Here is a 72089-nt window from a genome sequence, read left to right on the forward strand (position 1 = left end):
AGGTGGTGCAGATGAAGTTGAGTTCCTGGTCCTCAGGCAGGCTGACCCACTGCTGACCTCCTCTAGACTGCACTGCTCCAGTTCTCTCTACAGAGCTGCAGTCTTCTTCTCCGGTCCCGTTATCTGGAACCCAGTTCTGGTAGCAGATAGACTCTCCACTCACCCAGAACCAGAAGCTGAGGGTGCAGGTGTGACGCAGACCCAGCCACACATGTTCAGTGGAGGCTTTCTGTGCCACCTCCTTCACCCAGAGCTGGATCTCCTCAGACTGAACTGAGACCAGATCCACATGATGATCTCTGCAGTATCTCAGAGCTTCTCTCCAGGTCAGATTCTGATTGATCAAGATCAGCTTATCTGGGAAACAGGAAACTGGATAATCTAGACATCCCAGTGTCATCAAAGGGTTTTGCAGTAAACACAATGTCAAATATAAATAAAAAGGTAAAATAACAATATTTACAACCAGGGTTGGGAGGGTTACTTTAAAAATGCATTCTGTTACAGATTGCTGATTACCTGTTAAACTGTAACCTAATCCAAAGGATTACGGATGTAATCTGATTATTTTCCATGACTTTTGGATTACTTGAATCTAATTAAAGATGTATAACTAAATTAAGAAAAGAACAATACTTTTTAACAAAAATTCAGCTTAACACATGCCAAACACAAAAACTGCACTGTTATGAAACTGAATGATAAACTTTAGGTGACTTACATGTTGTGCCTCACAAAAACTGTCACTGATCTCACATTTAGAGAAATGGCCAAATGTAAGAGGAGCAATATATGAAAGTCTTTGAGGATAAAGATGAAAATTTGTATAACAGTACAATAAGCTTTGAGCATAGATGACTAAAAGTTCTTAGACTAAAACACAGGGGAACAAGTAATTGATGTAGAATGATCTAGTACATTGAATCAAATGCAATATAATTTAAAATAACAATTGTCATTCTAAAACTCTGACTGCCCATCATGTGTGTTCTATCTTCTAAAAGGCAGTACTGGCTCATAAGGTTTCATGTTGGTGTGTTGTGCTTGGACTCTGAAGATGGTAATTTGTCGACCCTCCCTAATCAGCTCTCAGCAGTTTTAGGAGTTCAGACAAATCAACTTGTCCTATGAGTTTAAAAGGCATTAATTTCACACAAAAGCTAAGAGTGAGCTGATTGTCTTAGTTGCAAATTATGATAATTTTACGCATATTAACATTTTACAACCATCATTGAAAAACCGTTGAAGAAAGAAACCACCATGTGAAAACAAAACTAAATTTGCATTGTTGCATGTATTCTGTTACTACCCAACCCTGTTTAGAACACTACATACATACAGACATTGTTGAAGAAGTGAACTACAACTCACTCTCATAACAGATGAATGGGAGCTGGTTGTCGCACTTCTCATTATTCCACTGGTCTTTCTCAGTCAGCAACACCGCAGCACACTTTCCACCTTGACCATAATTCTCTGGACCAGACATCCAGTACCTGAATGAAGAGTTGCTCTGATCTGACCACTTCCAGGAGTCGTTGAACAGGCCAATCCAAATATGATAAGCAGTCAAATAGTTTTTTGAAATATTAAAGATCTGCTGGTTCTCAGTCTGGTTCGTCACACTGGCCAGGTCTGTGTGATGTTCTCTACAGTAGCTCTGAGCTTCTCGCCGGGTCCTCGTTTCATTAATGAATACGTATCTTTCAGCCTTTGTCTTCTTTTCTTAAAAAAATTCATTACATTATTAATGTCAGTTACTTTTATTATTGCCTGCCCTCATAACCCACAAAACGAGACTAGACAGCAATAACAATGACAACAATGCACGCAATATCAAATCAGATTTCAGTATTTTACGAAGGATAATTCACTCATTAATGTGTATCTAGAAGTTCTTACCATCATAACAGACGAAAGTGAACAAACTGCTGCAGTGATCATCCATCCAGGTTCCATCACCTTTAAACATTGCAACACAGTACTGGGTCCCATTCAAAGGACCATTTGGTTCCCCACTTCTCCAGTTTCTGTACGTGCTCCCCCCTGTGTAGACATTTCCATCTGCCAGAGACCACAGCCATTCCCCCTTGTCCCCTCTGACAAGGCCGATCCAAACAGAGCTGCTGAGTATGTCATTCAGATGTTTATTCAGAGTAGCATTGAGCTTCTTCATCTCCTCCATGTTGTTGATGGTGGCCAGATCAATGTAGTTCTGTCTGCAGTAGCTCTGAGCTCCAGTCCAAGTTTTACTCTCATTCAAAAGGAGATACCGATGAGGAACATATGCAGCTAAATTACAGACAGCTGTGAAAAGGAAATGAAAATGTATAATAATTGGTATTGTATGGCAACAGTGTGTCTACAGTATATAGAGATCACACTTGTAACATATAACATATAATCATATAAATAAATGTAAATATATGGGCTGCTGAAGGTTTCCAGACAGTAAACATTAGTTGGAGTCTAGTTTGGTCTTGGACCAGTAAATAGACGTTGCACACTGACCTGAGAGAAGAAAGGTGATTAAAATCCATTTTAGGCCCATTTCTGAGAGAAACTGTTTCACAACCTAGACGTTTAGATCATATTTGAAGAATGAATGTCTACATTCAAAATGGCATGTAACATTTATCACAGACAAAACACTGAAAAAAAATCCATACTTACACTATAAAGCTGACGCAAAATGTTTTTTTCTTCCACTGTATTTGCATTAAAAGAAAATAAATTGCGTGTTGTGATGTTTGTTTCTGTTCTCCCTCTCCTGATGTATTGTTCATGTAGAGTATTCCCCCTCATTATGTTGGTACCTTGTGATATGCTCCTCCTCTGTTGCATGCAGTTCTACAGAGATAGCATCACAGTCTTGATTTGTATAATTAGACATTGTACAGGTATACTTCCAGTAAAGAGGAAACATAAAGCTCTTTGCATGTGGTGTATAGACGCAGGTTGATTTCCCTAACAAATAATCAACACCTCAACATCGCAGATGATATCAGCGAGATCGAATATCAAAGAGACATTTGATAGCTTTGTTGTGTCATCACAATGAAACATGTGCCACAAGGAATCTATGCCCAGTAGCATGAATATCCTCAACTTTACCCCTTAAGTAAGAATTTTAAAGTAAGATTTTTCCCATACCCAATGGAATTATTTGAGGGTGACGCGTAAATTCCTTAGGTATTTCTCTTAGGTCGAGGGAATTTTACATTTATGGCATTTAGCAGATGCCTTTTTCCAGAGCGACTTGCATGTTATGAAGTACAAATAGGTTAGAGTCTGAAGTACCCTCAAGCTAAGACACTGCCAAAGGCAAAAGCTAGTGCTGATATTTAGGAAGAACGATACAAAATACAGAATTAAGACATAGTATGAGTGTAATACAATACATTTCAGTAAGTGCTAGATTAGTGTTCATTTAAGTGCGTCACAATGAGATGGGTCATCAGTCAGTTCTCAAAGACACCAAGGGATGATCTTTAGACAAGCTAGTGTTCGATCCACCATCAGGGTGCCACGACAGAGAAGAGTAAAGGCTTGTCTTCTGTACGTGAATAACATTGACAGTGTTATATTGTTAATGGTCACTATTATTACCAGCTAAACTCACTCCACTCAGAAGTGAAATCATGGAAAGCATCTCCCAAGACAGAATCCCTAGATGCATCTCTCTATAACCCGAAGTTTTAGAAACTCATCCTTTCAAGCATGATTTCATACTGCATATTTTAAATACTTCTTGTAAAATTCAATAAAAAAATAATTAATTATTTGGTCATGCATTATAATTAATTGAACAACACAGCATCACAGGATGTTGTGGATGTCCTGTGAAATTCCCATTTCAATAGTGTTAAACAAAATTTGTCTTTTTGTGAAACATGAAGTGTGTGCTTTCACCATTGATTGCTGTCTGTCTCTGCATTGCAACTGCTTTGTCATGAACCTTCGCAGGTGAAGAAAGAGGTCACACACTCTGGGGAAGAAGTCTCCCATAAGTGTTACCCTGTACAGGATATTGTTTTATAGGTGATTGAGGGTATAAGGTTGCCAGAGTCGCTGAAGTGGAGAGAAGGTAGCTCCTCTGGGTGAAGGGAGCTTTCTGCCCTCGAAAGAGGGAATGATATCTTCAGTGACCTCGTCTCCATTACAGCAGTAAACTTTGCAGGGAAGTGAACTCCTCCTGAGTTTAGGATTAGAAACATTAGAAACATTCAAGTCTTTCAAAGACTCAATTTGGAAGAGATACTGAATTTGATTATATAGGCCTGTTACTCATAACTGTTACTCAAAACTTACATTGACATTTTTAGCTTGACCAGGGTGACCATACATCCTCGTTTTAGAGGGCATGTCCTCTTTTGTGACCTAAAAAGCCAGGATTCCTAAATTGCCTAAAATGTTCAGGATTTGGTTTTGATTTCATGTTGAATTTTGCTTTTGACAGTCACCCGAATATCCACTATGCTACCCTAATGTCTACTGTGTCCTCTTTGTTGGAAACCAAATTATGGTCACCCTAGTTTTACAAATTCTGTCTTCAGTCTTTTATGATTGGTTTTCCTTCCATAATAAAAATCCAATAACTGGTTATTTAGCAAAAATTAAGTAGGATTCAGGTTTTCACTCATTTAATGGTTACTTTATAAAATGTTTGAACTCCTCCTATAGGGTCATGCAGAAGGCACGGCAGAGCAAGGAAAAGGTTCACATACTAAATGTCTGAGTGAGAGAGAGGAAGGAGTGCCAGAGATGGAGAATCCAGAGAACGAGAAGGATCAAACAGACCTAGTGAGATAGAGGGATTAAGTGACAGGATTATTTAGGTGACAAGGCCCAGTCATGTGAAGTGGAATAGCTATCCACAGAACAGTTTTGATGCACAGAACAGGGTATTTGAGTATTGCTGGTTTGATAAATACAGATGGTTAGAATTATCTGTCAATCAAAAGGTAGCTTTCTGCTTTCCATGTAGAGTGTTCAGAAAAACATGCTGCTTTGTTTATTGTTGGAAAGCATGAGATGACATAAACCCATGAAGAGTGTGATAGCATGGCAGAGCTACCAGGTAAGTGGCAGTAATGAAAACACTGCTCAGATTATAGCATTTGCACATACAACAGAAAGGACGCAGCATCTTAGACAAATCACGGCAGTCACCTCAATGCTAGAAAGACAGGAACTGCCTTTTTGTGGCAGTAAGAAAAGTACAAACCAAGGCAATTTTCTTGCATGTATGGAACTTTTGAAGGAATTTGACCCTTTCTTACAATCCTCTGTCAAATATTACATATCTTTCTCCAGGAAAATGTAAACCACAATGGCAGATGAGGCCAGGAATGGACAGTCAGAGGAGTTGGCTGTGTTTGTTAAGGAGCGTTTTCTAGCACTAACAGAAATAAAGTAATTTGATGCACAGTCTATAACAGCTGTGTTGCAGAAGCAGCTTCAAATGAATGGGCAAACAGAGCCAAATATGTAGCACAAACATAAGATGGTGCAGCCATTTTGAGTGGGTCCAATGGAAGAGTGCAAGCACATTTTAGAGTACTTTGTGTCATGCCATACTTGCAGGCCTGTTTATGATGCTTGTTGGAAAGTGTCTATTCTTTTATTTTGGCACCTATCTAGTTAACCACCACTCAGTCCAAATTTAGATTGATATCACCTGAGCTTGTGCATCTTTCAGCCACTCTCTGGGCATGTCAGCTGTAATCCATTAATGCAGTTCTTGTCCCCCTGCTTGGACAGGATGCTCAGTGCGCTTGAACAATTTTGCAGTGAGCAATTTTCTAGTGAAGATGCAAGCCTTCTAAAAGGTACCCAGGCATGCAGCCCTAATTCAGAGTGAATCTTGAGTGATTCCTTTTTAACTGCGCTTGCTAAGCACCACAACATGGATCTCAAAACAGAAGAGGTGCTGGTGGCCAGAAGTTTTCTAGCCCACAAAACAGAGGCTGGATTTCCACAACTAGTTGTTAGCTGTGCACATCCTCCTAGATGCAGATGTTTCCCTCTCTAGAGACAGTCATTCATGTTGTCTTAACAATACCTCTTGAAAAAGGTCTTTTAGTGCACTGAACTAGCTGACCTCCTGGTTACCTAAAAAAAAATTGGCAGAAGAGATTTCAAAGTCTTGCAGTTAATTGAAAGTAAAACACCAGAGCTGCTGAGCCACAAGTCATAGACCAATTTGCCACATTCAAAAACAAGAGATGTTCTTTGATGATTCCATTCACAGTAGCAGCAGCAATCTGCTGTTAAATACTTTAAAAGCCCAAATACATGCTCTGTGAAAAATGATATATTTTCTAGTAAAAACATCTTAAATATAGTCAATATAATGTAGCATCCCACTACAGGCATACACAGGCTCATTGGAGGCACTGTATTTGCAGTGGGAAAGTCTGGCTGTTGTTCTAGAGGGGAGGGCTCCCACTGGTGAGAGAGAGCATCAGGCTTAGCATTTTTCAACCTGGGTCTGTATGACAACACAGTTGCATTGGGCAAATCATGTTGAATGATTGGCTATCATGCTACAATTCTCCAGGAATCGGTGGAAGAAGTTAGCAAAGCTCAGGAACTGCTGTACAAAGTTGGGGCATGTGGGTTGTGACAATTGGGCCACAGCCTAGACCTTGACTGGATCCATGCTCAGGCAGCTCTGTAACACTACAAATCCTACAAAGGATACTGTCTGAACATGGAACAGTAATTCCTCCAACTTTATGAACAAATAGTTCTTCAGGAGCAGCTGGAGGACCCACCAGACATGGGCTTGCAAGACATCAAGATGAGAATGTCATCCAAATAGACAAACATGTAATGATCAAGCACCTCCCTCAGAACCTTGTTATTTGCAGCCCTGGAAGATGGCTGAGGCATTCATCAGCCCAAAAGGCATAACTAAGCATTCATAGTGGCCCAATGAGGTGATGAAGGCCATCTTCCATTCATTCTCCTCCTTAAACCTGATTAGGTTATAGGCACTGTGCCAGTCCAGCTTGGTGAAGATGCCTGTTGCAGTGTCTTAAAGGCAGAGGACATGAGAGGTAAGGGGGAGCAGTCCTTAATCATGATCTTATTGAGTCACCTGTAATCAATATGGGGTGAACATCCCCGTCATTCTTCCCTACGAAGAAGAACCCTGGTCATGCTGGGGAAGTCGATGACTGGATGATACATAGTGCCAAAAACTCCTGGATTTAATCCTCCATGCAACTGGGGCTCTGCTTGTGCAGCAGATGCCTCTGCAGAATGAGGGGACTCCAGAGCTCCTTCAGGGGGATAACTCACTGTAACTTCCCATGGCAGCCCCTTGATTAACTAGGGCAACCCTTACCTGATCCATGTCAGCTTGCTCAGCTAAGTCCATTGTTTGGCTGTGTCAGTGAGTTTTACGCTTTCATTTCACTTATTATATTTATGGGCTTGGTAAAAACAATGAGTATAGCAGATTACTGGTCCCAAAAACAGACTTACGGGCTTCCATTCCCCTGCTCAATGATGACCAGCAAGAGATTTTTTTGCTATTTCAAGCAATCTGCATCTTTCTCATGCTCAGGAAGATGCAGAAAACACAAGCAGCAAAGGAACTTCAGCACATAACAGATAGACTTTCAGCATGCTGCTATTTTTTTTTTCCGTTATCAATATATTAATGTATGGTGGCCAGACATGGGCTGAAGGTGGTCTAAAATTATATATGAAAGCAACACCCACCAAATGTGGCTCCAAAGTATTCATTTTTGCTGTTTCAGCAAATTAATTCACTTAGAATTTCTTTGTGTACAAGTAAAAAATGTTCCATGGCATCAGGAAAAGGACTTTAGTTATGACTCAGTTTAAAATCGCTTGGTTATTCTCTACTAGACACTGGATGCAAAGTGTACACAGACACACACAGGTGTACACTACCCTTCTTTCTGACCTGCTGGAGGAAAATGCTTGTGCATGTAGTACCATACCAATTGGCTAGCTGCTCTTTGTCAAGTGGATGAACAATTAGGAGGTGGATATGTGTTCTACAATGCATAAGGCCTACACAGGGGACACAGTAAACAGGCAAGTGAAAAACAAACAAGGTGTGTGGAGTACATCTGCTCTTCCAATTCCTACTCCAGTCAAAGACTGTTATGAGCACATGGGCAGTGTTGATCTTTCAGATGCTCTGATTGGATATTACAATGTTCTTCATAAGTCAAAAAATATGATACAAAACATTAGTTTTTCCATTTTAATTGATATTGTCATTGTCAGTTTCATCCTGCACCACCAAATGGCCAAGCTACATGGACAAGACTCTCTCAAGTAAAAAGTCATCATGGAAACACTAATGGTTGCAACTTGCAAACATTTTGAGAAAACTATTAGATGTTGCAGCACTTTTAGGCCAGTCAGCACAAGAAGAGCCCCACTGCAGGCCCGTTGGTCCAGTCAGCCCAGCATGTGAAGTACATGCCTGCATTCTTTTCCACAGATGCTGCAGCTGCAAGGAGGAAATGTGAGCAGTGCAGAAAGGGAGGACAGCAAGTAAAATATTGTCTGTTTCAAACTAAATTTTGCTAATCATGTGTGATTATTTTTTCTTTACAAAAGACAACTCACCCCTTACTAATTTCTGTTAACCTCATTCTTTGGTCAAGGTAAACCCAGTGAGTATTACACATTTATTTTGCAGTGTGGAAAATATTTTCCATGGTAAACATGCTCACATGCAAATAGATCAATTGAAATACAGGACTGAGCAAAAGTTTTAGTCATGTGAGAAAATTGGATTGAAGAAGCTACACTGCACTATTAATTGAAGTCAGGAAGTTGACATTTGAACAATATCAATTCAGCACAACTCAAGATGTAAATTGCCATCTCTACTCCCATTTTTGGTTTATACCTTTTTGTTGATGCCTTATTGCCTTCTGGCTGGGGACAGAGTGGACTTTCATTTGTTAATATTTCAGCACATGAAAATATATACAAATACAATTGAGGGTTAATCTAAGACTTTATCAGCTGTGTGGACACACACAAATCTGATCTTTTCAAATCCAACCTGAGACACTTTCAGACAGGTATCTGATTTGTGGCCATGCGACCTTAATATGAACGTTCACATTAGAATTCATGTGCTTTTTTCCACTGCCCTGCGCCATCATTCAGCGTTACCGTGGCAGCAGCGCCGAACAGAAGTCAAAGCCTGTAAACAGTGGAAAAGCAGCACATTTCACGTTCGTCTCGCTCTAATAATGAAGCTGAGAGCTGATCAGAGTTAATTATCTTCACAGTGAAGCTCGTTCTGCTCGTTAGTTTGTGCTGATGATTCACGTGATTCATTCATGTGACTTTACTGAGTAGGATGCATGCATGCAGGTCATTTCAGGACACTGCTTCGTTCACATTAATGACAGATTTGAGTCTCTTACCTAAACGAGTGTGAACCATGAATGACAAAAATCATCTGAAAAATGGTCAAAAATCTTTCAGCTAGTTTACCAGAAGAAAACTGTTAAATGACAGTAGATATAAATACAGTTTAAAACCTTAATTCTAAATAATTCAAAATTTTGTCATGGCCCATTCTTAACTGCTTGTTAGGACATCCTAGATCTCACAATGCTGCTAACACAAGGTCTGCTCTTCACATTCAACATACCATGCTTCACACCAGAGTACCGAGCAAACAGAGTATTAGTGTGCAGTGAAGCTAAAAGCAGGTGACATATATGGTATGACTATATGATCATTTTATAAAGACAGTTTAAAAAATCAACATGTTAAAGGATTTTTAACTTGCAATTCTATTCAGTCACAGTACAGTTGGCATATATGGACTTTGCTAGCAAGGACTTGTTTACTGATGATGCACGTGATTCATTCACCCAGCTTTTTTGCCTTGCTTTGCTACCTGTCTCCACCCATATTAGGGAGTGGTTGGGATTGTGTTTGTGTGTGTTTAAAAACTAAAATCACATCACATGGTATCACCAACATTTACTTATTTATTTTCAAATGTGATATGCATGTTAATTGAGGCTACATTTTACAGTTGAGTGCATATACATATATTTTTTTTTGACAATGCAGATATACAGGAGAAAACATGTTTACAAATACAGCCATACAACAAGTAGTTTATACATAAGAAAATATCATAACAATTTAAGTGAATATTATAATGCATTCATTACACATAAAAAACACTATAAAAAATTGTGAAGTGTCAGTGCATTATTAGTAGTGTACATACCATGCTGCCAGTGCCAAATAAGCTCAGTCCCAGTTAGTATAGAGCATTAAAACTAACAAACCTGCCTGTTCAGAAACACACTCTGAGCCATTCTATGATTTCTTTTAACAATTTATGAATTATACCTGTATGAAATGAAACCATAGCTTATAATCAATTTTAATGTACAGGGTGATTCAAAAAGATTCATCCAATTTCAAAATGATTTATTTCACTGTAAATCATTACAGAACAAACTGGAAATTGTTTAATTGAGCATAAAGTTTATTATGTAATTTTAAGTGCTCAATATGAACCTCCTCCAGCTGTACAGAAAACATCAACGTCATAGTCAAATTCATCCCATACTCAGTTGATCATGTCGGGTCTCACTGCATTCACAGCTCTTTCAATGCGATTTCAGAGGTCATCCAGTGTTCTTGGGAGTGGTGGTACATAAACAGAATCCTTAATGTATCCCCACCAAAATCACATGGCGTGAGACCTGGTGATGATGGTGACATTTTTCTTGGAACTGTTGGTACCAACAACGAATGCTCTGAGCTGTTGGAGGTTCACTGCCATACTGACAGTCAGAAACTCTATGACCCCCTCTTTCAATCGGTATGTGATTGGTTCCTAGGCGCCTTACGGTTGTAAAAACATGGCACTTTGAAATCAGATTAATCTTTTTGAATCACCCTGTATTATAACACATCTTTGTAGGACTCAATTAAAGTAATATAATTTGTATACTTCTCATTATGTCAAAGACCTCTTATCACCCTTCCTCAAGACCCCTCCCTTCCTGACATCACACTAAGCAAGAAGTTACTATGGAGCAAAGGCAGTGGGGAAAACCATCATTATCATTGTCCCCCTCATTGGTTCTAAGAGTAACAGTTAGAGCACTTTGCTTAAGTAGTCTTTGTTTATCTGGTTAACACATAATAATGTGAATTTCTGCAAGTGGCTCTATTGGACTTGCAATGGTAAGTCAGTACAACTTACCAGTGGTGTATATAGGGGGTTCTCAATCACTGAGCCATAGCCCACTTAAGCACCCTTTAGGCTGGTATCTTCTGATATTTTATGCTAACTGCTGCACATATTGTGAGTATAAGCACCCAAACAGAGCTGTGTTGAAAAAAAATTGGGTTTTAAAACAAAAAAGCTCTCAACATATCTTTCTAGAAATTTGTGGTGTATATTAACTTTGGGTTTGAAACTATTTTAAACGCTTGTCTGCAAGCCAGGGTTTAATTTGCAACTTGCATTTTACAGTGAACCCATCAGTAAATACTTAAAGCCTAAATCAAACATTATTTGAGATGTCTGTTAGCCTGTTAGCTTTTGTATCTGAGCTGGCTCTTTGGCATTGATAATTTAACTTACAACAACAATTCATTATGTACAGTAAACATAATATATTAAGAAATAAACTTTCATAAATATGTTACCAAAAGAATTAAACAAAATAGATTCAACCAAATAAGAATGTATATTTAAACATTTCATTAACAAATTTTAATTATGAATCTCATTTTCACTGTAAGCTTATTATCACATAAATCAAAACATTGCATATCACACATTGTTACATTGTTTGTAAATTGTGATAGTAGGTTAAATTCTGCACACCAAACACACTGGAATATATTCAACATGTAAATATATTACACTTGATAGACCTATATAACCCTGCATTATGTAGGAAAGCAAATAAAAGTGGTAAAGTAATTTTAGTGCTGCTGATGTTGGATATGGAAGAGTACACTTGATTTCAGTCTTCATTGTTGGGAAGAGAAAAACAAAAGAGAGGTTTTAAAATCCAATCTACATCAATATTCCAGTAACACCGACACAAAATGACTAACCTTCATAGGTGGTGCAAATGAAGTTGAGTTTGTGGTCTTCAGGCAGGCTGACCCACTGCTGACCTCCTCCAGACCTCACCGCTCCGGTTCTCTCTACAGAGCTGCAGTCTTCTCCTCCTGTCCCGTTACCTGGAGTCCAGTTCTGGTAGCAGATAGACTCTCCACTCACCCAGAACCAGAAGCTGAGGGTGCAGGTGTGACGCAGACCCAGCCACACATGTTCAGTGGAGGCTTTCTGTGCCACCTCCTTCACCCAGAGCTGGATCTCCTCAGAGTGAACTGAGACCAGATCCACATGTTTCACCCTGCAGTATCTCAGAGCTTCTCTCCAGGTCAGATTCTGATTGATCAAGATCAGCTTATCTGGAAGCAGGAGGAAAACTTAATGTGATTAGGGGATAATTTAGATGTTCCAGTGTCTTGAAAGTCATATTAGGGTTTTGTAGTAAATACAGTGTCAAACATAAATAAAAAGGTAAACTAACTTAATAATACATAAATGCAGACATTGCTAAAGTAGTGAACTATAACTCACTCTTATGACAGATGAATGGGAGCTGGTTGTCACACTTCTCATTTTTCCACTGACCCTTCTCAGTCAGCAACACCGCAGCACACGTTTCGCCATGACCATGTTTATCTGGCCCAGACATCCAGTATCTGAATGAGGAGTCACTCTGATCTGACCACTTCCAGGAGTCGTTGAACAGGCCGATCCAAATACTACCAGCCTTTGAACAGTTAAGTATCTGTTGGTTCTCAGTGAAGTTCCTCACACTGACCAGATCTGTGTAATATTCTCTGCAGTAGCTCTGAGCTTCACGCCAGCTCTTTGTCTTATTAATGAATACATATCGTTCAGCGCTTATCTTTTTTTCTGAAAGATTTAATTACATTGATAATGTCAGTTACTTTTAATACATTTCTGTCCTCATAACCCACAATAGGGCACTAGACAGAGCAATAAGACAAAAATGATCTGCACAATAACAATAAATCAGTTTTAAGTATTTTCTAGATCCATTTCATGAATTAATATCTTTTGTTAATATCGTTTACTTGTTCTTACCATTATAGCACACAAACGTGTATGAGCTGTCACAATGAATATCAAACCACTCTCCATTATCTTTATACATGGCAACACAAAACTCATCCCTGTTCCCCTCATTATTAGGTTCTATGCTCCTCCAGTTTCTGTATGTGTCTCCATATCTGTAGAAATTTCCTTCTGCAAGTGACCACAGCCATTTCCCAGTGTCCCCTCTGTCTAGGCCGATCCAAACAGAGATGTTGGGTGCATCTTTCAGACGTTCATTTAGTGTGGAATTGAGCTTCTTCATCTCCTCCATGTTGTTGATGGTGGCCAGATCAGTGTAGTTCTGTCTGCAGATATTTTTAGCTTCATTCCAGGTTTTACTCTCATTCACAAAGATATACTGATGAGGAACATATGCAGCTAAATCACAGACAGCTGTGAAAAGCAGAAGAAAATATGTTGTAGTTGGTCTAATTTTGCAGCAGAAAAGAAAGACATGACAAAATGCCTGAATGTAGTAAACAGTGAGTAAAAATCACACCTGTAAAACACTATAGCGCAAAAACACAAGAGTCTCTAAACTCAACACACACTCACACAAGTATGCATATATGGGCAGTGTTGGGCAGAACACTTTAGTGATGGATAAACACTAAATGTACTGTTCTAAATGTATCTTGTAGTGTATTCCATTACAATACATAAGAAGTAACATATTTAGAATCTGTTTAGAACACAGCAAGAATAGCAAATGGAAAGGGAGAAAAAATTATAAATATTAACACATATGAGTAGCATAGAGTCTTCTAAAAATAACTACATATGGCCTTTACGACTGTCTTATGTGAATGCCATTCTAAATAACCTAAATACCAAAACATTGAATAACCATTTGCACTAGATAGTTCTAATTTATAAAAAAGCACAGATGGGGTTTCTTATAAATATGGTGTTAATGTATTTTTAGTGTATTCATATTTCTAAAAATGTAAAAAGTAATTGCATTCTGAATACTTCCTTTACAAAACGTAACTTGGACTCTATACAGATAAATTCTGTTTTCTGAATATATATATTTCCTATGCATGTATTCTGTTACCTCCCAACCCTGTATATGAGCTGTTGAAGCTTTCCACACACACAGTAAACTTATTCACTTTCTTATGTTAGTATTGTTCTAGTTGAGGCAAAGTGCACACTGACCTGAGAGAAGCAAGATGATTGAAATCCATTTCTGATCCATTTCTGAGAAACTCTTCCTCTGGATTTGTTACAAACCCCTTGGTAGAATAGTAAGTATCTGTTTATCTCCCTTGTGATGTGTTTCTGATCCTCTTCTCTTCACGTTATGTTCATCCACAGTGTTCTACGTCTGTATAACTCTCTCTAGATATGCTCAGCCTCTGTTGAATTGAGTCCTGGAGATAACATCACAGTCTTTGTTTGTTTTCATTAGTCATTGTCCAGTGGCAGTTCCAGTAAAGAGGAAATGTGAAGCTCTTTGCATGAGGTTCCAACAACTGTACAGACTGACGCAGTTTGATTTACAAAACAAAACACCTGAGAGATGAATCTCAACACTGTCTTTTTAGCCTTTTAATTTGCATAGACCTGTCCATAGATGATCAGAACTGAATCGGAAACAACACTCTGGTTTGACTACTTTGATCAGTTAATTTTATATGGTCACACAATATACCATTAGACAGTGGTGTAACTCAGATTCCAACCTCTGAATTCAATTTTATGATCCAGCTATCATAGCGTGTGTAACGGTTATTGCAGTTTTAATCTGATTATAAATATGATTATTATTGCTTAAACTAAAGAGGAGGTCAGGGTAACTTGGATTTTGTTTGAAGTCTACAGACCAATGCAGGGAAGAGACAGACACTCGTGCCAAGGATGCTTCAATCAAAAGTAACTTTATTGGCTAAATATGACACTACAGTTGGATAACATGGTTAATAAACAAAAGAAAAGAAATAAAAAAGAAGGGAATGGCTCAGGTAATGTAACTTATTTCACAGTGTAAAATGGTATGCAAAGGTGGTGGAGGGCGCTTCTTGGGAAAGCGACTCAGGCCTTAAGGACAAAGGATCTATAGGGCAACTTAACCTAAACTAGGATATATCTAAAAGAGGATTCTTATCGAATAAAATAGCGTCAAACCTTGACTGCACAAATGAAAGATAGCCAGCCTTACTTTGAAGTCAGGAGACAGGACTGCGGGTCCTCTGAGATGGGTCGCTTGAGGACCGGCTGGAGCTCACACACTGGGCGTTTCTTTGCTGGCCCTGGAGTCTTGGTGGGACTTCACACAGGCGACGCCCTGCAGTTGACGACCGACTTTGGCGTCTCGCCTGCCCAAGGATGAAGCTTGGAACCAGGGCAGTCTTCTGGCGAGGATTCGGTTCGTCGGTCGAGGCGCGGTTCTGGCTGAGCTTCAGAGTCCCTGGGCTTCTTCTTAGGGCTGTTTGAGGATGGAGCTTCTGGCGAGGATTCGGTTCGCCGGTCGAGGCGCGGCTCTGGCTGGGCTTCAGAGTCTCTGGGCTTCTTCTTAGGGCTGGGGAAGTGCAGTCAAATTTCAAGGCTGTTAACCTGAATCAACTACCTATCTTCATCAGAGCTGAAACTTGAAGAAAGTCCTTACTTGGCCATGTAAAGAAATCTTCACTTTTTTCTCTAAGGTTGGGTTAAACTTAAAGGTATAAACAAAAGACAAACTACATGAACAGCAAAATATCCAGATCTGATCTAAGCGTTCTAAACTTCTAAACTTTCTTTGTAACCACGGTTGGCACATACTTATGGAAGTTTCTCCTTGTTCTCTCGAATGTGAGCTCGAACTAACTGGAACTGGCGTGCGCGCCGGTTTTACCCAGCTGTTGGCCCCTCCCTTCAGGGGTGGAGCGAAGGTGGTGATAGGTTCTCTTACCTAGTGGGTAATTAGCTATTCCTAGTTCTCGATTCTGATTGGGGGTGGTTTCTCTGTAAGTGCCTTCCCAGGGAACTCCCTTCTTTGTTACCTCTAGATTTGAAAAGTTTAGTTAGATTTAAATCAAAACAGTTTCAGATCGTTGAATTAAGTTCCAAAATCCACACAGACAATTAACATTTGTGCGTCAACCCACAGTTTTATCCACATTACCTGAAAACAACTATTGTAAAGGCAGAAATAGTCTTACAGGTAACCCTTTTGGGTGTCTTTTCATGGCAGGAGATTTAACACAATAAAATCAACACTTCAAAGAATAAAATCAAGTAAAAGAGAATAGTAAAATAGAAGGCTAGATACAATAAGTGAAAAGAAAACCTAGGTGCATGCTTAGTGTTCTAAAACCACTACTTTAAATGGTTATTTCAGTAACTTTCAGACAGTTATCCTACACATTCCTAACATCTAGTAAAAGAAAGGAGAATACACACTTTAAGTAACTGGGTACACAAATACAATCATCATCTCTTGCAAATTAGATAGGATTGATAGTCAAACATGCATATCAATGAGTGTTTCTGGGGTCCTTTGTGAGCAACAGTCCTTAGAGTGGTGATGTGGTAATTCTTGTTTTCACACCTTGGGGTGCTGTGGGTTCATGTTGAGATCCTCAGGGGATTTATAAGTTTTAAATTCTCAGTTCAGATTGTCATAACAGTCCCGTTCTTGGTATGTCTAGTTTAGTTAAAATCCTGTCCTAACGAATGGTTGCAGTTTGGAGTGGATATATACCTTAGAAATGTACTTTCCGTTACTTAAAGATAAAGTTGTCCACAGGACTTTGGAGAGCCATATGCCACATTCCAGAGGGGGGTGCTCTGTTGCCCCTTGTGTCAAGGAAGAGGGGTGCTGGTTCTTGATTCAGCCGTAAATTTGACTGAGTTTGGGGTCAGGAGTGTTAAGTCGACAGATTTACATTTTCAACTCCAGACTCACTGGAGCCAAAAGGCCCTTAGCTTTTGGGTAAACACCCAGTTTGAAATAAAGTTTCAGCCAGTGTTGGCTACAAGATGTTGATGTTCTTCATTAGGAGTTAATGATGATCAGGAACAATATTACAAAGTGAAACACATGGTAACCCACTGTTAATGAACTAAGAGTTAATCATGATCTGCAACAGTATTATAAAGTGAAACACATGGTAACATCTGTAATGAACTAGGAATTAATGATGATCAGGAACAGTATTATAAAGTAAAATGCACGATAACTCACTATTAATGAACTAGGAGTTAATGATGATCTGGAACAATTTAACTGACCCTGCCCTCAAGAGGCACCTTTAAAAGGAGTGGAGAGCAAAGAGGGAGGAGAAGAGAGATCGAGCAGCAGCAACAGAATGGATTGCTGATTTGAAAAGAACTGAAACGTCATGCATGAAGCCACAGTGGAGTAGCCAGCTTTGGTTCTGTTAGGTTTATGTTGTTTATGGTGTGCAAATAAACATACAGAACTGTGCTATACAGAACTGTGTTTAAAAAGATTCTGTACAGAACCATAAACAACATATTCTGCATCAATCTGAAGAACATTTCACTATGCAAAGAACTCTTATAGCATGAAATGGTTCTATAAGGTTGTATGAGGAAAAGAAACAAAAACACATATAAACCTGTGACACTTTCCAATTTAAACACCAAAAAAGCATAAAGAAAATGAATTAATGTTAAGTCACTCAGTGTAACTCTTACCTGGGTGTTTAATCTTCGTTTTCTCCTCTTCATCCACTTCTGTTTGCTTCTCTTCACTGTGTGATCTGTATGTCTCTATCTTCTCAGTACATATCTGGCCACTTTAACCCCTCCTATCTGTGTCATCAGCAGTCCTGCTAACTGATGTTATCTGAATCATACAGGCCACAGTTTCAATGCCCAAAAGGCTATAAGACACTTTTCATGAATTTCCAGTAAGACCTGGTCAATAACAACCTATTTTATAGCATTCATTTATGGTGAGTTGTTTACAGTATTGTAAACTTGGGGAGTCCATAAAATTCATGCTCTTGAAATGATTTTTCATTTGGTGCATCCATACATCAACATGACGTCAATATACAGGAACTAACAAACAAATTAGCCTTTTGAACACGGAAATAACAGAGACATGCCAGTGTAGTGCAGGTACACATATTTTGCATGTTTTCACACACAGACATCAGTGGAGACAAAGAGGTTCTAATAAGATCATTTGCAAATACGTTGAGCTGATGCTGTAGCCTCGAAAAGAACAGCTGTCTTAGAATGAGGTGCGACTGCTTAACTCTCATGATACCTGCCTCAAGATAGCTTTGTGACATCAAATATTCACCCCCATTTTTTTAATTTATTGTTTTCTAAATGATCATTGATTTTGTTTATGCCATACTCATGTCATCAAATGAATTTATAATGGGATATCAGGTCCAGTTATGTTAAAAAGTCCATCGATGATGTCCTCAAAGTGCTGGTGTTGTAGTAATACCCTAGGTTTAATTTGAAATCCATTTTGAGAAACTCCTGCCATTTGTGTTCTGTACAGTCCTAGATAGTGTCGTTATCAACACATCAACATGTTCCTGGTCTGCTGTGTGGCAAGTAAAACACTTTGCATATTGTCACTGTTGGAACAAAACCTCGTATCTCTGAAAAAGTAACTAAGGAAAACGTCCTTATTGAAAGTTTCAATGCAACAAAAATGTATTCTATGCCAATGTGGACTGTTTCTATTTTACCATTTGTTATGAAATTTTGACAGAGTATAAGTGGCAACTGGCATTTCCAAAATATGTAAAACAAAAAAAGCAAAAATGCAGATACAAGGTTTTTTTCCATGAGTGGCAGTATGTTTACATCAGCATGTGCATAGCTGTGAACAAAATATACATTTAAACTTAACTGCACTCTTAAAAATAAAGTTGCCAAAAACGTTACATAACACTTCCTATGAAGTCATAAACAGTTATAACTGTGTTTATAACTCTTTGTGACTTGCTAACAATGCTTTGTAAACATACTTTTAAACCCTAATATACATATAAGACTCTAATATGTATTATAATGAACTCTTTGATGACTTCACAACTTTTCACAAGACTACTTTGTCTTTCTTCCTCAGACTTTTATGAAATAAAGAAAATTTTTTATTAAATTGCAATAATCTATCTTCTCTTGTGGAAATAAAGTTTATCATACATTGTAATTTATTTACAACAAAAAATGAAATGGCAGTCACTTAAAACACTGAGTGATGGCATTTTAAATGTTTATAATGTTTTAAGAACTGTTTTTATAATGTGTATATTTACTGATTGTCTGTTTAAAATTGCACTTCATTATTAAGGCCTCATGAAGCATTATTAGAGTTCATAAATATGCTAATAAAGCATTGTTAAAAAGACTTCTAAGTGCATTTGTGTTTGTAATGTCTTATGAATATGGGCTTCATAGAAAGTGTTACCCAATTAATGTGGCTTAATAAAGTGGATCATTTTATTTGTAAGCAAGTTTAGAAAGGCAGTATAAATATATATTATATGACATGTTAATAAAAGCTTCTCTACATTAGTTAATAACTGCTTGTTGCCTAATGTGTTAATTGCAATCTTTCTGGTGCAAGCATACTTAAGTTCTCTTAAAGTCCTCTTTAGTTTTGTTCTTGCAGATGTCATCAGTAATGATCTTTTAACACATTACTAGCTGTTTAGAAACTATCCTGAGCATATTTGTAAGCATTTATTAAGAGTAATGTATTGATAATTCAGTATATAAGTGTGTTCCACTTTAGTTTTGGTCATTTAAATTCATTAATAAATGTATTTTGTAATTTGCACTATTTTAGTGGAAATCTGTAAATACTTAATGTAATGCACTTGATGCTAACTTCAGCCTTTATGAATCAAATGCTGCCTATTCTACACATAAGATGTAAATATAGGTGGTAAATCATGCTCAGAAATTTGCATAAGAAGATATTAACAAGTTATTAATAAGTCGGTACTTTGAGGTATCATGACTTATAATGAAACCATGTGATTTTCTTAATTCTTTTACTCCAGCTGTTTAATAATATGGTTCAAAATGAATACAGCTTAAAGTAAAGTGAATAAACCATTTATAGTGGTCTAATTCAGGCTTTATTGAACAAACAACAAGACACTGATAAATCCCCATTGTATGATTTTTAAAATAAACTATATACATTATGTACCTATGTGGAGGAAGTAAAGCATACAGGAAATGCATATAAATAAAAAGTGAATAAAGATCAAGAAAAGCTTAAAAAGATTTGAACTGAAATGAGTTTCTTACATTCATGACTACTGACAGAAATAATGAGGCAATTACAAAATTCCTTATGATTAGATATTAAAATAGACAAACAGATATACAGAAAAAATGATTATACACACAGCCTCATAGGAAGTTATTTATGGATAAGAAATACACACAGTTCATGCTAAAAGTTATTTTACAAATGACTGATGTTCAGTTTTTATAGAATTCAGATTGTGGTTCAGTAATGAAGTCCACTGTAACTTAAATGGATGACAAAAGGTAAAATCTGCACATCAAACACACAGGAGTACATTAAGCATTCATGCTGGTAGACCAGTATAACTCTCACTATCAAGAAAAGCAAATAAAAAGCATAAAACTGTAGATCTGCCGATGACGGTTATGGAAGAGGAAACACCTCGTTTCAGTCTTCATTGTTGAGAAGAGAAAGACAAAAAAGATGGTTTACAAATGCAAATTACATCAGAATTCCAGTAAAATCCATGAACAGTAACTAACCTTCATAGGTGGTGCAGATGAAGTTGAGTTTGTGGTCCTCAGGCAGGCTGACCCACTGCTGACCTCCTCTAGACTGCACTGCTCCGGTTCTCTCTACAGGGCTGCAGTCTTCTCCTTCTGTCCCGTTATCTGGAGCCCAGTTCTGGTAGCAGATAGACACTCCACTCACCCAGAACCAGAAGCTGAGGGTGCAGGTGTGACGCAGACCCAGCCACACATGTTCAGTGGAGGCTTTCTGTGCCACCTCCTTCACCCAGAGCTGGATCTCCTCAGAGTGAACTGAGACCAGATCCACATGATTCACTCTGCAGTATCTCAGAGCTTCTCTCCAGCTCAGATTCTGATTGATCAAGATCAGCTTATCTGGAAAGCAAAAGGAAAACGGAAAATGATCAGTGCATAATTTAGAAATTCCAGTGTCTTTGCATAAAGGCATACAGTATAACAAACAAACATTCAGAGTAAAGACTCGCATGTATCAAAGGGTTTACAATAAAATAATTGAATATAAATAAAGAGGTAAACTAACTGATCAGTTAGAATAATACATAAACACACACATTGCTGAAATGTAACTCACTCTCATAGCAGATGAATGGGAGCTTGTTGGTGCAGCTCACATTATTCCAGTAACCTTGTTCAAACACCGCAGCACACATTTCACCATGACCATATTTATCTGGACCAGACATCCAGTATCTGAATGTGGAGTTACTCTCATCTGACCACTGCCAGGAGTCGTTAAACAGGCCGATCCAAATATTTTGAGAATTTGAATAGTTTTTTGATATATTAAAGATCTGCTGGTTCTCAGTCTGGTTCCTCACACTGGCCAGGTCTGTGTGATGTTCTCTGCAGTAACTCTGAGCATCATGCCAGGTCTTTGTCTCATTAATGAATATGTATCTTTCAGTGGTCTTCTTTTCTGAAAGATTCAATTACATTATTAATGTCAGTTACTATTAATAAACTTGTGCCCTCATAACCCACAACAGGGCACTAAACAGAAATAATATGAAAATCATGAGATAAAATAAGATGAAAATGATCTGCACAATAAGAATTAAATCATTTTTCTGTATTTTCTAGATCCATTTTATGAAGTAATATATTTTCTTAACAAATGTTCTTACCATTGTAGCACACAAAAGTGTATGATTTGTAACAGACATCATCCAACCAGTCTCCATTATCAAAATACAGCGCAACACAGTACTCGCCCTCATTCGCAACATTGTTAGGTTCTCCACTCCTCCAGTTTCTGTACGTGTCTCCCATCTCTGTAGGAATTTCCATCTGCCAGAGACCACAGCCATTTCCCAGTGTCCCCTCTGTCTAGACCGATCCAAACAGAGATGTTGGGTGTATCTTTCAGATGTTCATGTAGTGTAGAATTGAGCTTCTTCATCTCCTGCATGTTGTTGATGGTGGCCAGATCAGTGTAGTTCTGTCTGCAGTAGCTCTGAGCTTCAGTCCAGGTTTTACTCTCATTCACTAAGATATACTGATGAGGAACATTTGCAGTTAAATCACAGACAGCTGTGCAAAGGAAATGAAAATGTATTTTAGTTGGTCTGATATTGCAGCTAAAGAAACACGTCTCAAAATGCCTGAATGCAGTAAACAGTGAGAAAAATTCACACCTGTAACACACAATAACACAAAAACACACGTCTCTTGACTCATTTAACACAGACTCAAATCACTGCTATTTTTCCTTCTTAATAAATTTGCAAAAGTTTCGAAAATTCTGTTTCACTTTCCTATTATGGAGTACTGAGTGCAGATTGATGGGAAAAACTAATTTTTTTTTATTATTTCATCACAAGGCCTCAACATAACAAAATGTGAAAAACAGTGGAATGGTCTGAAAATTTTCCGAAAGCATTGTATATGGGCAGGATACTTTAGTGACGGCTGAATACACTGCCCTAAACGTGCTCAGGAGTGTATTCTTTTCCAATACATAATAAACTAACATATTCAGAAGCTCCAGCAGCACTGCTGTGTCTGATCCACTTGTACCAGCACAACACACACTAACACACCACCACCACGTCAGTGTTACTGCAGCGCTGAGAATGATCCACCACCCAAATAGTACCTGCTCTGTGAGGGCCCATGGGGGTCCTGACCACTGAAGAACAGGGTAAAAGGGGGCTAACAAAGTATGCAGAGAAACAGATGGACTACAGTCTGTAACTGTAGAACTACAAAGTGCACCTATATAGTAAGTGGAGCTGATAAAATGGACAATGAGTGTAGAAACAAGGAGGTGGTCATAATGTTAGGCCTGATTGGTGTATATACATGCAGCCTAGAGTATCCTAACAAAAACAAACAAACAAAAAAAAACCCAACAACAATATGTGGCCTGTATGACTGTCTCATGTAAATATTTTATCATTGTAAGTGACATCAACACCAAAACAATGAATACCTAATTGCTCCACACACCCAGTAAACTTATTCACTTTCTTATGTTAGTATTGTTCTCGTAGAGGCAAAGTGCACACTGACCTGAGAGAAGCAAGATGATTGAAATCCATGTCTGATCCATTTCTGAGAAACTCTTCCTCTGGATTTGTTACAAACCCCTTGATTGAAAGTAAATATCTGTTTATCTCCCTTGTGATGTGTTTCTTTTGCTCTTCTCCTCACGTTATGTTCATCCACAGTGTTCTACGTCTGTATAACTCTCTCTAGATATGCTCAGCCTCTGTTGAGTGCTGTCCTGAAGAGATACCATCACAGCCTTGGTTTGTTTTCATTAGACATCGTACAGTGGCAGTTCCAGTAAAGAGGAAATGTGAAGCTCTTTGCATGAGGTTCCATCAACTGTACAGACGATTTGCAAAACAAACTTTCTAGCTGTATCATTTGCGTAGCCCTGTCCATGGATGATCAGAAAAAAAAAAACTTTTTTTAGCTGTAATGATTTTACTGTGTTTGTACTGATTTTAGAACTCAATTTCTCAAAAAATATCTATGCTACAGCTCTACTGTCTAGTAATATTTACACTACACACTTAAAAACGAAGGTTCTTCAAAGCTTCTTTAATGGAGGCAATGGTTGTATTTAGAGCCATGAGTTCTACATAGAACTATTTCATGCTTAAATGTTTTTTTTGCATGGTCAAATGGTTTTTCATGGGTTATACATAGAAACCTGGTGAAAATGGTTCTATGTGGCACCTAAAAGTGTTCTTTTTTTGGTAAAAGCTTGGCATCTTAAAAATAGCAGAAGTTATACAGAACCATGTAGAAATTCACGGTCCTAAATAAACCACTGGATTTACTAAAGAACCCTAAAATGTTTAAATCACATTATCCAAAAAACACATATAAGCCTTTCTATTTCCAATATAAACACCAAAAAAGCATAAAGAAAATGAATTAATGTTAAGTCACTCAGTGTAACTCCTACCTGGGTGTTTAGTCTTCGTTTTCTCCTCTTCATGTACTTCTGTTTGCTTCTCTTCACTGTGTCTTTCTTCTCAGTACGTCTCTGTCCATTTTAACCCCTCCCATCTATGTCATCAGCAGTCCTGCTAGCTAACTGATGTTATCTGAATCATACATCAGTTCGCAGTTTTGGTGCCCAAAAGGCTATAATACGCTTTGCATGGATGTCCAGTAAAATATTTCTAGCATTAATTTATGGTAAATTATATACTGTATTGTAACCTTGGCAATTAGAATGATTGTTAGGGAGTCCATAAAATCCATGTTCTTCAAATGATTCCTATTTGGAGCATCCATACATCAGTACGACGTCTATGTACAGGAACTAAAAAACAAATTAGCCGGAACACGGAAATACCAGAGACATGCCAGTGTAGTGCAGGTACACATATTTTGCATGTGCTCGCACATCAGTGGAGACAAAGAGCTTTTTAATAAGATCATTTGCAAATATGTTAAGCTGACACTGCAGCCTCAAAATGAACAAGTTTATGAAGTCATAAATAGTTATATATGTGCTTAGAACTCTTTGTATCTTGGTAACAGTGCTTGGTAAGCATACTTTTAAACCCTAGTATTGCCTCATAAGCCTCTAATATGCACAAATTTCCCTATTGATTCTAATGTCTGTTAAAGTGATAATAATCTGCACATAATTGCAAATTACAAAGTACATTTTTCAAATTGCAATAATTTATCTTTCCTTGTGGAATTAGTTTGGAAAATAAAGTTTATCATATTTTATCATTTGTTTACAAGAAAGAATAACCAGAAATGTCAGTCAGTTTACTCAACGCACTCAGTTATGGCATTGTGGATGCTTATAATGTTTTTATAACTGATTTATAATATGTATATGTACTCCTCATCTGTTTATAAGGTCAGTTTCATTGTTGAGACCTTGTGAATCATTTTTAGAGCTCATAAATATGCTTACAAAGCATTGTTACAATGAGTCATGAGTGCATTTGTTTTTGTAATGTCTTATGAATGCAGACTTCATAGAAAGTGTTACCATATCAATAATGGCCTAATAAAGTGGGATCATATTTGTAGGCAAGTTTAGAAATGCGGGTATAAAAATATATTATACGTTGCGTTAATAAAACCGTCTCTTAATTAATTAATAACTGCTTGTTGCCTAATGTGTTAATGGCAATCTTTCTGATGCAAGCATAGTTAAGTTCCTCTTTACTTTTGCTCTTGCAGATTTCATTAGTAATGATCGTTTAAACATTTCTAGTTCTTTAGAAGCTATCCCGAGGATACTTCAGCATTTATTAAGAGTGATGTATTGATAATTCAGTACAAGTATGTTCCACTTTAGTTTTGTTCATTTATTAATGCATTTTGTAATTGTCACGCTTCCGGGTTCTCCTCCCTTGCCTAATACTCTCCAGGACTCCAATTCCCATGATTCCAATCCTGATGATGTCACTCCTTCCACCAATCACACACAGTTTCCTCGTTCTCAGTCACCTGAATATTAATGCAATTCACCTGTGTTTGTTTGTCCCAGGCTTTAAATAGTTTCCGGTTTGTTCTCCTCATTGCGAGGTATTGCCCTTCAATGGACTACTGAGCATTTTTCGACTGTTTTTCTGACTTGTGTATTGGACCCTTTGCCTGTTTTCTGGATATTGCGTTTTTGTGTTTGCCCTTTTGCTCTGGTCACTTGTGCATTTTGTATCTTCTGTTTTTTTTTTTACTTTTTGCAAGGCTTTTGGATTTTGATTTTGGATTTGCCCTAAAACTGTCTGACCATCTTACTGTCTCTCATTAAACCACTGCCTTTTTAAGATGCGCGAGCGTCTTTCTGTGCTTGTGCAGCATTACAGTAATTTGCTCACTATTTTACAGGAAATTTGTAAACACCTGTAAGCAGTACACTCAATGCTCTACCTACAGCCTTTAGGAATCAAACGCTGCCAATTCTACACATAAGATGTGAATTTAGGTGGTAACTTATGCTCAGAAATTTGCATACGAGGATATTTACAAGATATTAATAAGTGGGTACGGTGAGTTATTATGACTAAAAATGAAAGCATAAGTGATTTTCACAATTCTTTTACTCCAGTTGTTTAATACAGTGCAAAATGAATACAGCTTAAAGTAAAGTGAATGACATTAATAAATCCCCAGTTTATGATTTTTAAAACAAACTGTTAACTCCCTGAGGGAGGAAAGCAGACAAGGAATGTGCATGTGAATAAAACATGAGTAAAGACCAAGAAAAGCTTAAAATGACCTGAACTGAAATGAGTTTCTTACATTCATGATAACTGACAGAAATAATGAGGCGATTACATTTGAAATTCCTTATGATTACATATTAAAATAGATAAACAGATATACAGAAGGAAATATGATTATACACACAGCCTCCTAGGAAGTTATTTATGGATAAGAAATACATGTTTATGCTAAAAGTTATTTTACAAAAGATATTACATTTTTATTGCATTCTGATTGTGGTTCAGTAATGAGGCCCACTGTAACTTAGATGGATGAAAAAGGTCAAATCTGCACATCAAACACACAGGACTACAGTAAACATTCATGTTGGTAGACCAGTATAACTCTCACTATCAAGAAAGCAAATAAAAAGTATAAAACTGTAAATCTGCTGAAGCTGGTTAAGGAAGAGGAACCACCTGGTTTCAGTCTTTATTGGTCTTCATTCAGTCTTTCGTTGGAAAGAGAAAAACGAAAACGAGGGTTTACAAATGCAAAGTATATCAGAATTACAATAACGTCCACAAACAGTAACTAACCTTCATAGGTGATGCAGATGAAGTTGAGTTTGTGGTCCTCAGGCAGGCTGACCCACTGCTGACCTCCTCTAGACTGCACCGCTCCGGTTCTCTCTACAGAGCTGCAGTCTTCTCCTCCTGTCCCGTTACCTGGAGCCCAGTTCTCATAGCAGATGGAAAATCCACTCACCCAGTACCAGAAACCCTGAGTGCAGGTGTGACGCAGACCCAGCCACACATGTTCAGTGGAGGCTTTCTGTGCCACCTTGTTCACCCAGAGCTGGATCTCCTCAGAGAGAACCGAGACCAGATCCACATGATGATCTCTGCAGTATCTCAGAGCTTCTCTCCAGGTCAGATTCTGATTGATCAAGATCAGCTGATCTGAAAGCAGAAGGAAAACTTAACGTCATTGGTGAACAATTTAGATGTTCCATGGTCTTCAAAGTCATCTTAGGGTTTTGCAGTAAATACAGTGTCAAATATAAATAAAATGGTAAACTAACTTAATAATACATAAATCCAGATGTTGTTGAAGAAGTGAACTACAACTCACTCTCATAACAGATGAATGGGAGCTGGTTGTCACACTTCTCATTATTCCACTGACCCTTCTCAGTCAGCAACACCGCAGCACACTTTTGACCTTGACCATAATTCTCTGGACCAGACATCCAGTATCTGAATGAGGAGTCACTTTGATCTGACCACTTCCAGGAGTCGTTGAACAGGCCAATCCAAATGCGATCAACATTTGTATTCATTTTTAACATATTATGAATCTGCTGGTTCTCAGTCTGGTTCCTCACACTGACCAGGTCTGTGTGATGTTCTCTGCAGTAGCTCTGAGCATCATGCCAGATAGTTGTCTCATTAATGAATATGTATCTTTCAGTGCTCATCTTCTTTTCTGAAAAATTTAATTACAATATTAATGCCAGTTATTTTAATAATCTTTTGCCCCCATAACCCATAATAGGGCACTTGAAAAAGATCTGTACAATAACAATCAGTTCTAGTTTCTAGTTCTGTTTCTATTTTGAAGTAATATCTTTCATTAACACATACTCGTTTGTTCTTACCATTATAGCACACAAAAGTGTATAATTTTTTACACTGAACATCAAACCAGGTTCCATTATCTTTTAACATGGCAACACAGTACTCGTCCCTGTTCACCCCATTGTCAGGTTCTCCACTCCTCCAGTTTCTGTACGTGTCTCCATCTCTGTGGAAATTTCCATCTGCAAGAGACCACAGCCATTTCCCAGCATCCCCTCTGACTAGGCCGATCCAAACAGAGATGTTGAGTGCATCTTTCAGTTTGTTTAGAGTAGAATTGAGCTTCTTCATCTCCTCCATGTTGTTGATGGTGGCCAGATCAGCGTAGTTCTGTCTGCAGTAGCTCTGAGCTTCAGTCCAGGTTTTATTCTCATTTACAAAGATATACTGATGAGGAACATATGCAGATACACCACAGACAGCTGTGAAAAGCAAAAGAAAATATGTTGTATTTTGCAGAAACGTGTCTTAAATGTCACACCTGTAACACTGAGTGTCTCATTACACACACTCATTACACACAGACACACACTCACACAAACGTGCACATATGGGCAGTGTTGAGCAGAACACTGTAGTGACGGCTAAACACTGAATGCACTATGGTATATTGTAGGGTATTTCAGATCATTGCATTAAAAATAACATATTTAGAATATGTTTAGAACACATCCAGAATACCAGTTGATCAAGCACAAGGGTTTGTCGCTGTTACTGCTTGGCAGCTTTCTTCATGGAATTCTACTGTCAATGTGCATAGCTGCATTCTAGTCTTCACAACTGATTTAAGTTACAGACATGCTTTGTATATCAGAACACTCAGCAAACCCAGCCCTCACTAGCCACTGTGTTGTCATCAAGCTGTGACGTGATCATCACTGAATAGTTTGGCTCAAAAAAACAAACAACAAAAAAAACACCCAAAATCCTGATATTACCATTCTGACTTTGGCCTTAATATTACAACAAATGGGTAAAACAGCAAGATGATTCATGCATCACAACACTCAGCAGACCCTGTCGTCACAAACACGTCATTTCATCCAGTTGTGACCAACCATCATCCAGTAATCCAGCTTCAAAATCATCCAAAATCCACTCACTACTGTTACACTATATAATACAACGTGTTGGGACACATTATTAATCGTTGGATTCAGGTGTTTCATTCAGTTCCATTGCCACAGGTGTAAAAAATCAAGCACCTAGTCATGCAGTCTGCCTTGAAGTGTTAGACCAATTAAAGTTACAGAGCAGATTGCCGAGTGCTGAGGAGCATAATGCGTAAAAGCCACCAATGCTCTGCTGACTCAGTAACTGCAGAGTCTCAAACCTCCTCTGGCATCAACATCAGCACAAAAACTGTGTGCTGGGAGTTTCGTGGCATGGGTTTCCATGGCCGAGCAGCTGCATGTACCAAGCTGTACATCACCAAGCGTAATGCCAGACGTTGGATGGAGTGGTTGATTTACAAATAAATAAATTAATTAATGAATAGCATAAGGCAGCCATGTTTTTGTAAAGTTTCTGTCTTGCTGGGTATCTGAGTTTTAGCACTCAGCATGAATTCAAGAGGACCTAATTATTTGTGCTAATTATTTATTCTTTACTAAAAAATAAGTAATCGAATGAACCACTATCAAAATTCTTGCATTTTTAACTCACAGACACTCCAGACTATCAATTTCTGAAAAGGCATCTGAAATGACACTTTGATCAAGATCTGTCTAAGCAACATAAGCGACAAAAAATTCACGAAATGCAGAAAGTGTGAAAATTCTATTGGAATTTTATGTCAAATAATGGCACATGAGAAGCCTAGAGTCTCCCGAATACAACATATGGCCTGTATGACTGTCTCATGTAAATACTTTGTAAATTGTAATTAAACAAAATACCAAAACAATCAGTAATTAATTTAGATAGAAAGTTAAATAGTTCTAGATAGTTCTAATTAATAAACAAGGGTTGATGGTGTTTCTTATAAATATGGTATGCTTATTAACTAATTTAGTAAATAGGTATGTTTAGAAAATAGGTTTTCTTAAAAATTTTAAAAGTAACTAAATACTGCCATCATAAAATATAATTTGGATTCAATATACATCATTTCTGTTTTCTGAATATGTATTCCTTATAATTGAATTCTTTAAATTCCAACCTTGTATATGAGCTGTTGAAGCTTTCCACACACACAGTAAACTTATTCACTTTCTTATGTTAGTATTGTTCTAGTTGAGGCAAAGTGCACACTGACCTGAGAGAAGCAAGATGATTGAAATCCATGTCTGATCCATTTCTGAGAAACTCTTCCTCTGTTTTTCTTCCAAACACCTTGGTAGAAAAGTAAATGTCTGTTTTTCTCCCTTGTGATGTGTTTCTTTTGCTCTTCTCCTCACGTTAATGTTCATCCACAGTGTTCTACATGTGTATATCTCTATCTAGATATGCTCAGCCTCTGTTGAATGCAATCCTGGAGAGATACAATCACAGGCTTTGTTTGTATTCATTAGTCATTGTCCAGTGACAGTTCCAGTAAAGGAACTGTGAAGCTCTTTGTATGAGGTTCCGTTAAATGAACAGACTGACGCAGGTTGATTTACAAAACAAACTTTCTAGCCACATAATTTGCATAGCCCTGTCCATGGATGATTAGAACTGAACCAGAACCAACACTCTGGTTTGACTCTACTTTGATCTGTTCTTAATCAAAAGTGTTACAACTCAGGTTCCAACCTCTGGACACAATTTTATGATTCAACTATCATAGCGTGATTGTCAATTTTGTTTCAAAAGGCATGTTTTTCTTATTAAAAGAACTCAGATGCATTCTCAACTTTAAATGCCAAAAGTAGAGAAGAGCTCAGTGGACTTTCTTACACAGCCTGTAGGAATGCAGCCCATTTTCACTTGTATGTTGACATTTCTGTGAAGCTAATTCATTTGCATGATCCACTATATTAACCTTGGGCACTGGAGTCACACTGAGCCTGCCAAATGTGCTGGCTCCCTTCACCCACACAACTGGTCATTTGATTGGCTAATCATTTGTGATAGACAGCTCCCTCAACCAATGTGAATTTTTTTAAAAGCAGCAGTTTCATTATGAGAAAAATAGGCCATTGTGATAAGAAATAACGGTGGATTATCTATGAAAGTAATTTTTTTTATTTTGCCTTATGTTATATAGCATTGTGTACACAATATCAAATGATGTTTTGGAAGAACTTTGTGTGCCATTGTTGTAAATTATATTCTAATATGAGGGGTTCATGGGACTTTCCAAACATGTTTTTTGAGAAAGTGCATAGATATTCAATTATAAAAACAATGCAGAAAACAACTTGTATGTCTTCCGGCAACTTTTATTTGAACCAAAAGCCGGTGACTCTTATGTCTATGATTCCACTGTGTTTTTAGGCCCACTCACCACGTGCAGTGTACTATTATCTGAGCATGTTCATTGAAAGATTTCAAAAGGTTTGGACAGACAAAGCCCAACTAAAACTAAACAAACCTGAGTGGTCAGCACCATTTATTAAACACTTATATCCAACATGCTCCCTAAACACACAGCTGTGTTTAAACTTTATGTTGCCAAGCCTTGAGAGTCTAAGATATAAGATATTTTGGGCCATGTAAGAGACTTAGAGGCAACTAGTGCCCTTCCCCCGAGACAAATAAGTCCTCTAAGGCTGAAGCATTTGGAGTGGATGGTAATAGAATGAATCAGAAAAAGCAGGGTGAGGAGGCAAGGGGCATGACATTATTGTGTCAAAGAGGGTCAGAAAATGTAAAAAAGAGATTCTGTTGAAAGTCAATCTCAGCGCCAAATACAGACCCAAATTGAAGGTCCCAAAACACTCACAGGTCAAGCCATTATCTGGAAACTGACAAACGTATAAGGAGGCCCACCGACTCCACTATAAAAAAAGCAAACATGACAATGCTTTCTAAGATATTAACTCTACTTTCTGGTGATCTTCCGCCTTTAGAATTGTGTATAGATGGCCAGAAATGTAGCTTTTTAGTGGACACTGGTGCAACATATTCATCTATTAACAGTATTAAGTATTACAGACCAGTGTCAGGTTCCACAATTAATTCTGTGGGAGTGAGTGGGGTGCCAGTTCGATGTCCAAAAACAAATCAGCTGTCAGTAACCTCTCCAAGTGACCCAGGAATTTTTTTCCTGCTCTGGTTCGTCATTATTCCAGACTCTCCATTTAGTCTACTGGGTCATACCATCATGTCCAAATTGCATTTATCCATTTCTTTTGATGTCGGCAATATGGTTGTGTATAACGAAGGCAATTATTCTTTGTCTGTCGAATTGTGTGACCTCAGCACATTGCTAAAAATTCTAGAGCGCTTACATCATGTACCTCATGTATGTGGCAGCCAGTCCATTGGAAGCAGTATGCTTTATCTAAAGACAAAGAGGAAGGAATCAAGGGTTTGATACAGTCATTACTAAATCAAGGCATACTCAACAAAACAGTGTCCCCTTACAACACACCAGTTAACCCAGATCGCAAAGAGGGCAGTTGCAGCTGGAGGTTTACTCAGGACCTGTGGCAAGTTAATCATGTTGTAATCCCATAAGTGCCAGATGTGCCTGCCACTGTCAACAGAATTTGAGTGATGCACAAACATTTCACTGTTGTAGATTTATGTTCTGCATTTTTCGGCATCCCTGCCCTGCGATGGACTGGCGACCTGTCCAGGGTGTATCCTGCCTTCCGCCCAATGACAGCTGGGATAGGCTCCAGCACCCCACCGCGACCCAGAAGGATAAGCGGTTTAGATGATGTATGTATGTATGTATGTATTTTACGGCATCCCTGTCCATAAATACACTCGGTCTATTTTCCTTTACTTTTGAGGGTAAACGGTATACCTGGACAAGACTCCCACAGGGCTTTACTGATTCACCAGCTGTTTTTTGGCACCACAGTGCACAATTCCTTAAATACGCTGACAATGCCAGAGGGCTGTACAGTGCTGCAATATGCTGATGATCTGCTGCTGCCTGCAAAGGATGAGAACCCATGCAAGGTACGCTCTCCTCGAGCTCTGGGTTTTCCCGACTACAAACGGCCTATTCGTTTGTACACCCATGAACATGAAGGGGTCACTATGGGTGTGCTGGCTCAGTGGCATGGGGCTCACATGAGACCTGGGGCCTACTTGTTTGGAACATTAGATCTTTAGATGAAAAACATTTCATTTTTACCAGTGTGTTCAAACATTTGGAAATGCCCATGTATATTGTTGCATACATATCATAATGTGAACATTTCATGATATATGGACCAACAGAAATGCTCCAAAATCAGGAATAACATTTCTGTACTTAAAAGTTAAGTAAGTTTTTGCATTTTCATGAAAAGCTGTAATTTTTATTTATTAGTATTATTTTTTTTTTGGAAAGTGACAATATACACATATTTATATGTACACTGTCAGATAAAAAGTTACTGTGCATGTACCGCAAAGGTACAACCTTAGTTTTAAGGTTAGTCTTTATCTATTTTTTTTGTTTGTTTTGTTTTAATGAGAATGGTATGTATTTGTATTTTTTTCATAATCTAATGTTCTAAAACAGAACAATAAAATAAAAAGACTGGAGTGAGGACATGTTTCCTAACTAAAGGTACAGAAGACCATTGAGGGTACCACCCCAGTGACGCTTTAGTACATTTTTTTTTCTGAGATTGTATGATAATATTCAGACGGGTGACATATTAAAAGAAAAACCTGAATAAATGAGTGAGGAGACATAAACATTCCACACAGACGTACTGCATGATATAATTAAGCAAGTAACATCCTATCGTGTTCTGTGGCAGATATAAAAATGTTGAGCAGACCCAGCTGACCTTGTTTCAGATCAAAGTGGCAAAAGGAAAAGACCTAAATGAGTTTGAAAGAAGGTTCATTATTGAGGAATGGATGGCAGGAGCTTCAGTCAGAAAGACCACTCAGCTGGCAATTGGCAGGGACTAAAGTAACAAATGAATCTATATTAATCGGAAAGACTTCAGTAAACAGGGTGGAAAATTGTGGTCAATGGCCACAATTTTCTCCAAACAATTTAACACACTAAGAAATTTGTTCTGGAATCCATAAAGACTATGCTTGGTCTCAAAGTGGACCCAAACTTGACATGATCTTGCTCTCATACACCCTCGCTTTTTACTTGGTCTCGTCCCCCTTTAGACTCGGTCTTGACTCAGTCTCAACTAGTCATAGTCTTGGATGTGTCTTGGGCTCAACAACTGTCTATGCTAAAGCTCTACTATCTAGTAATATTTACACTACACACTTAAAAAGATGGTTCTTCAAAGCTTCTTCAGTAAAGGCAATGGTTGTATTCAGAGCCATGAGTTCTATATAGAACCATTTCATGCTTAAATGGTTATTTGCATGGTGAAATGGTTCTTCATATTGATAAAGCATGTGATAAAAGTAGAATATTTCTGAAAATGATTCTATATAGCACCCAAAAGTCTTCTTCTAATGTTACAAACTTGACTTCTTAACAATAGCAGATGCTATACAGAACTATGTTTAAAAAGCTTCTATACAGAACTATGTACTACATATTCTGCAAATAGCTCTTAAAGCATGGAAGGGTTCTATATAGAACCCATGGTTCTAAAAAAAATGGCTTTACTAAAGAACCCTAATGTGTGTAAATTCCAAAAAAAAAGAAACAGATAAACCCATGACAATTCACCAATATCAACACTAAAAAAGCATAATGAATGAATTCATTTATTCAAATTTAATGAGTTCATGTTTGGTCACTCAGTGTAACTCCTACCTGGGTGTTTAGTCTTCATTTTCTGCTCTTCATGCACTTCTGTTTGCTTCTCTTCACTGTGATCTGTATCTCTCTGTCTTCCCAGTATATCTGTGTCCACTTTAAACCCCTCCTATCTATGTCATCAGCAGTCCTTATCTGAATCATACAGTTTCAGTGCCCAAAAGGCTATAACACACTATTCATGAATTTCCAGTAAGACATAATCAACGATGGCCTATTTCTAGCATTAATTTATGGTAAGTTATATGCAGTATTGTAACCTATTGTTTAGAATGATTGTTAGGGAGTCCATAAAATCCATGCTCTTAAAATGATTTTTCATTTGGTGCATGCTTACATCGACATGACATCCATGTACAGGAACTAAAAAACAAATTAGCCTTTTGAACACGGAAATAACAGAGACATGCCAGTGTAGTGCAGGTACACATATTCTGCATGTGTTCACACGCAGACATCAGTGGAGACAAAGAGGTTCTAATAAGATCACCTGTAAATAGGTTGAGCTGACACTGTAGCCTCGAAATGAACAGCAATCTTAGAATGAGGTGCTCTCATGATGACTGCAACAACATAGCTTTGTGACATCACATATTCACCTCTATGTTTTATATTAATTGTTTTCTAAATGATCCTTGCTTTGGTTTATGCCATACCCATGTCATCAAATGAATTTATAATGGGATATCAGGTCTGATTATGAAAAAAAAGTCCAATGATGATGAACTGGAAGTGCTGGTGTTGAACTCTTGCCATTTGCGTTCTGTACAGTCCTAGATAGTGTTGTTATCAACATGTTCCTGGTCTGCTGTGTAGCAAGTAAAACACTTTGCATATTGTCACTGTTGGAACGAAACCTCTGATCTCTGATTACTGATAACTGTCCTTGTTGGAAGTTTCAATGTAAGTTAATGCAACAAGATTTTATTCTAAGCCAATTGGGGCTGTTTATATTTGTCCATTTGTTGTGAAATTTTTGACACAATAAAAACGGCAGCTGGCTTTTCCAAAATGTGTTCAAAAAAGAGCAAAAATAGAGATATAAGGTTTTGTTTCATCTGTGACACAGTGTTTAAATCAGCATGTACCTAACTGTGAGATAATATACTGTTAAATGTAATTGCACACTTAATAATCAATGTGCCAAAAAAGTTACATACCCCTTTCTATGAAGTCATAGATAGTTATAAATGTGCTTATAACTCTTTGTAACTTGATGAAAATGCTTTGTTAGCATACCTTTAAACCTTAATATTACCTCATAAGATACCTCATGAGACAAGTATCACTATTCAGTGTAAGGTCTTTTATATTGATAATAACCTGTACATAATTACAAAGCACTTATAATATAGTTATATGTTATAACAGTTATAAAAACATTATAAACATTTGAAATGTTAAAGTGACTGATTATTCACATTGAAATTTTAAATGTTGTACTGTTTGTGTCTGTCAGTGGGAGCTCTATAATATACTGTATATATTTGAATTTTTCCAGGATCAGCTGACAAAGCTTTCTGCCTTGCAAGGTTAATAAGGCACCACTTATTATTACTTGTATTCTGGTGTATTTGGACATTGCAGGACCAAAGAAAAGTTGAAAGTGTTACCCAATTAATAATGACAGAGTAAAGTGGATCCTTTTATTTGTAAGTTTAGAAATACGGTATGAATATATATTATATGACATGTTAATAACTGCTTGCTGCCTAATGTGTTAATTGCAGTCTTTCAGATACAAACACTTAATGAAGACCTATGAAAAGGAAACAATGATCTGAATTCACAGATACCAAACATTGTCGTAAATGCAAGTAAACAGTTTTCTTGAATTACAGCATTTTGTTGCATTTAGCTGCAAGTCTGAGAGCTGACGTCCATTCTTTATAGCTTATAGCATGGAAATATTATTTTTAATCACTTACTAAGGGTAAGGCAGTGTTTGTTTAAGAATGAAGTTCCCCTTTAGTTTTGCTCTTGCAGATTTCATTAGTAATGATCTTTTAAACATCGCGAGTTCTTTAGAAGCTATTCTGAGGATATTTGTAAGCATTTATTAAGAGCATTGTATTGATAATTAAGTACAAGTATGTTCCACTTTCATTTTGGTCATTTAAATTAATTTATAAATGTATTTTGTGATTTTAGAGGAAATTTGTAAATACTTGTAAGCAATGCACTTGATGCTACCTACAGCCTGGCAACAACACTGGCAATTCTACACATAAAATGTGAATTTAGGTGGTAACTTATGCTCAGAAATTTAGGAGGATATTAACAAGATATTAATAAGTGGCTACTATGAGTTATTATGACTAATAATGAAATCATGAGCAATTTTCTTAATTCTTTTACTCCAGTTGTTTAATAATACAGTGCAAAATGAATACAGCTTAAAGCAAAGCAAATAAACCATGTAGAGTGGTCTAATTTAAGCTTTATTGAACAAAGAACAAGACACTAATACGTCCCTAATGTATGATTTTGAAAATAAACTGTAAACCTTTCCCTATGTGGCTGAGGAAAGCATACAGGGAATGTGCATGTGACAAAAAATGAATAAAGACCAAAAAAAAAGTTTTCAAAAGACCTGAACTGAAATGAGTTTCTTACATTCATGATAAGTGACAGAAATAATGAGGCAATAACATGTAAAATTCCTTATGATTACATATTAAAATAGAGAAACAAACATAGAAAAAAAACATGACTATACACACAACCTCACAGAAAATTTTTTGTGGATAATAAATACATACAATTTATGCTAAAGGTTATTTTACGAAAGATTGAGATTCAATTTGTATTGAATTCTGATTGTGGTTCAGCAATGAGGCCCACTGTAACTTAAATGGATGAAAAAAAGGTATAATGTGCACATCAAACACACAGGAGTACAGTAAACATTCATGCTGGTAGACCAGTATAACTCTCACTATCAATAAAGACAAAAAGTATAAAACTGTAGATCTGCTGATGATGGTTATGGAAGAGGAACCACCTGGTTTCAGTCTTCATTGTTGGAAAAAAAGATAAAAAAGATGGTTTACAAATGCAAAGTACATCAGAATTCCAGTAACATCCACAAACAGTAACTAACCTTCATAGGTGGTGCAGATGAAGTTGAGTTTGTGGTCCTCAGGCAGGCTGACCCACTGCTGACCTCCTCTAGACTGCACTGCTCCAGTTCTCTCTACAGGGCTGCAGTCTTCTCCTCCTGTCCCGTTACCTGGAGCCCAGTTCTGGTAGCAGATCGACTCTCCACTCACCCAGAACCAGAAGCTGAGGGTGCAGGTGTGACGCAGACCCAGCCACACATGTTCAGTGGAGGCTTTCTGTGCCACCTCCTTCACCCAGAGCTGGATCTCCTCAGAGTGAACTGAGACCAGATCCACATGTTTCACCCTGCAGTATCTCAGAGCTTCTCTCCAAGTCAGATTCTGATTGATCAAGATCAGCTTATCTGGAAGCAGAAGGAAAACTTAAGGTGATTATTGGATAATTTAGACATTCCAGTGTCTTCAAAGTCATCTAAGGGTTTTGCAGTAAATACAGTGTCAAATATAAATAAAAAGGTAAACTAACTTAATAATGCATAAATGCAGACACTGTTGAAGAAGTGAACTACAACTTACTCTCATAACAGATGAATGGGAGCTGGTTGTTGCACTCCTCATTATTCCACTGACCCTTCTCAGTCAGCAACACTGCAGCACACTTTTGATTTTGACTATGTTTATTTGGACCAGACATCCAGTACCTGAATGAGGAGATACTCTGATCTGACCACTTCCAGGAGTCGTTAAACAGGCCGATCCAAATATTTTGAGAATTTGAATAGTTTTTTGATATATTAAAGATCTGCTGGTTCTCAGTCTGGTTCCTCACACTGGCCAGGTCTGTGTGATGTTCTCTGCAGTAGCTCTGAGCATCACGCCAGATCTTTGTCTTATTAATGAATATGTATATTTCAGTGCCCGTCTTCTTTTCTAAAGATTTAATTACATTATTAATGTCAGTTACTATAAATAAATTTCTGTTCCCATAACCCACAACAGTGTACTAAAAATGATCTGCACAATAAGAATTAATCAGTTTTCAGTATTTTCTAGATCTATTTCATGAAGTAATATCTTTCCTTAACACATTTCTTCTTACCATTATAGCACACAAAAGTGTATAATTCGTCACACTGAACATCAAACCACTCTCCATTATCTTTATACATGGCAACACAGTACTCGTTCTTGTCTCTCCCATTGTTAGGTTCTTCACGCCTCCAGTTTCTGTACATGTCTCCATCTCTGTAGAAATTTCCATCTGCTAGAGACCACAGCCATTTCCCAGCATCCCCTCTGTCTAGGCCGATCCAAACAGAGTTGTTGGGTGTATCTTTCAGACGCTCATTTAGTGTAGAATTGAGCTTCTTCATCTTCTCCATGTTGTTGATGGTGGCCAGATCAGTGTAGTTCTGTCTGCAGTAGCTCTGAGCTTCAGTCCAGGTTTTGCTCTCATTCACAAAGATATACTGATGAGGAACATTTGCAGTTAAATCACAGACAGCTGTGCAAAGGAAATGAAAATGTATTTTAGTTGGTCTGATATTGCAGCTGATAAGAAACACATGTCTCAAAAGGCCTGAATGCAGTAAACAGTGAGAAAAATTCACACCTGTAACACACAATAACACAAAAATACACATCTCTTGACTCATTTAACACAGACTCAAATCACTCACACTAATGTGCATACAGTGCATTCGGAAATTCTTCAGACAATTTCACATCTTACACATTTTGTTACGTTGTGGTCTTGTGCTAAAAAAAAGGTTTTTCCCTTTCATTTTGAACTCAATACTCCATAATGAAAACCGAATTTTGAACTCAATACTCCATAATGAAAAACGAATTTTAAAAATTCTTGCAAATTTATTGAAAAGGACAACCTAAAATATAGCATTGACATAAGTATTCAAACCTTTTACCCCGTACTTAGTTGAAGCACCTTTGGCAGCGATTGCAGCCTTGGCTATGATGCCAAAAGGTTTATACACCTGGATTTGGATATTTTCTGCCATTCTTCTCTGCAGGTCCTCTCAAGCTCTGTCAGATTGGATGGGGACCATCAGTGGACAGCCATTTTCAGATCTCTCCAGAGATGTTCGATTGGGCTCTGGCTGGGCCGCTCAAGGACATTCACAGAGTTGTCCCTAAGTGACTCCTGTGTTTCCAGGAGTTCAGCTTTTTCTCAACCCTGACCAGTCTCCCTGTACCAGCTGCTAAAAACATCCCCACAGCATTTCTAGTGTCATAGCAAAGTCCATGAGAAATGTTGTTTTTCCTTCTTAATACATTTGCAAAACTTTATAAAATTCTGTTTTCACTTTTTTTTTATTTTTTTTATTTTAGCGCAAGGCCTCAACATAACAAGAGAATACATATGGATAAAGCACAAGGGAAAAACTTTACTCTGGTCATTTTTATTTCATTTGCAGTGCTCCTTCCTGTTATTGATTGACAGTTTTCTTCATGCAATTCTTCTGTTAATGTGCATAGCTGCAGTTTGTTATATACAACTTCAAAACGATTTAAGTTACAAACATGGTGTATATATCACACAACATCCTGATATGAGCACTATGGTTAAAACAGCGAAATGATTCACACATCACTACACTCAGCAGACCCTGCCCTCACAAAACTCATCCAGCTGTGACCACCCATCAGCCAGCAATCAAGCTTCAAAAAAACCCAAAACCCACTCATTACTGTTACATTATATGGACAAAAGTATTGGGACACACATCATAATCCTTGGATTCATGTGTTTGGTTCAGTCCAATTGCCACAGGTGTACAAAATCAAGCATCTAGTCATGCAGTCTGCCTTTACACACATTTGTGAAAGAATGGGTCTAAAGAGCTCACTGAATTCAAATGGGGTGCTGTAATCGGATGCCACTATTGCATCAAGTCAGTTCACAATATTTCTTCCCTCCTAGATATTCCACAATCAACTGTGAGTTTTATTGTAAGTGATTGGAAGCATTTAGGAACCACAGCCACTTAGCCAAACATTGTCATACTGCGTAAGGTTACAGAGATGGTCGCCAAGTGCTGAGGAGCATAGTGCTGTGCACCGGGAGCTTCATGGTAGGAAGTGCCTCACTAAGCGTAAAGCCAAGCATTGGATGGCGTAAGGCACACTGCCACTGGACTCTGGAGCAGTGGAAACATAGTCTGTGGAGTGATGAATCACGGTTCTCTATCTGTCAGTCTGATGGACAGGTCTGGGTTGGTGAGTGGCAAGAGAACGTTACCTGCCTGACTGCCAAATTTGGTGGAGGAGGGATAATGCTATGGGGTTGTTTTTCAGGGGTTGGCCTAGAACCCTTAGTTCCAGTGAAGGGAAATCTTAATGCTTCAGCACCAAGACATTTTCTACAACTATACGCTTCCAACTTTGTGGGAACAGTTTAGGAAAGAACCTTTTCTGTTCCTGCATGACTGAGCACCAGTGCACAAAGCAAGGTCCATGATGTCATGGCTGGGTGAGTTTGGTGTGGAAGAACTTGACTGGCCCTCACAGAGTCCTGACCTCAGTCCCACCTTTGTGATGAACTAGACCAGAGATTGCAAGCCAGGCCTCGTCCAACAGCAGCGTCTGACCTAACAAATGCACTTCTGGATGAAAGGGCAAAAATTCCCACAGATGCTCTCCAAAATCTTGTAAAAAGATTCCCAGAAGAGGGGAAGCTGTTATAGCTGCAAATTCATATTATTGCCTATGGATTTAGAATAGGATGTGATAAAAGCTCCTGTAAGTGTAATGTGTCGGTGTCCCGATACTTTTGTCCATATATTATATATCTCGGTTTTAGCTTTCATATTACAACACAGAGATAAAAGAGTGACATACAATCAAACACGTAGCCGTGCAATCTGATTAATAAAAATTAATAAATAGCATGAGGTCGCTATTTTTTTTTTATAGATTTTCTGTTGTGCTGTGTATGTGAGTTTAGGCCCTCAGCATGAATCCAAGAGGATAGAAAATCAATAAAAAGGTAACCTTTTGCTTTTTTGACTCAATAATAAGCAATAGAATAAACCCCTATGACAGATCTTGCATTTTCAACCAAAGACATGCTATAAAACAATTTCTCAAAAGGTGTCTGAAGTGACACATTTTCAAGATCTGTATGAGCAAAATATTACAAAAATTATCTGCTGCTGCACAGTTTGTGTTGGTCATCCTCTAGTCCTTCATTAGTGGTCACAGGATGCTGTTGGCTGGATATTTTTGGTTGGTGGACTGTTCTCAGTCCAGCAGTGACACTGAGGTGTTTAAAAACTCCAGCAGCACTGCTGTGTCTGATCCACTCAGACCAGCACAACACACACTAACACACCACCACCACGTCAGTGTTACTGCAGTGCTGAGAATGATCCACCACCCAAATAGTACCTGCTCTGTGAGGGTCCATGGGGGTCCTGACCACTGAAGGACAGGGTAAAAGGGAGCTAACAAAGTATGCAGAGAAACAGATGGACTACAGTCTGTAACTGTAGAACTACAAAGTGCACCTATATAGTAAGTGGAGCTGATAAAATGGACAATGAGCGTAGAAACAAGGAGGTGGTCATAATGTTATGCCTGATCAGTGTACATGCATGTAGCCTAGTATGGTCTGTATGACTGTCTCAGGTAAATATTTTATAATTGTAAGTGACATCAACACCTAACCAACGAATAACTAAGTGTTCCACACACACAGTAAACTTATTCACTATCTTATGTTAGTCTTGTATTAATAGAGGCACACTGACCTGAGAAAAGCAAGATGATTGAAATCCACTTCTGATCCATTTCTGAGAAACTCTTCCTCTGTAACACCTTGGTAAAAAAGTAAATGTTTTTCTCCCTTGTGATGTGTTTCTGTTGCTCTTCTTCTCACGTTATGTTCATCCACAGTGTTCTACGTCTGTGTAACTCTCTCTAGATATGCTCAGCCTCTGTTGGATGGAGTCCTGGAGAGATACCATCACAGTCTTTGTTTGTATTTATTAGTCATCGTACAATGTCAGTTCCAGTAAAGAGGAAACGTGAAGCTCTTTGCATGATGTTCCGTCAACTGTACAGACTGACGCAGGTTGATTTACAAAACAAACTTTCTAGGCCTGTCCATGGATGATCAGAACGGAACCGGAACCATCAGTCTGGTTTGACTCAACTTTGATCAGTTCACATTCAGCAGCGTTACAACTCAGATTCCAACCTCTGGATACAATTTTATGATCCAGCTGTCACAGCGTGAATGTTAATTTTTTCATAAGGCATGTTTATCTCATTAAAAAGACTTAGTGAGCGTTAAATGCCAAAAGTAGAGAAGACCTCAGTGGACTTCCTTACACAGCCTGTAGGAATGCAGCCCATTTTCACTTGTATGTTGACATTTCTGTGACGCTAATTCATTTGCATGATCCACCATGTTAAATTTGGGCACTGGAGTCTCACTGAGCCTGCCGAACATGCCTCTCTCCCTTCACCCACACAGCTGGTCAATTGATTGGCTAATCATTTATGATTGACAGCTCCCCCAGCCAATGAGAATTTGACTCGCAGGAGATTCATTGTAAGAAAAATAGGCCATTATGATGAGAAATAACAGTGGCTTATCTATAATAGTACATTATTTAATTTCGTAATATATTATCTAGCATTATTTACACAGTAGCAAATGATCTTTTCGGAAGTTTTTTTTGAGTGCAATTGTCTGAAATTATAGCCTAATGTCAGGGGTTCTGGGGACTCTCTAAATATGTTCTTTTGAGGAAGTGCAAACAATCTACTGAAGATAAAGATTTATTCAAAACATTTACCACCCGTGTGAAAAAGTATTTTCCCCCCTAAACCTGTCAAGCATCCCTCTGGCTTCGACTTAGTAGTGAACTCCACTTTCCAGAACTCCCTGGGAGATCACGTGACAGTGGCACTATTACCAACAACCAATCGGCACTCAGCCTCACCCGAATACTGATTTTGCTTCACCTGTCTCGCTTACCATGTGACTCAGTTTAGTTAAAGCCTGGGATTTAGTTTAGCTCTGTGTGATGTATTGCTTTGTTCAACAGAGCTGCTGACCATTTATCCTGTGTTTATTGCTTCCCTGTGTATCGGACTATGACTTTATATTTCTGCAACTTTTGCCTTTTATCCCTTTTTGGATTGTGTTTGCCTGTATTTGTCTTTGTTATGTATCTTCCTTGTTGTATTTGGCTTGTTCTGCATTTGGCCTTTGTACACTTTCCAACCATGAGTGTTGACCTCATTTTAACTCATAAAGCCTCATTTCCTGGTTTTAAATACAAGCATCTGCCCAGTTCTGTCTCGTTACAAAACCTAATAACTGTGCCACCAACAGTAACAGTCGTTTACATCACTGTAGAGGAATTTTGACTTGCTCGTCTTTGCAAAATTGTTTTAATTTGGCTACATAGGAACTGCATTAGTTATCTCATGCAGAAGCAAAGTAGCCCCAGATCATCACGCTACCACCACCATGTTTTACTGATATGATGTTCTTGTAGTGAAATGTGGTTTTGGCTTTAGTCCAGATGTAACGGAACCCATGTCTTCCAAAAAACAATACCACCTTCATCCTCCACAGAGTATTATCCCAAACTGTGGCCTGTGAAATTGAACCCAAATGTCTACTGAATTTGGTTCACTGGTTAATTTCATAGGTAGGGGCACTTACTTTTTCACACAGAGAAAGGTAGGGCTGAACAACATCTTTTCTTCACTAAATGAAATGATCATTTGGCAGCAAACACCAGAGGTGGATAGGCATAGAGACAAAGACGGCCATGTAGGTAAGAACCTCGTCTGATCTGTGAAGAACGGTGGTGGATCTGTTTTACCATCTTTACCAAGGGTACCAATAATTATGGAACTGACTGTATGTGAGAGGACTTACAGCCTGCAGGACAGGTGTACATGCATATATAGATGAAGAGAAGACAAAGATGAGTTGATAAAGATGTGAATTGAAATGTTTTTTATATTTTTATTTATTTTTCTTGAGTGACATAATGAGGCAATTACAATTGAATATCCTTATGATTACATAATAAAAATCAACATGACAGATATAGACAAAAATCTGTTATAAGTAGTCTTAGCAAAAAAGTACATATAAGAAAACACACAAATTTGAATGTTGATAAAACCAAATAAGAATAAAGTGTTTAAAAATGACAGTTGAATAAACAGCTTTAATTATAAAATTCTTTTATCAGTGTAAACATAAACATTTAAAATGGAAAGATGTAACTGAGTCAAGAGGAAAAGTATGTGAAAAAGTACACACTGGAGGAAATTCAATATGTAAATATATCCATATAACCCTTTATTATTTATAAAATCTGTAAGTAAAACTGAGGATCCAATGATGCTGGTTATGGAAGAGGAACGAAACCTGGTTTCAGTATCTAACCTTCATAGGTGGTGCAGATGAAGTTGAGTTTGTGGTCCTCAGGCAGGCTGACCCACTGCTGACCTCCTCTAGACTGCACCGCTCCGGTTCTCTCTACAGAGCTGCAGTCTTCTCCTCCTGTCCCATTACCTGGAGCCCAGTTCTGGTAGCAGATCGACTCTCCACTCACCCAGAACCAGAAGCTGAGGGTGCAGGTGTGACGCAGACCCAGCCACACATGTTCAGTGGAGGCTTTCTGTGCCACCTCCTTCACCCAGAGCTGGATCTCCTCAGAGTGAACTGAGACCAGATCCACATGATTCACCCTGCAGTATCTCAGAGCTTCTCTCCAGGTCAGATTCTGCTTGATCAAGATCAGCTTATCTGGTGACAAAAGAAAAATGGAAAATGATCAGTGCATAATTTAGAAATTCCAGTGTCTTTGCATAAAGACACACAGTATAACAAACGAACATTCAGAGTAAAGACTTATATGTATCCAAGGGTGCAATAAAGTAAACAAAACAAACTGACTATAAATTAAAGAGGTAAACTAACTGATCAGTTAGAATAATACATAAACACACACAGTGCTGAATCAGTGAAATCTAACTCACTCTCATAGCAGATGAATGGGAGCTTGTTGGTGCAGCTCACATCATTCCAGTAACCTTGTTCAAACACTGCAGCACACATTTCACCATGACCATATTTATCTGGACCAGACATCCAGTATCTGAATGAGGAGTCACTCTGATCTGACCACTGCCAGGAGTCGTTTGAACAGGCCGGTCCAAATATCATTAACATTTGAATTCATTTTTGACAAATGAAGAATCTGCTGGTTCTCAGTCTGGTTCCTCACACTGGCCAGGTCTGTGTGATGTTCTCTGCAGTAGCTCTGAGCGTTGTGCCAGATCTTTGTCTCATTAATGAATACGTATCTTTCAGTGCCCGTCTTCTTTTCTGAAAGATATAATTACGTTATTAATAGTTTCTGTTTGTACGTTTCTCGCTTGTAACTCACAAAAGGACTTTCAGACAGAGCAGTAAGATGACAATGATTCACAGAAAAAAAACATTAAGTCTGATTAATTGTTTTCAGTGGTCATTTCATGAAATCATAATGCCTTTCATTAATATTCATTTAGATGTTCTTACCATCATAACACACAAAAGTGTACTTTTCATCACATCTGATATCAAACCAGGTTCCATCATCTTTAAACATCCCAACACAGTACTCAATCCCCCCATGGCTGTTTGGTTCTCCACTCCTCCAGTTTCTGTACGTGTCTCCCTCCCTGTAGAAACTTTCATCTGCTAGAGACCACAGCCATTTCCCAGTGTACGCTCTGTCTAGACTGATCCAAACAGGGCTGCTAGGTTTGTTGTTCAGAGTAGCATTCAGCTTCTTCATCTCCTCCATGTTGTTGATGGTGGCCAGATCAGTGTAGTTCTGTCTGCAGTAGCTCTGAGCTTCAGTCCAGGTTTTACTCTCATTCACAAAGATATACTGATGAGGAACATATGCAGATACACCACAGACAGCTGTGAAGAACATGAGAAAGAGGCTCATTATCAGGTGATGATAAACTGCGGCAGAACAGAAATAGCTTTATAACATACATTCATCTCACATTTTTACACAGAACCTACATGATCGCAAAATTATCATAAACATTGAGAGTCTTTAGGTGCCCACAAAAAAAGACTTCCATATGGATCATACAGGATTCTTCCTTAAACCCTTAAGTACTGACCTGAGAGAAAGAAGATGATGGAGACCCATGTCTGATCCATTTCTGAGAGAAAAAGAGAAGCTGTTTGTTTTGTTATCATATTTTTGATCATCTTATTAGGATCTTTAATAATGTATTTTAAAAAAATATTACCATTAACAGGTCTATTTGTAGTACTAATGTATAGTGTTGTAGTCAAGAACACTAGAGGTGAGTCTGAGTCAAGGCACATCGAATATGAGTCACAACCAAGTTTTTGTAATAGTTGAGTTTGAGTCAAGACCGAGAGTAGAAGGGGCAAGATCAAGACAAAACTGAGACCAGAGGGGAAAAAATCAAATTCTGTAGTTCATTGTACAATCACTTTTAGTCATTATATGTGAAATTAAATGAATGCATAATAATAACTTTAGTGAAGTAATAATTCCCCTCTGTCCTCAGGGGATATCTGAATTTTGGAACCAGTGAACATCAACAAATGAAAAAACTCACTGATAGATCAATTAGCTCATCAAATAGCAGTGAACAGATTTTATTCAAACATGTAGAGAACAGACTGTTTTGACTTTGAAGGTCATTTTCAATAAAACTATAAAAGGTTTAGTTTCCAGTTACCTCGGATAGAGGCATTCCTCTTGGCTGTCCTAGAGAATAGTGTTTCAGTCCGCCTTAATCCGAGACTGACACAAGACTGAAACTATTAATTTACGCTCTTTATACCGGTCTTTCCAGTCGAGACTGAAACTGGACTTGAGTGCTGCAACAGTAGTAATGCATGTGGTAGTGCTGCTCTGCTGGAGTCTTCTACTCTACATTTATACACCGATCAGGCACAACATTATGACCACCTCCTTGTTTCTACACTCATTGTCCATTTTATCAGCTCCACTTACTATATAGGTGCACTTTGTAGTTCTACAGTTACAGACTGTAGTCCATCTGTTTTTTTGCATACTTTGTTAGCCCCCTTTGCAGTAACACTGATGTGGTGGTGGTGTGTTAGTGTGTGTTGTGCTGGTACGAGTGGATCAGACACAGCAGTGCTGCTGGAGCTTTTAAACACTGTGTCCACTCACTGTCCACTCTATTAGACACTTCTACCTTGTCAGTCCACCTTGTAGATGCGAAGTCAGAGACGATAGCTCATCTGCTGCTGCACAGTTTGTGTTGGTCATCCTCTAGTCCTTCATCAGTGGTCACAGGACGCTGCCCAGAGGACGCTGCTGGCTGGATATTTTTGGTTGGTGGACTATTCTCAGTCCAGCAGTGACACTGAGGTGTTTAAAAACTCCAGCAGCACTGCTGTGTCTGATCCACTCAGACCAGCACAACACACACTAACACACCACCACCACATCAGTGTTACTGCAGTGCTGAGAATGATCCACCACCTAAATAGTACCTGCTCTGTGAGGGTCCACGGGGGTCCTGACCACTGAAGAACAAGGTAAAATGGGGCTAACAAAGTATGGTGTAGTGTAGTGGGTAACACCTCTGCCTTCTACACTGTAGACTGGGGTTCAATCTCTGGGTAAGCACCCTACACTATAGCAATATGACTCAAGAACCAACCTGCAACTCAAGCAACTCAAAACTACACTGATGACATGATATTTTTCTTATCTGATAAACATGTCGATATTGAAACCTGGAACATCGGTCGACATTGATAACAATATCAGTTCGACATCTTTAAAAACTGTTAAGCTTTAAAATGAGCTATTTGTAACTGCAGTGCTTCGGTTAAGATGAGCATCTAAAATCTGCACCATGTTCAAACTACTCAAACACCACTAAAACATGAACCAAAGAGAAGAACTTAAATGAATAAACTGAAAAACAGCCCACAGTTACCTCAAAGTACTCAACTGCCGAACTAGTTCAGCTGTGTTAACTGTTTTTTTTTTTTGTTTTTTCATTTTCTTTTATTGCCCAGGCATGAAAAACATAAGTAACTGCACAAAACCTTTTTATTCTGTAATGATTTTACTGTGTTTGTGCTGATATTTTAGTACTCAATTACTCAAAAAATATCTATGCTACAGCTCTACTATGTGGTAATATTTACACTACACACATATAGAAGATGGTTTTTCAAAGATTCTTTAATAAAGGTAAGGGTTGTATTTAGAGCCAGGAGTTCTATATAGAACCATTTCATGCTTAAATGGTTCTTTGCATGGTGGAACGGTACTTCATATTGATAAAGAATGTCTTATATACACTGTAAAACACATCTTAATGAAAGAATGAAGTTAACACAACTTATGGATACAATTCATACAATTTAATCAATTTACGTAAGTTTAAATCATTTATTGAACTTAAAATATTTGAGTTGACTTAACCTCTCAGGTTTTACAGTATGTGTTTCTGTACAGTACATTTGTGAAAATGGTTCTATATAGCACCCAAAATGTTCTTCTATTGTTTCAAGCTTGACATCTTAACAGTAGGAGATGCTGTAGAACATATTCTGCATCAAGCTGACGAACCATTTCACCATGCAAACAACATTTAAAGCATGAAATGATTTTATATAGAACTCATGATTCTAAATAATCCATTGGCTTTACTAAAGAACACTAACGTGTGTAGACTACAGTATCCAAAAAAGAACATATAAACCTGTGACAGTTTCCAATATAACCACCAAAAAAGCATAAAGAAAATGAATTAATGTTAAGTCACTCAGTGTAACTCTTACCTGGGTGTTTAGGCTTCGTTTTCTCCTCTTCATGCATTTCAGTTTGCTTCTCTTCACTGTGTGATCTGTATCTCTCTATCTTCTCAGTACATATCTGGCCACTTTAACCCCTCCTGTCTGTGTCATCAGCAGTCCTGCTAACTGATGTTATCTGAATCATACAGGCCACAGTTTCAATGCCCAAAAGGCTATAAGACACTTTTCATGAATTTCCAGTAAGACATGGTCAATGACAACCTATTTTATAGCATTATTTTATGGTGAGTTATATAGAATATTGTAACATTGGCATTTAAAATGATTGTTAGTGAGTCCAAAAAAAAGGTTTTTCAATTTTTCTTCATTTGGTGCATCCATACACCAACATGACGTCAATATACAGGAACTAAAAAACAAATTAGCCTTTTGAACACGGAAATAACAGAGACATGCCAGTGTAGTGCAGGTACACATATTTTGCATGTGTTCACACACACACATCAGTGGAGACAGAGAGGGTCTAATAAGATCATTTGCAAATACGTTGAGCTGACGCTGTAGCCTCGAATTGAACAGCTGTCTTAGAATGAGGTGCAACATAGCTCTGTGACATCAAATATCCACCTCCATGGTTTTTTATTTATTGTTTTCTAAATGATCATTGCTTTTGTTTATGCTGCACTCATGTCATCAAATGAATTTATAATGGGATATCAGGTCCAGTTTTGTTAAAAAGTCCATTGATGATGACCTCAAAGTGCTGGTGTTGTAGTAATAACCTAGGTTTAATTTGAAATCCATTTTGAGGAACTCCTGCCATTTGCGTTCTGTACAGTCCTAGATAGTGTCGTTATCAACACATCGACATGTTCCTGGTCTGCTGTGTGGCAAGTAAAACACTTTGCATATTGTCACTGTTGGAACAAAACCTCGTATCTCTGAAAAAGTAACTAAGGAAAACGTTCTTATTGAAAGTTTCAATGTAAGTTAATGCAACACGACTTTTATTCTAAGCCAAAGCTTAGAATAGTATCATAGGTGTATATCTGAGGTGTGTTTTAGGTGTCTGAGGTGGAAGAGACGCTGGTGGGCCTTCTTCACCAGAGAGTTGATGTGGCCAGACCATGACAGGTCCTGCAAGATGTGAACTCCAAGGTATTTGAAACTGTCTGCTTTTTTCCACTGCAGCTCCATTTATGCATACAGGATGGATGGTAGCTCCTCTCCTGCTTCTTGCTGTAGTTCACTATCAGCTCCTTAGTCTTTCTGACATTAAGGAGGAGATTATTACCTTGACACCAGTTCTCCAGGTGCTTAATCTCCTCCAGGTAGACCCTCTCATCGTCAGAGATCAGACCTACTGACAACAGTGTCGTCAGCGAACTTGACAATGGTGGTAGAGCTAGAAGTGGCCACACTGTCATATGTGTACAGTGAAAACAACACAATAATAATGAAATCATAAGTGATTTTCACATTTTTTTTCTTTACTCCAGTTGTTTACTAATACAGTTCAAAATGAATAAGGCTTAAAGCAAAATGAATAAACCATTTAGAGTGTGTGGGGGGTATTTCTTATCCATACCTAACTTCCTATGAGACTGTGTGTATAATCATGTTTTTACTATATATCTGTTTTTTTCTATTTTAATATGTAATCATAAGGAATTCCAAGTGTAATTGCCTCATTATTTCTGTCAGTTATCATGAATGTAAGAAACTAATTTCAAACTAATGGTAAAATGTCTGACTTTGAACATCTGATATGTGTTCTATGTTCTATTGTGAATAAAATATGGGTCTATGAGATTTGCAAACCATTTCATTCTGTTTTTATTCACATTAATTTACATTTTACACAGCGTCCCAATTTTTTTGGAATTGAGGTTGTGTATAGATACACACACATGCATGATTTGTAGAACAGGTGTTTAATATACATTATTCTAGCTAAACATAGACATTCCAGTTAATCATAAATAAATATTTTTTTTTATTTGATTATTAACACAAATGTTGAAGAAAATGAAAATATTTAGAAAAATTACACGTCAAAGAGGAAAGATGATATCATTGTCAGAAAGAAACAAGTTCAGAGGAGACAAACACTCTCAAAAAAAAAATTCGGTCCCACTTTATATTGTGTCTCTAATAACTGTGTAGTTACACATGAATAACATGCAACAACATTGTAACTACTGATGATTTAGTCAATGTTATAGATAGATTACAGAACTACAGCCTATGTAATTACACATGTGTGTCAACTTGTTTTGCCTCATATAATTAAACAAGTGTATCTTCTACACAGGAACTTTCCTGTAGTTTAGTGTTAAAGTTACACTTTTAAATAAGTGGACAGTTCCTGTGTAGTTGTTATGTAGGTACTGTGTAATAATGGAGTTGTAATGTAGACATTTCTTTGAGGGTAATGTAACACGTCTAAGTAATGTTACAAAACACCTGCTTTTCCAGTATGATTGCAAATGTAATCACATTTATGTTATTACCCTTGTGTAATTACATGAGAGAGAATAGACTGTTACAACTATCAAGATACACTTGTGTAATTACATGAGGCAAAACTGAAAAACACATGTAATTAAATAGGCTGTAGTTCTGTAATCCATCTGTAACAATGAGTAAATCATCAGTAGTTACATTGTTGTTGCATATGTTATTCACAAGTAACTACACAGTTATTAGAGAACCATCTATATGGCATTCTCAATCAGTCTGAAGAACACTTTCACAATGCAAAGAACCCTTTAATTATGCAAAGGGTTCTTTGAGTGTTCATGATTCTACATAGAACCATTTTTTTTCACTCACGAACCTTTGAAGAACAACCTTTTTTAAGAGTATGTATATTTAGAGTATATTTCTTAATATCAATTTGTTTAATTCAAATGATATTAATACTTAATGTCCAGTTACAAATTCAGCTCAGGTTAGTCATTGTGTAAGCAGCTAAAAATGCTTTGAAGAGATATTTAGTTTAAGGAACTTTGAGGGCTTTTTTTGCTTGTTTGTTTTAAAGGCAATTTATTTTAGAAGTAAAACTTCCAAAACAAACGTTCTAATGACATTTTGAAATTATGATCTGATTTTTGTCTAATAAAACATTCCAAGGCAAATAATTTATTTATAAGAATGAATTTATTCATATGTGATTATTTATTTAATAACGTCATGTTTTTTATTTAATTCTGGTGTGAACTGGCCTTTTTTTGTGCACCACTAAAGACAGTAACATCAGGGTGGTTACAGCAAATGGTCAGACGGTGACACTGGACAGCTCAGATGTTGGATCAGATATTACACAACAGAAAAAAAAAAAAACAAACAAAAAAAAGTTCCAAATCTAAATGGCGTATGACTGAAATAAGCCCCTGTTTCAAACCATGGGCAATACTGTGTGAGCTAACAAAAATAGATTAGAAGTCTGACGTTTGTAAATCTGTGTTTCATGATCATCTCCAAACTACACACAACTCTGAATAATCTGTGTATAATGAGATACAGTTTGAGAATCTGAGGCTTTTACAGTAAACAATAACAAATATAATTCAAATGGTGACCAAACCAAATTGAATAGATGACCACATTGTTGAATAAGAGAAATGTTACTTACTCTCATGGTAGATGAATGGGTTCATTGTTTTGCAGTCCACATCAGGCCATTGACCCTGGTCAGTCATAGACAATGCAGTATAGTTCTTATTTTCATTTTCTATCTGGTCAGATCTCCAGTGTCTGAATGAGGAGTTACTCTGATCTGACCACTTCCAGGAGTTGTTGAACAGGCTGATCCATTCTATACTTATATATTTTAGAATATGGAACTCATCTTGAAATATTATTCACTTATTCAAGTCTTATTAGTTCTAAAGCAGTAATCCTCCAGTGAAACAATATACATGATGCTACTTAGAACCTGTAGGAATCAAAGGGCAATTTGGCATTAATAGCATGTTAATTTAGGTGGTTATTCATGCTCATTAATTTGGATAACAAGGCATTAACAAAAAGTTTATTGAGAGATTGAGATGAGAGATTTGACTAATAATGCAATTATTTTCAAACAAAAGGCCTCTAGTTTTATAATGATACAGTTCAAGATGATAAAAAAAATGAATGCAGAGTTACAAAAAACAACACTTACAATGGTCTAATTAAGGCTTTATTGAACAAATAACAATAAGGTATAATAATGGACAGAGACCAAAATACGCTTATAAAGACTTGAACTGAAATGAGCTTCTTACATTTATGAAAACTGACAGAAATAATGAGGAAAGTACAATTGATATTCCCTATAATAACAAAGTATAATCGATAAACATGTATACAGAAAAAATATAATTATACACACAGACTCATAGAAAGTTATGTATGGATAAGAAATAAAACATACAGTTTACGCTAAAAGTTCTAAACTATTGATGCTCAAATGTTACTGCATTCTAGTCGTGGTTCAGAAATGAGGTCCACTGTAACTTAGATGGATAAAAAAGGTAAAATCCACATACCAAACACACAGGACTACATGAAACGTTTATGTTGGTAGACCAGTATAACTCTCACTATCAAGAAAAACAAATAAAAAGTATAAAACTGTAGATCTGCTGATGATGGTTATGGAAGAGGAACCACCTGGTTTCAGTCTTCATTGTTGGGAAGAGAAAGACAAAAAAATAGGGGTTACAAATGCATCTACCTAAATATTCCAGTAACACTCACACACAGTAACTAACCTTCATAGGTAATGCAGATGAAGTTGAGTTTGTGGTCCTCAGGCAGGCTGACCCACTGCTGACCTCCTCTAGACTGCACCACTCCAGTTCTCTCTACAGGGCTGCAGTCTTCTCCTCCTGTCCCGTTACCTGGAGCCCAGTTCTGGTAGCAGATAGACTCTCCACTCACCCAGAACCAGAAGCTGAGGGTGCAGGTGTGACGCAGACCCAGCCACACATGTTCAGTGGAGGCTTTCTGTGCCACCTCCTTCACCCAGAGCTGGATCTCCTCAGAGTGAACTGAGACCAGATCCACATGATTCACTCTGCAGTATCTCAGAGCTTCTCTCCAGGTCAGAGTCTCATTGATCAAGATCAGCTTATCTGGAAGCAGAAGGAAAAAGGTCAACCGGGATAATACACAATAACGCAGGGATAGGAAGAATTAGTGATAGTCAACGATGCAATGTTGTTTGACTTGCTCATGAAGTTCATCATAAAGTGTTCATCATAAAGTGTTTTTTTATGCACAGTAAATGGAATAAACAGAAAGAAGCACAATGACTGTCATGACTGTATTTATAAATGGAATCATGGAATACAGTGGCATGCTAATTTTTACGTCATTAATTTTTTTAAATTGTTACGTCAGCTAACAGACGCCCGCGCTGACTAACATCGCGCTGAGTGATGGGGGAGAGGGAGGGGCCATTCCACCCACCCAGAGAGAGCGAGGCCAATTGTGCTCTCTCGGACTCCCGGCTACGGATGGCTGTAGCATCACCAGGGATCGAACTCTTACATTTTTTAAATAAAGTTTGGTCACCCCAAGAGATGTGAGCTCTCAGGTAACTTTTACCAAGGTCTCAGACCTTAATTAGCTTGGTAGGGCTATGGCTTATTCAGATACATCATTATAAAGACCAGGTGATGCAAATTTCAAAGTTTTATAAATACTTTGGAGATTCTGGAGTGGTGGTGCACTGTTCTACTGTTCAGCACACATGTGCAAATATGACCTTCTTCAGAATCTTCAGAAGAAAACCTTTCCTGCATCTTCACTACAAAATTTAACTTTACTACAAACCTGGTGCATTTTGGGAAAACAAGCCCTGTGGACTGATAAAGGTAAAATAGGACTTTCTGGTTGAAATGGGAAAGTATATTTGGAGAAAAAGGGTGCTGAATTTCATGAAAAGAACACTGCAACTATTAAGCCAAGGGGTGGATTGATCATGCTTGTATTGCAGCAAGTGGCACAGAGACCACTTCACTGCTAGAAGGAAGAATGGATTTGATTAATTACCAGCAAATTCTGGAAGCAAACATCACACCATCTGTAAAAAAGCTGAAGATGAAAATATAATGGCATCCACAGCAAGATAATGATCCCAAACACATCTCAAAAGCCCTTTCGCTTTGGGTCCTTTTTCTTTTTTATCTCTGTTATTTTGAAACTATAAAATATAGAAAAAAGAAGGAGTCTTGTGTAAAATATTAAATGTGTCATTTTTTTAAGCCTTTTGGAAATCAGGTTGTCTGTGACTCGCTTAGATATTCACAGTAACAGAATTCTGACCTGGGGTGCCCAGTGTTTTGCATGCCACTCTATGTATTTACTGTTCTATACTCACTTTTTAATTTATGCTATACACACACACACACACACACACACACACACACACACACACACACACACACACACATCTTCTAAGCCACTTCTCCCTCTGCTACTGAGGTATTGAAGTTATTTATAGCAGCATACAGTTCAGTACAGTTTTTTGGTAACACTTTGTAATACGGTTTCTTAGTAACCCAGAAACTATGCAAGGGTTTTTTTTTGTTTTTTTTTTTTGTTGTTTTTTTTTAAAGAAATGTTTAAAAAATTATCAAGTCTGAGGTTTGAATACCAGTGTTTCAAGGTCATCTCCAAACTACACACAATGAGATACACTATGCTAAGAAAAACTTTGAGTTCATCCATGGGTTTTGCAGTAAACAATAACAAATACAATGCAGAAGGTAAACCACCCAAACTGAATAATAGTTGAATAAGTGAAATATTACTCACTCTCATGACAGATGAAAGGGTTTTGTGTTGAACAGTTCACATCATGCCAGAGACCCTGGTCAGTCATAGACACTGCAGTACAGTTCTCAGTCCAATCCAGACTAAATGGCTGGTTAGATGGCCAGTATCTGAATGAGCAGTTACTCTGATCTGACCACTTCCAGGTGTCATTAAACAGGCCAATCCAAACAAATTCAGTGATTGAATGGTTTCTAAATTTCCAGACCTCTTGGTTCTCAGTCTGCTTCCTCACACTGGCCAAGTCTGTGTAATGTTCTCTGCAGTAGCTCTGAGCATCTTGCCAGCTCTTTGTCTCATTGATAAATATGTATTTAGTAGTGTTTGTCTTGTTTTCTGAAAGACATTCAAATTAATTGATTTTTAAAATGATAAAATGGATGAATTACGTTATTCATGTTTCAAATTTTATAATCAACAATGATACAAATATTAAGCAAATTGAGTATTTTAGACACTAAGTTAATAAACTGACAGTGTCATTAACATGTATATGTTCTTACTATCATAACACACAAAAGGATATGATTTATAATAGCTTTCATCAGTCCAGGTTCCAGTGTCGTTCTTCACTGCAACATAGTATTGTTTCCTGGCATAATTGTTTGGCTCTCCACTGTTCCAGTGTCTCCCTCCCTGTACAAATGTTCATCTGCCAGAGACCACAGCCATTTCCCAGTGTTCCTTCTGTCTAGACCGATCCACACAAAGCTTCTAGTTTTATCTTTCAGAGTAATATTCAGCTTCTTCATCTCCTCCATGTTGTTGATGGTGGCCAGATCAGTGTAGTTCTGTCTGCAGTAGCTCTGAGCTTCAGTCCAGGTTTTACTCTCATTCACAAAGTGATATCTATGAGGAATGTATGCAGATACACCACAGACAGCTGTGAAGAACATGAGAAAGAGCCTCATTATCATGTGAAGTTAAACTGGAGTAGAACACAAACAGCAAACATGTAAAATTCTATTTAACTGGCCAACAGGTGTTTACTTGCTGTCCATGAATATTAAAATAAGTAAACATAATGTTAATAAAACAAGTAGTGATTTTATATGTATTAATGTATTTGTTGAATCATTTCCAAATGGCAGTTTAGATGGTTATGTATGTCAACTGTCTTTTGTTTTTCTTTTGTTTTTTTGTTTTTTTTAGTAAATCATTTCAAACAATTTCATTAGGTGGCTAAGACTTTTGCAAAGTACTGTTTAAGAGTAAGAAAATAAGAGGACTCTCAAAAACTCTTTGCCTTAAAGACACAGACACATACACACACTGACCTGAGATAAGGAAGAGAACAGAAACCCATTTCTGATCCATTTCTGAAAGAAAAGAAGAGAAGAAAGTACATTTTTTGCACAGTGCTGTGAACAAGTATTTCCCCCTTCATCAAACTACTTTGTTAGACAAAGATAACCCAAATAAACAGACAATGCTGTTTATAAATGATTATTTCATTTATTGAAGGGAAAATGCTATTCAGCCCTACTTGACCCTATGTGGAAAAGTAATTGCTCCCTTAGCTAATAAATAAACCAAAATTATGTGATTAGTGGGTTCAATTGTACTAGCCACTCCCAGGCATGATTACAGCACTTAAATAGAAACTGTCTGCCAATGTGAAGCAGGCTAGAAGGTCTCAAAAGCAGCACATGACACCAGGTTCTAAAGAGATTCAAAGACAGATGTGAAACAAAGTCATTGAAATCTACCAGTCTGGAAAGGATTACAAAGCCATTGCTAAGGCTCTGGGACTCCAGTGAATCACAGTGAGAGCCACTATCCACAAACAGAAAAAAACTAGGAACAGTAGTGAAATCTTACCAACCTACCAAATTTTCACCAAGAGCGCATTGCCGACTCATCTAGGATGGAACCATGAATTCTGCTCTATGTCAGGAAATTCTGAAGGATAATGTCTGCCCATCAATTAGTGACCTAAAGCTTAAGTGCAGTTTGGTTATGTAACAGGACAATGATCTAAAGCACAAAAGCAAGTCCACCTCTGATTGGCTCAAAAGAAACAAAATGAAGGTTTTGGGATGGCCTATTCAAAGTCCTGACCTGAATCATATTGAGATGCTGTGGTAAGACCTCAAACAAGCAGTTCATGCTTGAAAACCCTCCAATGTAGCTGAATTAGAACAGTTCTACAAACACAAGTGGGCTAACATTCCTCCACAGCGATGTAAAAGACTCATCACTTATCATAACAACATTATCACAAGTGTTTGATTGCAGTTATTACTGCCAAGCATGTCACAACTAGTTATTAGGTTATTATTATGAATCTTTATCTTCAATAAATGGAATGATCATTTTAAAAGCTGCAAAACTCATGTGTTTACTCATGTTGTCTTTGTCTTATATTAAATGTAGTTGGATCATGTGAAACATTTAAATGTAACAAATGAGCAAAAATACAACAAAGTCAGGTGAGGTGCAAATACTTATTCACAACAAAGTACATTTTTGTTAATATCACACTATTAACAAATAATGCAACATATCTAGCAGTAGTAGTGCTTAAGTACTTGCGTCTTGTTCTTGACATGTTTTCCATTGTCTTTGGCTTGTTTTGTTCTCCATTATTGGTCTTGCCATATCTGGTCACAGATTTTTCTGTTTCTGCCCAGATATTAAAACTTTGACTATCATATGATGCCCAGGATGGTGGATGTGAAGGAATTAGTGTGGTTTTACTGAGGGAACTAAGTTTTTTTTTTTTTTGTGTGTGTTTTTTGTTAATTTGAAGCATGCATAAGCATGCCTGTATCTTGTACATATATACACAAAATATACAACTTCATACAAATATGAACTTTGCATTCATAGATTTTATCTTTCACTAATAAATGGTTAAATCTAATGCATTTCCTTCATTACAATTGTAATGGTGGCAGATGGAACCAGACACTTGCAGCAGAGGCTTGGGTTCAAAAGTTTAATACCAAAGGGGATTTTCAAAATCACAGTCTGTAAATGGGAAGCAAAGAGTTGAAAACCAGAATATCAGAACAGAACAAAGGGGCAAGACTAGAAACGTGCCACAAACAGAAAACAGATCATACACAGAGTACCAGAAAATAACACAGTGCAAACGCACATGAGAGTGACATTACTTCACAGAGAAACTAAGCTAAAGCCCGGGCTTATATACTAAACTAACAAACACAAAGAACAAGGAACAGGTGAGAGTAATTAGAAATCTGGTGAACTGGAACGGTGATGGATCTGTTTGTCTTGGGTCACGTACAGCAGCAAGGGGTTTTGGGAAACGTAGGCCCGAGCGACAGCATTGGTTGTAGGCTGAGCCATGTCGGAAGGAGGCGTGACAGTACCCCCCAAAGGAGCCCAGGACGGCCGAGTAACGGGGGCAAGTGCAAGTGACCACCACCTACCCAACCGGAGACATCTCAGGGCGAAAACCCAAAGCGGTATCGGTGCTGGACGGAAGTAGGGCTACTGGAACGGACTGGACTAGTCTGATGGGTTGCTATTGCTGAATGATCGGAGGTACTTTCCTAACTCTTGATTAACTCTTTCACACTGTCCATTGGATTGTGATAAATAACCTGAGGTGAGACTGACGTTGATCCCTAAGTGTTAACAAAAAAACAGACCAAACTCAGGAGGTGAATTGTCCATGATCAGAAATGATGTCTTCTGGTATGCCATAATTTCAGAAGATGTGTACAAGGCTGTATCAAATGCAATAGGTATAGATATAAAGGTAATGAATCTTGCTTCTCTAGAGAAACTCAACTATGGTGAGTATAGTGGTAAAACCCTCAGAAGGGGGCAAGTCAGTAACAAGATCAATCACAATGTGTGAACATGGCCATTCTGATACAGGCAAAGGAATGAATTTACCAGCTGGGAGTGTTTTAGAGGTTTTACTCTGTGCACATATTGAAAAAGATGCTACAAACCTATGAATATTCTGCTTGAGAGTCTTTCACCAATAGCGATTAAGTAGAAGTTATCAAGTTGTTATCAATCGATCCAGAAATTGGTCGGGCACAGAGCTTGTTGGATGAGATTTGTAGAGTGGAAGAGAGAATGGGCTTGGGCTCAGACAGGATCTCTCTCTCCTGAACGCTCTGATGAATCTGGGGCAGGGCATTGGCTTTTGAATTATGAGGACCAGAGTGGTATGAAATACTAAACTGGAGAGAAACAGAGACCATCTAGATTGTTTAGGGTTGAGATGCTTAGCTGAACGTAGATATTGTAGATTTTTATAGTCAGTGAGGACCAAAAATTGGTGAGCAGCTCCTTCTAGCTAGTGGAGCTATGAGAGGAGCGGCAATTGTGCTAAAATAATGAATAAACCTTCTATGGATGTTGGCAAATCCTAAGAATCTTTGCAATTCTTTGATACCCGTGTGTTTGGGGGGGTAGGCGAAGTGACAAAAGCTTTAACTTTCTGATCTATCAGAACACCCTGAGAACTAATAACATATCCGAGGAGGGAGACTCTTTGGAGATGAAATGATGAAATTCCCATTTCTCACCTTTGACAAACAGGTCATTTTCAAGTAAGCGACTCAAAACTTGATGTATTTGTTGCATGTGTTTTATAATCAGGGAAGTAGATTAATATGTCATTTATGTATGCTATGACGATTTTCCCTATCATGTCACGGAGAACGTTGTTGATGAAAGACTGGAAACTGATGGGGCATTGGCTAAACTGAAAGGCATGACAGAGTACTCATAGTGCCCTCTAGTGATAATAAATGCCGTCTTCCATTCATCCCCCTCTTTAACACGTACTAGGTTGTAAGTGCTACACATGTCTAATTTAGGGAAAACCAGGCACCACAAAGTTGTTCTAGTGCAACAAGGAGTCAGAGATAGAGAAAAAGTGAATATTCGGTGATGTTATTGAGGGGACAGTAGTCTATGCAGGGTCTGAGACCTCCATCCTTCTTCTTAACAAAGAAGAATCTGGTTGCGAAGTGGATGGATGACTAAAACCTTGACCTAGGGCCTAATCGATATACTCATATACACACGGGATTTGGGCAAGTAGCCACCTCTATGATGTCCACTGAGCAGTCATAGGGACGATGAGGGGGAGTTCAGTGGCATTTTACTGAACACTTCTGTAAGATCAGACTATTTGGAGAGAATTGGTGAGGAATGAGTGGTCTCTGGGTTTTCTATGGTGGTTGGTCTAATTCTAAGTTCTGGGGATGAAATGGGTTCTTTGTGGAGAAAAGTGGTCTCTATTAAACCAGGTTCTGTGACAATAGAAATGGGATCCACTCCAACAGGTCCTCCATCCAACGCAGTGACCTTGAGGGGCATCTGAAGATCTTGTACCGGTATGTGTAGTTTAACCATAGAGCAATTACCTTGTTTGAGCTTGCACAAGAGTTCTCTATTAAAACCACGATCTTGAGGATGGTCAAATACAGTCTTAAAGTCTTTCAGAAATTACTCATAAGACAAATCCTGTAACTGACATAACCCTACAGTAGCCCACTCCAATGCTTTATCCAAAAGATGTGACACAGTAAAGGTGGTCTTAAATATGGTTTATATGATTTGCAGATCATTGCATTCTATTTTTATCTACGTTCTGCACAGCGGCTCAACTTTTTTTGGAAATGTGTTTATAAATTATACACATTCACATCACATAATATATTCCATCAATGCTACTGAAGGAAGAAAAATACGCAATCCTACAAAACAGGCAGTTTTCATTTTACAGTTACTGTGAATACCGGTTTACATTAAGTAGACTAGATGTCCAAATGAAAATCTGTATTTTTGTTGCAGTTGTTGAGTTTACTGACGGCTTTCATGTTATAAATATACAGAATGTACTGACAGATGGAGATCAGGTGGGCAGACCAGTTTGATTTCCCATTGGCTGACTTGGCTGAGCTTGAGGTGTGTTCAGCAAACACTCGGCTTCATAAAAACACTTCAGAACAGAGTACAATGGCTCTACATGATTACCCTATAAAGAAGAGATTTTTGAGATCTGAGCTTTTCCATCTGGACTTTCACTCCTGGAATGTGGTTCCAGTGTGTTCAACCCTGTCAATATAATTGTTTTTGAAAACTAGTAATTTTTAAAATAAGCTGCTTTAATGAACCATTACTTAAGATAATCTAAAAGTCAGCTAGCATGCTGAAAACACTCAAACACTCTTCAAAATATGAGAACACTCTAAGAAATATGCCAATAACAATATATACATTTTTGCCATGTTTGAGTCAATTCCACAATAAAACAAACTGAAAAATATCAGAGGTGCAAACATGAATCCATCAATACAGAATGTAAACTGAATAGAAATGCAGTGCATTACAAAACTATAAAAGCACAGTAATAACTGTAGATGAGCTTCAATCCTGTTTTCCAAGTGAAACTGTTATATTAAGAAATACTGACTGGAAACATTTAAAGACTAGGTTTAGGTGTTTTTGGGTCTTGATCTTGACTTGGTCTTTGTATGGTGATGAAAAGGTGTAGCCTTGGACTTATCTTAGGCTTAACCAAGATGATCTATTCTACCGCCCCAGTACGTAGTCCTATGTTTACATATACTCATTTCATCACAAAAATCACATTAACCTATATCAGATTCCATTATAAACACTAAAATAATATATAAAATGCTGGGAAATTGAATTAATGTTAAATCAGTGAATGTCAATCCTACCTCAGTGTTTGTTTTTCAGTTTACACTCTTCATGCACTTCGGTTTGCTTCTCTTCACCTCGTGACTCTGTATACTGTCATCTCGGGACATCTCTGTCACTTTAACCCCTCCTATCTGTGTCATTAGAATTCCTGATAACCGATATTATCTGAACCACACTACAGGTTACAGTTTCAGTGCCACAACACACTTTGCATGAATTTCTGTCAACACATGGTCAAAGACAGCGACCTTTTGTTTTATATTTTAATTCCTGATTATATATATTCATGCAAAGCATGTTATGGTCCTGTAGACACTGAAACTCCATCCTGTAGTGTGGTTCAGATAACATCAGTTAGCAGGAATTCTGATGACACAGATGGGAGGGATTGAAGCGGACAGAGATGTACCAAGATGAGAGAAAAAAAAACAGACATGCATGAAGTGGAAAATGAAGTGTGTATATATCTCCTAGCCCTAGTTTTTCAAATGTATTTTTCATTTGGTGCATCTGTATATTAATGTTCAGCAGTACTGAACCATGACTATTATAGCTAGACATTCAGTTCAAGAAATAAATAATAAAACTTGGTCAGAAACTAGGAACTCTACAATAATGCTTATTTCTGCTAGTGCCCCCTGAGGGATTCTGTCCGTATATTTACAATAAGCTAAAAGAAATCCACATGAACATTTTTCATGGGAAAAATTTTATGGGAGAGTTTACTTGACTGTGTCAACCAAGATACCACAAAGGAAAAAAAAATCTGATTGGATCATGTTCTGATTGGTCTATTAATAATATAACACTTTTTTATTTCGCAGAAATCATTAAGTCTAGATGGATTTGAGGTTCCCCACTGATGTACCAGACAAGCAAACAGGCTGTCTTTTTGCACACGGAAATGCCAGTGATGTGTTAGTTTAGGGAAAGTCTGTGTTTTGCATGTGTGTCGCATTTCATTTTGGACAAAGAGGTGCCTATGAGATCATTTGCAAATATGCTGCGTTGAAGTCTACTGCTCAGTACTTTTAAAATGAGGTGGATGGTGAAACAACATCATAATAATTGTTACAACCACATCCATTCTGCCAACAAAAGCTTAAAAAATTATTTTTCAATTTTACCTCAGAATCTGGTGACAATCAAAAGTTTATTAAACTTTCCAGGGAACACGGCCTGGTGAGGCTCAGTGATGAGGCCAGCATGGCAAGGCTAGAGGCCAGAGCTGGCACGAGGAAGTTCGACACCATGCTTAACACTGCGAGGCTGGAGGCCGGAGCTGCCATATGAAGGCCCAAAGATGAGGTGAGGAGTGCAATGTGGGTGACTGATGGCATATCTCTACTGTGACTGGCTGTGCTCACATGCACTAAGTGCACAAACAGGCAGGTCACCTATCACCATACAAAGTCCAAACATGGAGTCTACAAAGAACACACCAACTGCCCACAGCCCAGCACAGAATAGCACAAGCCACATGTCTGTGCTAATAACAGCTATGAAAATTAAATTGTCAAGGGTGTACCTATGAGGCCCTGCGCGATGCTGCTTTGCATGGCCATGCCTCCTGCATGTCTACAGCCAATTGTAGGTCACTACAATATAATCCCTCATACTACAAGCTTATTTGCATTTAAAAGATATTTCATTTAATGCTACTTAAAGACTGAATGTTTAAATCAATCAAATGTTTAAATCAGGCTTTATTGAATAAATAACAAGATCTTAATAAGCCTCCAATATGCGTTCCTTAAAATAGACTGTCGGGGGTGGAAGCATACAGGACATGTGCTTGTGATTATATAAATGAATAGAGACCAAGAGAAGCTTATAAAGACTTGAACTAAAATGAACTTTTTACCTTTATTTTAACTGACAGAAATAATATCTCAGTTACAAGTGATATTAGAAAATGCAAACAGTTATGTAGAAAAAGATAAGATTATAAATACAGCCTCATAGGAAATTGTTTTATGCATACAAAATACATACACTACTTTACAAAATACATACAATATACATGCTTACACTAATGGTGCTTCAATCAAAAGGAAATTTATTGCACTAAATAAACAACATTCAAACTATTTTCAGTGATATAGTTGACTGAAGGAGAAGCATGTAGAATTCAGATAATGTAATCAACTATTGGAATAGTATTTACAAGTAGGGCTTAAGATACATATGTATGTATGTATTTATGTACATATATCTATAAAAGAGCTTTAAACTTATTCATCAAAAGGCATCAAAACCTGAATGCATGAAAGTGAAATTGCCGCCTTACTCTGTCGAGAAGACAAGCTGGACCTTCTCTGTTAGTGTAGGATGGGTCCTTGGACACTCTTGTGGCATGGGTGCACTCTGCATCATCCAAAGCAGCTTCGCTGCAGCAGCGGGGCAGGCAGATGTTCAAAGATTATACTGCGCCAGTGTTAAAAATAACACTGCGGCCAACAGATCTTTCACTCAAGCGATGACCAAAATCTCTGACCACTGACATGAAAGCAAATTCAAGGGTAAGTCTAGAATGGACTGAATGACTAGAGTCCTGCTTTGACAGATGGGGAAAACTTTCCTTTATTATCTGGGCCATGTTATTCGTCGTATATATATATATATATATATATATATATATATATATATATATATATATATATTAATAACTCATCACTGTCCATAAAAAAAAATAACATATGTCTCCATTTTTGTCAATTTTTAATGTTTTTACATGACTTCAACATGCCAGAAGTCCTTTATGTCATGTGTAAATTTCATGATAAATGGACCAATAGAAATGCTCTAAAATCACTTGGAATAAAATCTCTTTATTACATATTAAAATAGACAAAGAGGTATACAGAAAAAAATATAATTTGTGGATAAGACAGGCATACAATTTACACTCAAAGTTATTTTATGAAATATTGATGCTTAAATTATATTGCATTCTGGACGTGGTTCAGGAATGAGGTCTATTATAGCTTTGATGTATAAAAAGGTAAAATCTGCATACTAAAAACACAGGACTATATGAAACATTAATTTTGGTAGATTAATACAACCCTCGCTATCAAGAAAAGCAAATAAAAATGATAAAACTGTAGATCTGCTGATGCTGGTTATGGAAGAGGATCCACCTGGTTTCAGTCTTCATTGTTGAGAAGTGAAAGACGAAAAAGACAGTTTACAAATGCAAATTACATCAATATTTCAGTAACACTCATGCACTGTAACTAACCTTCATAGGTGGTGCAGATGAAGTTGAGTTTCTGGTCCTCAGGCAGGCTGACCCACTGCTGACCTCCTCTAGATTGCACCGCTCCAGTTCTCTCTAAAGAGCTGCAGTCTTCTCCTCCTGTCCTGCTACCTGGGGCCCAGTTCTGGTAGCAAATAAACTCTCCACTCAACCAGAACCAGAGGCTGAGGGTGCAGGTGTGACGCAGACCCAGCCACACATGTTCAGTGGAGGCTTTCTGTGCCACCTCCTTCACCCAGAGCTGGATCTCCTCAGAGTGAACAGAGACCAGATCCACATGATTCACTCTGCAGTATCTCAGAGCTTCTCTCCAGGCCAGATTCTGATTGATCAAGATCAGCTTATCTGGAAGCAGAAAGGAAAAAGATAAACCAAGATAATACACAATAATGCAGGGATGGGAAGAATTAGTGATAGTCAACAATGCAGTGCGCTGTGACTTGTGCTTTATGCGCAGTAAATCGAGTAAACAGAAAGAAGCACATAAATGGAATCATGAAATACAGTTGCATGCAAAAGTTTGGTTTCTGTGAATAGTTAAGTGAGTAGAATATAAACAGATCTCTAAAAAAGCATCAAGATGAAACATTCTTGTAAACATTTTAGGCAAGCTTAACATATTATTTCTATTTAAATTATATTTATGTTTAAAATGAAAATGAAAGGGGCTCCATGCAAAAGTTTGGACACCCGAAGGGATTTGAGCTCTCAAATAACAAAGGTTTTAGACTGGATATGACTTGGTAGGGCTATGGCTTGTTCAGAAACATCATTATAAAGGCCAGGAGATGCAAATTTCAGCTCTACCTGTATGTGAACAAGGTCACCTAGTTTTATGTTTGAATTGCTGTATGTAGGCCATATGCCCTTCCTATAGTGGCCCCACCGACTTACCAAACCAAATTTGCATCCCTGATTGTTAATCACAATACTGGATAATCTGAAACTTACAAATCATACATAAAAGTTAGAAAATGTTGGAAAGTAGTTAATTTTATACCTTTATACCTTTTATATGTTTTTATGTTTCTATTAGTGTAGTTGTCTCTAAGGGCCTGATTCTCTTATGTCATCCTGTTTGGCACTTTGACACTAAAAGGACAAAGAAATGTAGGAATACTAAATAAAAAAAAAACATCCTATAGAGGGAATTTTTATTATTGTTAATTTAGTTAATTTCATTTGAAATTAATACTTAACTTCAAGTTAAAATGTCAGCTCAATTGTATAGGTACTTAGTCTGAAAAATAAAAATAAAAATGCTTTGAATTTTGCATGCTTTTAGGAATTATGAATGTTTTTTTTGTTGTTTTGTTTTAACAGACAGTGATTTAAATGTAAAAACATAAAATGAAATTGCTACTGATATTTAATTTTATATGGCATTTCAAATATTGATTTACATAATGAAATATTTCACTTATTTTTTTTTATTTCATTATGAAAATAAATGTATGTCTAACTAATGAGTTTAATCGTGCAAGATCATGCATATTATAATATGCATATTTTTAAACTGTGGTGTAAATATTGCATTTCTTTTTGTATGTTTTACATCAGCAAAAAACAGGAATTTTAGGTTGGTTACAGTAAATGGTCAGAATGTCATGTTGGACAATGCAGCACCTCATGGGGGTAGATATTGTGCAAAAGAAAAATGCTTAATTAATTGCCAGGTTTTGAGACATGAGACATGCCTCTGTTTAGCACATACATTTGCACATACATGAGCTACTTTATGAGCTGTTGATGATAGATTTAATGTCTGAAATTTAAGTAACAGTGTTTCACGATCATCTCAGAACTACACACAACTCTGAATATGGCCTTATCTTTGCACAATGACATACAATATGATAAGAAAAAAGAGTTTAGCAGAGGGTTTTGCAGTAAACGATAACAAATTCAATTCAGAAGGTAAACCAACTAAACTGAATACATTTTGAATCAGTGAAAAATAACTCACTCTCATGGCAGATGAAAGGGTTCTTTGTTTCGCAGTTCACATCACGCCAAAGACCCTGGTCAGTCATTGACACTGCAGCACAGTTCTGCTGCCAGTCCTGACTAAATGGCTGGTTAGATGGCCAGTTTCTGAATGAGGAGTTACTTTGATCTGACCACGTCCAGGAGTCATTGAACAGGCCGATCCAAACTACACCAGTAATTGAATGTGTTGCAGATTTCCAGATCTCTTCGTTCTCAGTCTGGTTCCTCACACTGGCTAGGTCTGTGTAATGTTCTCTGCAGTAGCTCTGAGCAACACGCCAGCTCTTTGTCTCATTAATCAAATATGTATCTAGCACTGTTTGTCTTGTTTTCTGAAAGACAGTCAAATTGTTCAGTTGTTAAAATTATAAAATAAATAAATTATTACATTTTTTATGTTTCTAATTTCATCTCCCAAAAAAGAACATTAGCACACATATCTTGAGCAGTCAGATTCAGTATTTTACAGAGCACATTAATAAACTGATAATGTCATTCATTAACATGTATATGTTCTTACGGTCATAACACACAAAAGTGTTTGATTTATCATAGCTTTCATCAGTCCAGGTTCCAGTATCCTTCTTCACTGCTACATAGTATTGTTTCCACGGATTATTGTTTGGCTCTCCACTGTTCCAGTTTCTGTACGTGTCTCCCTCCCTGTAGAAACTTTCATCTGCTAGAGACCACAGCCATTTCCCAGTGTTCCCTCTGACTAGACCAATCCAAACAGGGCTACTAGGTTTGTTGTTCAGAGTAGCATTCAGCTTCTTCATCTCCTCCATGTTGTTGATGGTGGCCAGATCAGTGTAGTTCTGTCTGCAGTAGCTCTGAGCTTCAGTCCAGTTTTTATTCTCATTCACAAAGTGATACCGATGAGGAACGTATGCAGATACACCACAGACAGCTGTGAAGAACATGAGAAAGAGGCTCATTATCACACACACACACACACATTTTCTAAACTGCTTATCCTTCTGGGTTGCAGGGGGCAGGGGGAACCTCAGTACTGTGCAAAAGAGAAAAATATATTTAACTGGCCAGTAGGTGTCTACTTGCTCTAAATGAAGACTAGAATAAGTAAAGATAATGTTAATTAAAAAGTAGTGATTTTATATAAACTAATATGTTTTTTGAACCATTTCCAAACCTCAATTCATGGCAGTCCAGTGTTATTTGTAGTTAACATCAGGTAGTTATCATCCAGTACATGTTCTGGCTAACTAATTCTTTCTAAAATGAACTGTGCTGGTGATTAATTTGATAAAATCTGTAAGATGTCTGGGGGCATCAAAAAGACATCCAGAAGTAAACTTGTGTTCTTCAAACCAGATTATAAAGTATCTAGAAAATATCATAACTTTTTACTGTATTTATGGTTTTCAGTTTGTATTCCAATATTATACAGCAGTTAGTTCTGACCACGCAAGCTGATTGGTTGAGAAGCGTTGTAACCATGCTGTTATTTCGCCATAACATCACATTTTTTTCACAAACACTGTATCACTCAGACATTGTAAATTGCCCCTAGGTGTGAGTGTGTGTGTGTGAATGTGTATGTCTGTCTGTCTGCCCTGTGATGGACTGGTAACCTGTCCAGGGTGTATCCTGCCTTCCGCTCAAAGACAGCTGGGATAGGCTTCAACTGAGCTAAACTTGATATTGTGGCAGTTTTATGGCTCAATCCGATTTGGTCAGACTCTGAAGATCAGACTACACGTTTGGCGAATGGTATTCGGTTCATTTCTGGCTAATTCCAGGTTGTTTAGCTGTTCTTCTGTCACAGCTGCCGACTGAAAAGCTGCTCAGTGGTGACAGTTTGGGAATTTTGTGTAATGAGCCAGAGAACGAACTGCCAGCTGTGCAGTAAGTGGGCGGAGCTCGTTACTCTGAAGTAGCAACAAGCTGCTTGTTAAGGAACTATAATTTGGCGGAAGGAATTGCTAACATTAAAACATATTAAATGCCACATTCACAGCCCAATTTATTTATTTATTACTTTATTTATTTAACTGTTGCATAAAAGCAATAGAATGCTCAAGGTCGTGTTATCGCGAATATCATCACGATTGTGATGATATTTCACGATAACACTCTCCTTCTTGTGTTCTTTTGCTTAATTAGATGGTTATGTATGTTAACTGTTTTTTATTGCTAAAATAAATAGTTTGAAACAATTTGATTAGGTGGCTCAGACTCTTAGAAAGTAGTTAAGAATATGAAAATAAGAAGACCAAAAAATGCTTCTTCTTGATAAACTGCCTTAAAGACACATAAACACACACTGACCTGAGATGAGGAAGACAACAGAAACCCATTTTGGATCCATTTCTGAAAAAAAAAAAAAAATGACTATTAGGTTCAGTTTCACTAGCCACTCCCAGTCATGATTTCAATACTTAAAAAGAACCTGTCTGACAATGTGAAGCAGGCTAGAAGGTCTCAAAGTCAGCATATGATGGCAAGATCTAAAGAGATTCAAATACAGATACAATACAAAGTCATTGAAATCCCCCAGTCTAGAAAGGGTTACAAAGCCATTGCTAAGGCTCTGGGACTCCAGCAAACCACAGTGAGAGCCATTATCCACAAATGGAGAAAACTTGGAACAGTGGTGAACCTTCCCAGGAGAGGCCAGCCTGCCAAAATTTCACCAAGAGCACATCAAAGACTCATTCAGGAGCTCAAAAAACTACCCAGATGAACATCTAAAGAACTGCAGGCCTCACTTGACTCCACAATAAGAACACAGAAAGTGTCATCCATGGGAGAGTTGCAGGACACAAACCACAGCCTTAGCAAAAAGAACACAAAGCCCGCCCCACATTTGCCAACAAACATCTAGATGACCATCAAGACTTTTGGGATAATATTCTGTGGACTAATGAGTCAAAGGTGGACATTTTTGGAAGCCATGGGTCTCATTACATCTGGTGAAAAGCTAACACTGCATTCCACCATAAGGACTTCATATCAGCAGTCGAACATGGCGGTGGTAGTGTGATGGCCTGCTTCAGCAGGACCTCAGTGACTCGTCATAATTGATGGAACCATGGATTTTGCTATGAGGAAAATAAAAAAGCAAAATGCTTGCCCATCAGTATGTGACCTTAAGCTCAGGCACAGTTGGTCTTTGCATGGTCTTTATAAGGTGTAGTCTTGCATTTTTTAATTGGGTGAGGAGCACATTTTTTTTTCAGAGCGCTGTACATATTTGTGAATATCACATTGTTACAAATATTTGTAGTAGTAGTAGTGTTGAAGTACTTGACACATTTCCCATTGTTTTGGACTTTAATAAAATGTAATTTAATACACTTCCTTCTTTATGTTAAAGCTGCAAGTATAAAGAAAAATTCTAATTCTGCATATAATCTTAAAATCAGATACTTATGAGTA

At 37.7% G+C, this 72089-nt stretch overlaps 5 protein-coding genes, 1 long non-coding RNA gene and 1 pseudogene across 9 annotated transcripts in view; all 7 read right to left on the reverse strand.

Moving 5' to 3' along the window:
- Positions 1 to 9: 9 nt before the first annotated feature.
- LOC118804319 (macrophage mannose receptor 1-like) lies at positions 10 to 2672 on the reverse strand (the record flags this gene model as incomplete). The annotated part of the gene is made up of 4 exons (XM_036564799.1): positions 2512 to 2672; positions 1903 to 2307; positions 1372 to 1725; positions 10 to 357 (listed from the first exon to the last, which is right to left on the reverse strand). Coding segments are annotated over exons 1-4 (1147 nt in total), but the record flags the coding sequence as incomplete, so codon positions are not given.
- Positions 2673 to 12038: 9366 nt separating this feature from the next.
- On the reverse strand, positions 12039 to 30667 carry LOC118804344 (macrophage mannose receptor 1-like). 4 transcript variants are annotated; one of them, XM_036564831.1, is made up of 5 exons: positions 30464 to 30667; positions 28227 to 28628; positions 27701 to 28054; positions 20924 to 21286; positions 20623 to 20833 (listed from the first exon to the last, which is right to left on the reverse strand). In XM_036564831.1, the coding sequence occupies exons 1-5, from the start codon at positions 30615 to 30617 to the stop codon at positions 20829 to 20831; spliced, it is 1278 nt and encodes a 425-aa protein (XP_036420724.1). In that variant the 5' UTR covers positions 30618 to 30667; the 3' UTR covers positions 20623 to 20828. The 4 variants fall into 4 exon arrangements, with proteins under 4 accessions (XP_036420725.1, XP_036420724.1, XP_036420726.1 ...); XM_036564830.1 differs by lacking the exons at positions 20623 to 20833; positions 20924 to 21286 and adding exons at positions 26968 to 27077; positions 27166 to 27528; XM_036564832.1 differs by lacking the exons at positions 20623 to 20833; positions 20924 to 21286 and adding an exon at positions 12039 to 12477.
- Positions 30668 to 38136: 7469 nt separating this feature from the next.
- On the reverse strand, positions 38137 to 43028 carry LOC118804332 (macrophage mannose receptor 1-like). Its single transcript, XM_036564817.1, has 4 exons — positions 42870 to 43028; positions 39200 to 39604; positions 38677 to 39030; positions 38137 to 38504 (listed from the first exon to the last, which is right to left on the reverse strand). Exons 1-4 carry the CDS (start codon positions 42907 to 42909, stop codon positions 38137 to 38139), a joined length of 1167 nt encoding a protein of 388 aa, XP_036420710.1. The 5' UTR covers positions 42910 to 43028.
- A 2484-nt stretch (positions 43029 to 45512) lies between these two features.
- Positions 45513 to 50022, reverse strand: LOC118804331 (annotated as a pseudogene).
- A 4603-nt stretch (positions 50023 to 54625) lies between these two features.
- Positions 54626 to 57074, reverse strand: LOC118804342 (macrophage mannose receptor 1-like; the record flags this gene model as incomplete). Its single annotated transcript, XM_036564828.1, has 2 exons — positions 54626 to 55065; positions 56753 to 57074. Coding segments are annotated over 2 exons (690 nt in total), but the record flags the coding sequence as incomplete, so codon positions are not given.
- A 553-nt stretch (positions 57075 to 57627) lies between these two features.
- Positions 57628 to 63558, reverse strand: LOC118804343. Its single transcript, XR_005006977.1, has 3 exons — positions 63454 to 63558; positions 58048 to 58089; positions 57628 to 57653 (listed from the first exon to the last, which is right to left on the reverse strand). It is a non-coding gene; the product is annotated as an uncharacterized LOC118804343 (long non-coding RNA).
- A 2762-nt stretch (positions 63559 to 66320) lies between these two features.
- The window catches only part of LOC118804341 (macrophage mannose receptor 1-like), a 7611-nt gene continuing 1842 nt past the window's right edge, over positions 66321 to 72089 (reverse strand). Inside the window, exons 2-6 of the mRNA XM_036564827.1 lie at positions 70980 to 71021; positions 69208 to 69597; positions 68665 to 69019; positions 66681 to 67043; positions 66321 to 66590 (exon numbers count right to left, since the gene is read on the reverse strand). Of these exons, the coding sequence (XP_036420720.1) occupies positions 66586 to 66590; positions 66681 to 67043; positions 68665 to 69019; positions 69208 to 69249 (765 nt within the window). The 5' untranslated portion in view covers positions 69250 to 69597; positions 70980 to 71021 and the 3' untranslated portion in view covers positions 66321 to 66585. The remainder of the gene's footprint in view (positions 66591 to 66680; positions 67044 to 68664; positions 69020 to 69207; positions 69598 to 70979; positions 71022 to 72089) is intronic.

Source organism: Colossoma macropomum, unplaced genomic scaffold (assembly GCF_904425465.1).
Source record: "Colossoma macropomum unplaced genomic scaffold, Colossoma_macropomum, whole genome shotgun sequence".
In the NCBI taxonomy this organism is placed as follows: domain Eukaryota; kingdom Metazoa; phylum Chordata; class Actinopteri; order Characiformes; family Serrasalmidae; genus Colossoma; species Colossoma macropomum.

Bases quoted from the DNA above. Each gene is read 5' to 3' on its own strand.
- LOC118804344 (XM_036564832.1), bottom strand. From the start codon at position 30,617: ATGAACATTAACGTGAGGAGAAGAGCAAAAGAAACACATCACAAGGGA. The intron at 28,629-30,463 runs GTCAGTGTGCAC...TGCTTTTCACAG, and splicing joins AATCATCTTGCTTCTCTCAG to CTGTCTGTGGTGTATCTGCA. The intron at 12,478-27,700 runs GTGAGTTGTAGT...TCCTGCTTCCAG, and splicing joins CCCATTCATCTGTTATGAGA to ATAAGCTGATCTTGATCAAT.
- LOC118804332 (XM_036564817.1), bottom strand. From the start codon at position 42,909: ATGGATCAGAAGTGGATTTCAATCATCTTGCTTTTCTCAG. The intron at 39,605-42,869 runs GTCAGTGTGCCT...TCCTTTGCACAG, and splicing joins AATCATCTTGCTTTTCTCAG to CTGTCTGTGATTTAACTGCA. The intron at 38,505-38,676 runs GTAAGTTGTAGT...TTCTGCTTCCAG, and splicing joins CCCATTCATCTGTTATGAGA to ATAAGCTGATCTTGATCAAT.